Below are 59403 nucleotides of genomic sequence, written 5' to 3'. Positions count from 1 at the left end.
GCGTATTAATATTACTGAAAAAACTATTTTCGAGGCTCTATTGTCCTTGAAACCCAACAAATCCCCTGAACCTGACGGGATTACACCTAAAATATTATCCATGTCAGCTCCAATTATTGCCCCAGTGTTGTGCAAAATGTTTAACAAGTTCTTAACGGATGGCTTTGTACCAAAAGATTGGAAACTCGCGAATGTCACTCCTATTTTTAAGTCAGGTAATCGTAATGATGTTAATAATTATCGACCCATATCGCTATGTTCTATTATAGGTAAGGTTTTTGAACGTATTATAGCAGATAACATTCTTTTTCATCTTCAATTTTTTGGATTTATAAGTCCCATGCAACACGGGTTTTATCCAGGTAGATCGTGTATTACACAGGCCTCAGCGTTATATCATGGTTGGTCACAAACAATGGATGTTAGACAACCTCCTGTAATTGATGCAATATTCCTTGATTGGAAGAAGGCCTTTGACCGTGTTCCCCATGATTTAGTAATCAAGAAACTGCACAAAATGGGAGTATGTGGATCTCTCCTAAAGTGTCTTCACTCCTTTTTCTCAGTGACAGATTCCAACGTGTTGTTCTTAATAAGGAGCATTCTGATTGGGATAGAGTGGGCTCGGGTGTTCCTCGGAGATCAGTGTTAGGCCCGCTTCTATTCAATCTCTTTGTTTATGACCTACCTCTAAATACCTCTTCTGTTATGAAGCAGTATGCAGATATGATACAGTAATTTATAAACCTGTATTCAGTCGTCATGATGCACTTACCTTACAACAGGATCTTTGTAAAATTTCCAAATGGTGTGAGGATAATAAAATGAAATTAAATGCAAAGAAGTGTAAAGTCATGCACATAACTAGGAAACGTAATTATATCCCTCATTTTATTTATACAATCGAATCCAATCCCCTTAAAGCTGTTAATTCACATACATATCTTGGTATTAACTTCTCACGTGATTTAAAATGGTCTGCTCACGTTAATGATGTATCGATGAAATCTATGAGAATGCTTGGGTTTATCAAACGGTTTGTAGGTTTCAATGACACCGAAATTTTACTACGACTTTTTAATTCACTATGTCGACCTGTTATTGGATATGGTGCTCTTGTGTGGGATCCACATCAAAAACAACATAATATAGCTATTAACAAGTCATTAAGACGGGTTACTAAATTGTGTGTTGAAGGCGATTTCACTGACAGGCTTAAGACGCTAAATTTGCCAGATATGGTTCATACACATGTATGCTAGAACTAATGCATTTAAATACTCCCTGTTTGTTAATTTCCCTCGAATATGGAAATGTATCCCGCATGAAGTTCGTAACAAAGTCCTGTTTAACTTTGTGGGGTTTAGAAGGGATTTGAAAAAATGTATTACTGATATCGAATTCATCTAGACTATCTCTGTGTTTTTATGTCTATTGCGTTTTTCGTACTATTAGTTGGGAAAGCCACTCGACAGTGTAGTTCTTTTGAACTGATCCACTTTTGGTTACCCGCAGGTGCTGATAGTACTTTTGTTCTGTTTTATTGAATGATGCCGTACCTTGTTTATGATTTTTGTATGTTACCTGGAAATTGAATAAAAAAAAAAAAAAATGATCAATGACAAGCGACAGTGAGTGAATAATCCATCGCCTTATGATTCAGATCAACTCACGCATTCGTTTAAATAGTTAATGAAAGATTAAATGTTGCTTTTAAAATTATGAATTATGAAGAAAAAAAAATTTAAAAAGATTTAAAGTCATTAATTGTTGGGGAATATCTGATTTTCCGTCGTAACAACACAGCACAAAACTTATTCGACCAATCAGAGACAACAATTTCTGACAATATTACTACGCCGAATACGAACATATTATTTTAATGAAATAGTACTATGATTTATTATTATATATATATTATAACTATATTTTCTGGCGGCCGCCACTTAATTATCTGGCGGCCGCCATTTAATTATCTGGCGGCCGCCACTTTATTATCTGGCGGCCGCCACTTTATTATCTGACGGCCGCCACTTAATTATCTGGCGGCCGCCACTTAATTATCTGGCAGCCGCCACTTAATTATCTGGCGGCCGCCACCTAATTATCTGGTGGCCGCCACTTAATAAAAAAAGCCAGATAACAGCTTTTAAAATATAGCTTTTTTTGTGGCCCGAACGGGCTTCCATAGTAACGTAACGCTAACCGGTGCTCCTCTGCCTAACTAAAATATTAAAAGAATAAACAATAGAAAGTTCGCCACGTGTTCTTCTTATAGGCATACATACGCGCGCCACCATATACATTTTTAAAACAAAAGATTCAACTCCATATTCTACATAGGAATATATATAGCTCTGACCTACTACCACCCGTGTTTTCCGCCCTCTCTGACATTATTATTATGTAGGTCACATCAAAGAGATAGTATTATGAGTCGCGTATGGCGCGCCAAGCTGTCATTTATTCGGAAAAAAAGATATCGAAGATATCTTAGTTTAAAACTAAGATATCGAAGATATCTTAGTTTAAAACTAAGATATCTCTATTATAGTCCAGATGGCCGTATTCACCAATCTCACTTAGGCTAAGGGAAATACTTACCCTTAAAATTTAAGAATTCCCTTAACAAAGAGAAACACTTAAGGGGTATTCACAATTGAGTTAAGGGATTTTATTCCACATTTATTTAGTCATCAATTACAGTACATCATAATTACAGTACAACTGAGAACAGGGATCCTGCATAAAAAAGCTATAGCTTCGTTTTTTTGTAGGACCCTTTTACATAAGAACAAGTATATAGAACTTAAATAAACAAAGGTGTTGTTAATCAGCATATAGTGATAAAAAGTATTTTTTAACCTGTTTTTTTATACATTTATTTTGTTTCTTTAAGATAACCGGTTTATTACCACCATTACAAGTGAATTCTTTCCACAATTTTGGTCCATATATGTGTATAAACTGTTGACTGCAAGTTAGTCTTGTGAAGGGAATTTCGAATTCAGTTTCTGTTCTGAGGTTATGAGTAGGCCTAATACTGTCACAGTAATTAAAAATATTTAAAATGTGATGTGGTAATTCATTGAATTTTACGTTTGCCATAAATCCTATGACGTTTACTTTGTAAATATCATAAACGTTTAATATTTTTAGTTTCTTAAACAGTGGCTCTGAGGCTTGTCTGGATTTAGAGAAGGTAATGCATTTTACAGCTCTCTTTTGGAGTTTTAGTATTACTTCTAACGTGCTCTTGTATGTATTTCCCCATATTAAGTTACCATACTGAAGGTGAGGTAATACTAAGGTGTTATAAAGACTAATACGGACTTTATGAGGAAAGAATTCTCTTACTTTTAAAAGTATACCAATTGCCCTAGACATTTTTTTCCTAATAAGCTGTATGTGATGTTTCCAGTTAAGATTTTCGTTTAACATTACACCTAGAAATGTCACATTTTCTTTTCTATGTAATAACACATTATTCATTTTTATTTTAAACTGGTTTTTGTCAAAGTTCTTTTGGCTAGTTCTAAAAACAACGTAATTAGTTTTGCTGACATTCACTTACCTAAGGAAAACACTTAATGTAAGGGTAAAACTTAAGGGTAAAAATAATCATAAATATTCATGAGTTGTCCCATTGTCCAATAACAGAGGATTTAATTCCCCTATGGTCCAATCACTTTCCTCTCTAAAACTAATTTGCATATTTTAAAAAAAGAGTAAGGGGTTGGGGGGACGGGGAGGATGAAGAAAAAAGTGTATGGACGATGATGATCAATAAAAAGAAAATGGCAGTCAAAACAAAAACAAGTAAATGAATATTAAACCCAGACTAATTTGTATGAGGATTAAGAAAAATAGGTTTAGCCTACTAACAAACCAACATTCTGTGTAGGCCTAAACCTGTCTGTATTGAGGCATATGCATCCTCTAGGCTGGTTACTGGGCAGACCAACAGCGGCCCTAGCACCTCTACCTAGCCTACTAGAATGGGGCTAATTTCTATTAATACAACGAAATGGGAAGCCATCTTCCACAAAACAGTGGGCAGACCAACAGTCTCTACCTAGCCTACACTGGGGCCATCTACAAGTAGGCATAGTACTCGCACACATACAGAATCGTCAGCACAACCAAGTTAAGGGAACTTTTAAGGGACCTCTGAGGGGGTGTCACGAAACCTAAGACCACGAAAGCTAAGACCCCCCCCCCCAGACCTAAGATTACAAATATTTATCTTTCGCACCTGCCTTGTATTTTAACTCCCAACATTTATTCTGAATACCACACCTTAGAATTGGCACTTTTATGAAAAAGAATCACATAAAAAGTAACAAATACATTTTTAAATTCATGATTTTACAGACGTTTTTCTCGCACACAAACTGTTTGCGAATTTCGCATGACTAGCCTACAGTACAGTGGCAGTAGGCCTACCATGTTCAATGTTTTTGTTTCTATGGAACGTCAAAAGAGCAAAAATTATATAGAGGGCTGAAAACTCTGTGGAGTCCATCTACAGTGTGGATGGAACAATGTAAAATTAAAATTGTAATGATAATAGTATAATCATGAAATCATGAAGAAATAAATACTGGCAAATCAATTTTAATTTAAAAATCATGATTTGTTTCGTTTTCTTTCTGTTTTTATACTTGTACTATTATTGTTGCTCTTTTGGCGCTCCATTACAGTTACAGTATACAAAGAAACATGTCTGTAAAATCATCAATTTAAAGGATTTATTTATTTGTTTTTATGTGTTTCTCCGTCTGAAAGTACTTATAAATCCTAATTTTAAAGTGTGGTATTCAGGATAAAGTTAGTCAACAAATTTGGAGTCAAAATACAAGAAAGGCAGGTGCGTAAGAAAAACATCCTCTGAACCAACACAATGGAGTAAATATATACCAACAAACAACCCGTCAAGTTTGTTTGTTGTAAAGAAAAAAATATACATTTACTCAACGGGCGAAAATAATGTGAGTTTATCTATGTTTTGCGGTAGTATTTAATTATATTTATGGTAATAAATGAAACCTACTGTGTTTAAAATTATGTATGGATAAACAAGTATTGTTTTTAAGCTGTAGTATATCTTAGAATTTGTAATCTTAGGTATTGGGTCTTAGCTTTCGTGATCTTCGGTCTTAGGGGGTCTTAGCTTTCGTGGTCTTAGGTTTCGTGACACCCACCTCTGAGGTCCCTATTTATGATCACTAACTTTGTAATTTATTAACATCACTAGCATTTGTTATAATATTAAAATGTGTTATATTTGCTGATTTTAAGCACTTCACATGAATTTATCAGAATGGTATGTATTTAATATAAAGTTGTTTTTTTTTTTTATATATAAAGAAAATTTAATTATCTATCAAATAAGACTATTTTCAAATTATTATGGCTAAAACTTAATTAGATACACGCAAAAAAGTGTATTTTTACTTGTGTGAACAGCGCCCTCAATCTTCATTTTTTCCCAAAAAATACCACATTTTTATTTGGTTTCCTGAACTTAACAGGTTATTACTTTGTTTTAAAGACTTTTTACAGTAACCTGTAATTTACATACCACTTTTATAACGTACTAGGTCAGTTTCTGAAAAAAATTGAGAAAAATATTCCGATAGCTTGATATTTTTGTTAAGGTTATTACATGATACACACCAAAAAAAATATTTTAATTTTGAGCTAAAAGTCCATCTTTTTGGTTTAATAAAAGCAATCTAGCAGATATTAATACACAAAATTCATATTTTATTGGATAGATATTATGATTATCTTTCCAATAAAATAAGCTGTTTGTGTAAGAATGACTGTACAAGATTGTTTGTACTGGACCAAAAAGATGGATTTTTAGCACAAACTCAAAATCTTTTTTAGCATGCACCATGTAATAACCTCAGGAAAACTATCAAGCTATACAAATATTGTTTTCATTTTATCTCAGAAACTTACTTAGTATATGGTAGAAGGTGTATGTAAGTTACACGTCACTGACAACAAATCTTTTAAAAAGTTACAACCAGCTAAGTTTATGAAACCACATAAAAATGTGGTATTTTTTGGGAAAAATGACGATTGAGGGCGCTGTTCACACAAGTAAAACAGAGCCATATATATATGGCTCTGAAGTAAAAATACACTTTTTTGCCTGTATCTAATTAAGTTTTAGCCATAATAATTTGAAAATAGTCTTATTTGATAGATAATTAAATTTTCTTTATATAAAAAAAAAACAAAACTGTTGTGTACTAACACCATTTAAGGTAAATATCCGAACAATAAAAGCACAACAAGTAAACACACGTGAGTCGAGGTTTAGTCGTTCTCCATCTTCCCCGCATCCGGGGCTTTATTCATTCTCCACAACACTATGTATATAGAGGGCGTTAGACCATTACAATCGGTTACAATTACAGTTCAAGTAATGTACAGTATATGACATCCCTTCCTTCTTAGATAAGAAAACATAACAATGTAGTGTATCCTTAACCTATCTTTAAACAACTCTTAACTACTTTCTCTTTAACAATTGCCTCTTTCCTTTTCCTTTAAACCAAAAAAAATAACAAGTAAACATCAACTACTATCTAACAACTACTTTAACAATGTTTAAACACAACTGATCTCACTGAATGTATCTATTGGTATCTGTCTGGAGGATGTCTTGCTCGATGTGAGCGCCTTACGATCGGAGGTGCGTTGTTCGCTGTCTCATGGTTAGTATTGCTCAAACTAAAAGGATATGATAAAACGTCGTCTCGCTCGTTTTCCTTTGGTTCATCTGTTCGTTTGCGAATGTGGTCTACGTGCCTTTTAAAAACTCTGCCATCGTTTAACTTTAAATGATATGAAACCGGACCCGATTGTTCTGTTATTACACCCGGTAGCCATACACCTTTCACGATGTCTCGTACAAAAATGTTCTCTGACACACTAAATACTCGCTCTTTCGCTTTTGAATCATGTCGCTGTTTTTGCTCTGCCTGCCCCTTTCTCACTTGGACTCCAATATTTGGCATTAACAAATGTAGATGAGTTTTAATGGGTCTTCCGAACATAAGCTTGGCTGGTGTTTCTCCTGTAGTTGTATGGGGTGTATTTCGGTAGTTAAATAAAAATCTAGCAAGTTTTGTCTCTATGTTTCCAGTCTCCATTTTTCTAAGTCCTTCTTTTACAGTCTCTACAGCACGTTCCGCTTGTCCATTTGACGCAGGGTGATAAGGTGCGGTTCGAACATGTTTTATACCGTTACGCTTGAGAAATTCTGCAAATTCCTCACTTGTAAAATTCGATCCATTATCTGAAACTAACAGTTCAGGGATTCCAAAAGTCGCAAATATGTTTCTTAACTTTGCTATCGTTGCTTGAGAAGTGCTCGTGTCCATCGCTACTGCACTAGAATGTGCATCCACTACCACTAAAATCATTTTGTTCATGAATGGACCGGCATAGTCAATGTGAATCCTGGACCATGCTTTTTCTGGCTATGGCCACGAATTTAGCGGTGCAGCTGCGGGCAAGTTCTTATGACACTGGCATTGCGTACAAGCTTTTACAGTCTCCTCAATTTGACTATCCATATTCGGCCACCAAACATATGTGCGTGCAACTGCTTTCATTCTCGCAATCCCTGGATGTCCTTCATGTAATTTTTTCAACATTGTTTCCCTTCCTGCACTTGGCATAACAATACGTGCACCCCAAAGAACTATACCATTCTCTGTACTTAGTTCATTCTTTCTCCTATAATATGGTAACAAATCAGAGTCATTTCCCACATTATCTTTCCATCCCATTTGCACATACTTATATACTTTACTTAATGTAGGATCTCTACGAGTCCATAATACAACATCTTTACTCTTGATTGGTGAATTGTTAATTTTTTCTAGCAACATAATTATGTCTCCTGGTATAGGAGGGTCTTTAGGTATTTCAACTACAGGTACTCTACTCAATGCATCAGCATTTTGGTTATCTTCCCCTGGTTTAAACTTCAAATTGTAATCATACAAAAGAAGAAGATTCAAATGATTAATCATATAATAACTTTAATAACTTCAGCTAATAACTTCAATAGTTTGATTCAAGTAGGGCTAATACATATTTTTATAATCTTATACAACTTCAACTATGCAATTTAAATATTTTTATATTATTTAGAAGTTTACAGTTTATTAAAAAACCACAATGTGTGATCATAACCATGAAAAGATAGTGTGGTATGTTTTTTTTAAAGGTAATGTTTTAATAGTGTGATTCAAGTAGGCCTAATACATATTTTTATAATCTTATACAACTTCAACTATGCAATTTAAATATTGTTATATTGTTCATAGTATATATTTTTGTATCTGGTGTTTTATATTGCTCAAAATGTATTTTTATATCTTGCGTTTAAAAACAATATATTTTATATTTGCTGTGAAAAATTTGTATGATTGTCAGTTATAGTTAACTTCAGCTAATAACTTCAATAGTTTAATTCAAGTAATACATATTTTTATAATCTTATACAACTTCAACTATGCAATTTAAAAATTGTTCATAGTATATATTTGTTTTATCTGGTGTTTTATATTGCTCAAAATGTATTTTATATCTGGTGTTTTATATTGCTCAAAATGTATTTTATATCTTGTGTTTTATATTGCTCAAAATGTATTTTTATATCTTGCGTTTAAAAACAATATATTTATATATCTGGTAGTTTATACAATATTATTATGCAGAATATATATTTTTATAATATATTTTATATTTGTTGTGAAAAATGTGTATGATTGTCAGTTAGAGTTGGCGAAACACTCTTTGGCAATCATGGTCTGTTACAGCTTTCGTCTCTCCTATGTTTTCCGCTCTTTTATATCGGTAAAAGTTTTATATGCAATTATCAAGTACATTCCACAGTCTGAATGTACTGTAGCTACAGTATGCAGTAGTTGTATTAATTGAAAGTTTAGCAAATTTATTTTAATTTCAACATTGTACTTTTAAATATGAAATATATGTGGTAGTTGAACATATTTAGTTTTAATGATAATTATTTATTATGACAGCAGTTTGTGTGTATTTTTTAGTCCAAGTTGACATAAAATAATACTACAGCCACATTGGTAGTGTTTGGACATAACATCAATTAATGTGTAACTGTGCAATACCCCTGACAGCTAACATATTATATAAAGTTTGTGGACTCTTATTGTAATAATATGTGTGTTTAGCAGTAGGCCTACTGTAATTCAAAGCATCAAATATAATACAGTAACACTGCTCATTTACATCTGCTTTACATTTTGTTCAAAATTTGTTTTTTAACTTATGGTTTTGATGGGTATTGAAATAAACTATTATATTTGAATAAGTATTGATAATATAAAGTTTTCTAATGCAAACTGCTTTCAGCCAAGTAAATGTTAATATTTTAATAAATATTACTTATTTTGCATAACTATCATTGAATATATTTTACCATCATGTAATAACAGTTAGTTTATTAATAGAATAGTAATACTGAAACGCGGCTATTTTCATGGTCTAACCATAGATTAATGAATAGAAGGATATGCATCAGTTCATGATTAATGAATATTCATTAATCCATGGTCTAACAGAGTAAATATAAGATATAGTTTTCACTCATCAGTAGATTCTTTAAAAAGGGTATACAAATTACATTCAGTGTCAACTGTGTAGAATGACTGACTAAATACCATTATCAAGAACATCGTGTTACTGTGTACATAATTAAATAAATATTGAAAGTTAAAAACACATTCAAAGTTACAGTAACACATTATTCATACAACAGTGAGATATACTGCAGTAAACATTACCTCGTCTACACACATAGTTTATTAGAGTATTTTTTACTAATTCAAAATTCACGTAAATATGCGATATTGTGTACGCGGTTATTGGGTTAAAATACAGTTATTTTTATAATAAACGGATTGTATATCATTGCGTTGTTTTGCAGTATTATTCGTATATGTGTTTGTATAATAATGATTGTGTACATTTTAGAACAAAACTTATTATTAGGCCTGCATCTATATGCTGAGTTAATCATGCTATAACCATGGACCTATCTATATGTCCATGTTATAACAAATCGAACTTCCTTATACCATGTACATCTACATTAAATGTATAGGTAAATGTTTATTCCAAGGGGGAAATAAAATGAATATTTTCTTGTTCGATAAATTTATCCGAAATATTTAGTTCATCCCTACAAGGAAGTATAAAATTATTTGTAGTGTATTGTGTAATATATTCACTGTACTGTAAACATAACAATATCAAACTATATATAATCATAAAACCAACAAGCAACTGATTGTATTTTGTATCTACAATCAGGAAACCCTGGTGCACCTTTGTCTATGATGTGTGAAGCTCAAATTGTTGTTAAACACAAATAATACAACAGCAAATTACTAAATAGAAGTACTGTATTTTTAGTGATTTTTAAATTCAGGATATAAAGTTTGTATTTATTCTTTCCCCTTTTTTAACAACGCGTTTCAAACTGTCAACTCAGGGTTTTTTTTTTTCTTCCTTTTAAAACAATTTTACAGTTTTTCGTTGCCCTGCCGTTGAACCATTTCAGCCAATTTCCTTCCCTGTGTATCAAAACGCATTAAAAGTCTCAAAGGTTCTCGATTTATAATATCATTCTCTTCTATTATCCGATGTATGGTATAACACTTTATATCTTGTTGTATAGTACCCTCTTTACCAATATCTATAGGAAAGTTAATGCAGTTTGATTATGAGAAATTATGTTGGCAAACCAGATAATTAAAAAAATATGTATAAATAAATGATAAATAATTATCAACTCTTTAGTTTCATTTATTAATAATTGGTATATTGCTTCTTTTATTCGTATCAGTTCGTTCGTATACATGTTTGTTGTGTATTTTACTGTGAAACAGATTGTGACGTTTCCAATAGATGGTTAAAGCTTAAAACTGCTTCTCTTGTATTACGGTATGTCACGTCATTTGCATACAGGTGATAACAGACGCTTGTGTTTTTGTTTGTCTCGTCGTTTGCTTACTATACGTTTTGTTAGCAAAGGATGTGATGGGTTCTGAAGCACAGGTAGGCGTTTAAAGTAGTTTTTTTTACAATATTTGTTGAAATTACAGTTTAAAGTATAGTTTCAGTGTTCGCTTGAGTGCAATTATATTACTTATTGATAATTATTATCTTGTTTCGTCGTTATGTATTGTAGAATGGCTATGGCTAGAAATGATGTTCAAGAGAAGTGCGTTTCCATGCAGTACTTAGTGGTAGTTTGAGGTAGGATTGTATTGATATAATTGTTCAGACACTTAATTGGTAATATAAGATAATATGTTCAAGCTATAATGTCGATAATGCAGTGTATTTGCATTATTGATGCTGTCGTCAGTAATGAAACGTACAATAATACCTTCGTGTATCATAGAATGATAAACCTTCCTCTTATCTCCTTTACTAAGGACACATCACTGTTAATCTCCTCCCCCTCATTTTCCAATTTTTTACAAAAATGAATGAATACATTTGCCTTCTTGGCGTTAGCAGCATACTCAGACACGAATGGTTGTTCTACCCTGTTGTTTCGATTATCCCATAGGCAATAGTCTATGTTATGGAAATTCTTCTTTGATATGACTCTGACTCGCTACCGTAACTAGACCTATAATACTATAGACTGGGTATAATGTAATGACAAATTACATTTATTTGTTTATATTATACTCGAATTATCATACAGATTTAGTAAATAAAATGCTGATACGCTTGTGACAGAGATTAAATGAATAAATTGTATTCATTTATTTTCCGTCACATGGATTAGGTCTAATATTTTTTTTCACATTAGGCCTAAGCACAATATTTAGATTGTCCCTTAAGGGAAGTAACTAACGATAAAGCCAACCATTGTTATTTTAACTTTTATTCACCTCCATGGTTCATTAAATGTACTTATGATTCATAAAATACACTCATGGAGAAACTATATTCTCGATGTTATCTATCTGCTTTCCTTTTCGTTTATTTTTGTTTCCGCATTCAAGTCTATAATATTAAACAATACTGGCTTATCGATATCTTATTTTAATCCCTAAACCTGAGTTTGAAATACATCAAGTCAAGCTTAACGAGCATGAATCTTTGCATACGCCATTCAATATTCATAGTATTAAACCATCTCCTGGTTATACATTTAGGAATGAATTGAATACTTTTTTTTATATCTTTAATTCCCATTGCTTTTACCAAGCTTCAATCGTGTTAATTTATGTTCTTACGCACCCGTAGTAGGCTACTCGTCTTTGGGTTTTACCCACTTATAACCCACCATTTTACCATTTTAACAACACAATGTTTACTAGGCCTAAATATCTACATAAACGGGGCTATACTTATATCCTGCATGGATCATCTCACCTTATCCATTCAAAATACTCAATTACATAATGTGCTTCTATTCTTTATTTAAGATATACTCCCCACACCCTAGACTTCCTCGTGGCATCACATCATCCGTAATGTTCCATCTTTGTCCATATATTCTCTTCTTAGTTTACGCTTTCAAACCCTTATTCCTATTCCCAGTCTTAACATTAACATAAGCTGATTCCTCTACTTTATGTTGAAAATCTTTATAGGTCTGGTTTTCCCCATCAGTAGGTCTATCAACCTTGTATTCCATATAAGTCTGTGACAACATAAGTCAATTCAACAAAGTTAGTTAGAATTTTAAAGTACACCAAATATTACATTAAATATAAAAGATAGAATAACAAAGAATGGCGCCTTTATTTTCAAATTTCTAAGTAATTGACAAAATTGTTTAAAAATAAATGAAATGCGAATGCTTACATCTTGTTTCTTTTCCGTTTTTTCCTTGTTAGTTGTTTGCTTCTAGATACAAATGTCAAGAGTGTTATTACTGTACTTTATTTCCTTTTAGAAAAGTTACAACTTTATATAATATTATGTTAAAGTTTGATTTTGCTCAAATGACTTTAATCTTTAAACCATTATGCAGTAGATTCAATTTTACAATTAAAAACTATCGATGTCAAACCTGCGTTGTCTTTGTATACATAAACAATCCAATAGACAATCCAAGGGCACCAAGGAATATTCCAACGAAGAACATTCCAATGACTAAACCTGTACTGTTGTTGCCTGTTTCTCCGATTGTTTCTTCACATTCGCAGGGTTTAAAGGGGGATTCTGGGTTTAAAATTGCTTTTAAATATCGTTTATTTATTAAATAAAAAATATTATAACAATATAGACATGTCAGAATGAAGAAGTAATAACGAGAAATTAAAAAAATTAAATTTCATATACATTTTAGGGTAAATTCATGGAAAGTCTGTTTTTCAGCAGCTTAGGGAAGCTCATTAATATTCATGAGATATTCACAAAATCACGTCATCAGTGGATTCCAAACTCGCGACGTCAAGCTTGTACGTTGTGTTCTCTCTCCTCTGTCAAACGACGACCACCCGATCATTGTGAAATACATTTTTTGTAGATTTGCTAAGAAGCTAGGCCTAAAGTGTAATAATAACAGTAGCATATATTTATTTGACATTTAATGAAATACAAAATTTAGTACAGATTACGGAGTCATAAATTATACTATTTTTATACCTCGAATTAATAGTAACAGATCGTATATCGGCTTCACGTACTAGGCTAGGCCTAGACTAAATCATTTTATTCATGCCGGGGTGAGAGCCATTTCTGACTAGGGATTCCATGCCACGATGGCCATCATTCATGGGCCTAGCTAGCCTATTACTAAACGATTGGCCCATAAATAACAAAACTCAGTGGATTCCAAACCCATCCTATCAACCAAACTCCTAAACAATCTAAACCTAAAACGTTCTACAAAAATCGGCTGTAAATATTGAGGCAAAACAAGGTCCGATCGCCGTCCGCACGTATGGTCTAATAAGTAGGCCTAGTTTACTCTCCAAAAAATCGTATACTGCATCAAGCAAGTAGACCGGTAGTAGGAAGGAGACCTAGCCTAGCCTAGCCGATCCGGCCCAGTTAAAAATTGAGCTAGCTAGTGTAGTAGACCCTATGCGAATTGATACTACCAGGCCTTTTACTATAGGCTACACTTGTTAAAATTAGCAATACTGTACTTATGTTTACAAATATTCCAACTCTCTCATTCGAGCTATATTATCTATACCATTCCGGTAGGTTGAGTCGACCTTCAATCAAATACTGTACATCGTTCATGTTGTGATATAGACGGGGTATACTCGACCCGACCAGTTTGGTATTGTATACTGTATCTGCTTATCACGTGACGATGCCAGGCATGGGCAGAGAGAGCACGTGTATCGTCGTCTCGCTCTCCTCGCTCAGCAGGAATGTATACGTTACGCTTCATTGATTTTGAAGGCTTTCCCTAAGTCAGTGCGAAAATCGGCAAACGTAAAGTGCAAACTTATCTAATTTTTCACTGTTTTGATGGATTTTCATAGAAAATTGATTTTATAAATGGGAAGACCGACTAAAATTACATCAGATAAGTATAATTTTACAAAAGTAATTGATATGGTTATTGATAACGAGTCGTCGGAAGATTGACCATTTCACGAATTTCGAATTCTGTAACCACAGTGTGATTTTGCCGTAGCTGCACTTGTAATCTGGCCTCATTTCACAGCCTTCGTTCTGCTTCACTGGGCGCTTATATAAATTGAAACTTTTACCGTTCAAGAGACAAACAAATAATATATTTTACATTTTTTACTATTCATTTTAAACCCGGAACCCCCCTTTAAGTGGATCGGCTGTGACTCAAACATAAAAATACAATAAGCCAACAACAAACTAGATAAAGTGTGTGGTAACTCAGAAATGAGGCATATTTGATTCAAAATAATAATACCCATGAATCGCTTTAATCACTATCATATTATGTTTCTGATCACTATAAATACATCTGTATTTGCGTACGGGTATTGAACTAAAAGAACGTTATGATTAATATGTATGATAGTAATATGTATGATATTTATTTATTATTTATTTATTTACATTTATTTACCCAGGGTAGCCCAAACAGTTAAAAACTGGTTTCCATTGGGGCCCTGCATTTTACGTTATTTTTTATTTATTTTTTTTTATGACGGTACAAAAGCAATAGCACACAGTTAATAATGTTTGTATTACAATAAAAATATGGGGGAAAAAAATCTCTAAAAATACAACAATATAAGCCAATGATTCAAACATCATAACTTACTTTGAACTGTGACTGTCGAAGAGTCTATCGTGGATCCAATGCTATTGGTCATCAGTTGTCCATTTGTAGATGACGTCATTGGGGTTGTATGATAGGTTTTCAATCTCAAAAATAACTTTTCTTAGAAGAGGCTGTTTTATTCATAAGGGAATCAAAAACAGGTTTATCTAAAGAAGATAAAAAGTTTATCATAACGAATACATCATGCATCAAGCAGTATAGTATCGATCTATTTGTTTTTGTTTTAGGACCTTTCTCAGAACTTTGATGCATGGAGGAAATATATAGATATCTATATATTTCCTCCATGAGTGATGACGGTTCTTTTGTAAACAAACTAAGAGGACTTGTATAATATTAAAATTACTAACTATGCGAAGGCAGCAATGCTTCTTCATACACAGATACTTAAAAGCAGTGTTTAGATCATCTGCACGTTTCACCTTGGATAAGATATTAATAATAACATGTTTACTAACAGTATTGTAGTTCTATCAATTCACTTTCCTTTTGTCCAGCGGTACTACTAGCTATACAATTTAGTTTCCATTGTCATCTTCCGTTATTTTACTTTGTGTGTATCTTAGCATTGTTAGTGTACCAGTTACTATAGTAGTCTCGTCGTGATACAGATTTAATTTAGGAACAGGATTACCATTTCCAGAACACGTCATTGTGAATAAGGGATTAGTAGGTGAATTGATATCAATAATAACGTCATCAATATCTGTAAGACAGTATTAGAGATGAAATGAATTCCAAAATTAGGTTATCTATAACATAATGCTAAAAATCATTAGAGAGTAACAGTAAATACTTACATTGAACATTTAGTTTTCCAAAATGTTCACCATTTTCACCAAATGAATCAAGAACATTACATAGATAGTATCCATCATCATCAGACAACACTGTGTTGGCAATGGTGAGAGTAGCTGTACCATTTTGTGAGGTATTAACTATGTATCTACCATTTGGATTTGTTAGAGCACTGTAACAAGAAAGTTTAACTGATCTCCATTTGAATTGTGACAAAGCAGAAAGCAGTCAGTGTTCTTGTAGAACTGAGTGGGTAATCACATGTGATAACAGCATCTTCATTTAATATAACAGTAGCATTTTGTACAGTAACTGATACTGTTTGACTATTTATAACTGTAATAGAATACACAACATTTAAATTATTGTTAATATATTGAAAATTGAAATTGTTAATTGTACACATTTTTATTTATAAATTTTAAAAATTGGATCAAATCTTCACTTGACTGAAGTTTACAACATACTATAAGCTATCCAGCTATTTTATAAAATGTGTGTCCCATAACGAATTGTCCAAACAATATTTAAAGTTTTATTTGTTATTTGATAATCAAACATAATAACATATTAGTAGCCTACATAAATTTGGTTGTTGGATCTTTATATGGGGAAAAATGTATTTTGTACTTACAATCACATATTGAATAATAAAGAAAATCATTGTAAGTCTGCATATTGCCATTGCAAATCTGGAATAAACAGTTTATCTTTAAAATAATTATAATTACTAGATGGTACGCTCGCTTCGCTCGCGTACCATCTAGGTCGTGCCCACAGATGGTTCTCGAATACATAATAATTTCAGCGTTAAAGAACTGGCGATTTCAAATGTACGTACCGCAGGACAATAATACATGTCATTTACAGGAACGAATAAATAGACACTGTGATTTATGTACTCAACTAAAATTAGCACCCTGGGAATTACTTCCGAAAGAGAAACTTGTCACAAACTGAGACACATTGTTTAAGTCAAATTTAAACAAACTTAATTTGTGTTTTGTATGTAACATTAGGGTTGAGGGATGGGGAAGAGGATGGGTGCAAAGAAGAACAATTTTTAAATTATATTCTTTATCCATTTAGTAACGAAATATTAATTGTTTTCATGTTTTACAAATTTGGGTAAAAGTGTGTTTTGATTCAAACACACCAGTGTATATATCGGTAGTATATTATCCTGTTAATGGAGTTGACAGTGAGAAATCAGATGAATTGACTAATCAATTATTATCAGAAGTTATCCAATTAGAAAATAATGCAGAAAATCATGAGCCTCTCATTCTGATAATGGGGGACTTTAATGGTAGAATTGGTCATGAAATTGCTAATGGTGATCCACAGGTTAATAGTAATGGTAAGCGCTTACTACAATTTAAGGATGATTCAAATATGTTTATTTTAAACTGTAGTCCTTTATGTGAAGGGGTGGTTACTTGGTGCAAGGGTAATCAGAAAAGCACCATTGATTACATACTTTGTTCTCAAAATATGTTGAATAATGTAGTAAAGTTCATTGTTGATGAAGACAGAAAGCTAGGCACAGGAAGTGATCACAATAGCCTTTTGTTAGAATTAGATACTACCCTAATCACTTCTGTCAATCATCATTCTTATGCTAATCATGTATGGAATACTGCAGGTATTCAGGATTTTATTAAGTATCAAGAAAATATTGAAAACAACTTTTCCAACTGGAATGCTGATGGCTTTAATAATGTTGATAACTTGTGGGAATCCTGGAAATCTATTGTTGTTTCTTCAGCTAAGGATGGTATTGGTATTAAGAAATTAAGTAAAAAACGTAAACATTGGTTTGATAATGAAGTTCAAAAAGCAATAGCAGAACGAAGAGAGGCTGCTCGTGCTCATAGACGCTCAGTTAAATTAGATCCCAATTGTGCTCACACAGATAATCTGTGGCAATATTATCAAGAAAAAAGGATACATGCCAAAAAAGTTATATCTAAGAAAATTACTGAAACTAGGGTAAATAAATCGGTAGAGATTGCTAATAAAGGAGGACCATCCTGTAGGGACTTTTGGAACATATTAAAAGGGTCTAATGACAAACATAGTAAATCAGGCATTAATTGTGTAAAAATCCCAGAATCAGATGAAACTACTTGTGATAAAGGAAAAATACTTTATTTTGTTAAAAAGTATTGGGAGAACTTAGGTAAGGCTAATAACGATTATGATTGTTTTACTTATTTAACGAAGCGGGCGGTTGATGAGATGCGTTCTAATACATTAGGTAATAATAACGATGACGAAAATTTACTATGTGACATTAATATAGACCTTGATATAATCATTGAGGCACTTGCAATCGCTAAAAATAATAAAGCTCCGGGAGTTGATGGAATAACCAATGAGCTTTTAAAAAATGGTGGAGACGCTTTAGCGGCATCACTCGTTTGCTTATTTAATAAAATTATCAAATTAGAAACAATTCCAAGTGAGTGGAATATGAGTATCGTTGTACCAATATTTAAAAAAGGAGATCGTAAAGACCTAAATAATTATAGAGGCATCTCATTAACATCTTGTGTTTCCAAAATATTTAATAGAGTAATCTCAATGTATATATCTTGCTTTGTTGAAAAAGAAAATGTACTTTCGGAAGTCCAGGGAGGCTTTAGAGCCTATCACCGTTGTGAAGATCACATCTTTACATTGAAAAGCATTTTATCTTGTCGTTCAATTGAAGGTAAAACTACACATCTAGCTTTCCTGGACTTCCGAAAAGCATTTGATAGTGTATGGCGTGATGGTCTCCTAAAATGTGCCTGGGATACGGGAGTTAGAGGGAAAATTTGGAAAATAATAAGCTCACTATATGACAATGTTAAAGCAAAAGTAAAAGTGGGGGAAAGCATGACTAATGAGTTTAATATCCACAAAGGAGTAAAACAAGGGTGTGTACTCTCACCAATTTTATTTTCTATATTATTAATGAATTTGTTAAACTTCTTCGTGAAAGCAACTTTGGGGTAAGAATGAATGGTGTCTGGATGGGAGGGCTCTTCTGGGCTGATGATGTTATATTGATTGCTAATAATGAAAGGGAAATGACTGAAATGTTAGAAATTGCCAATATATTCGCCAAAGAATGGAAACTTGGTTTTAATCATGAAAAATCAAATGTCATGGTTGTTGGAAAACGCATAAATAAAGATAAAGAGTGGAAATTAGGTGAAAAATCGATAAAAGAAGTAAATAGTTATAAATATTTAGGGGTCTATATTTCCTCAAACATGAGTGAACATTCACATTATGAACATGTTATCCAAAAGGGCAACCGGCTTATAGCTTATATCAAAGGTATCATAGCTAACCTTGATGACTTTAACCGGGTGTACTATGGAAACATACTGTGGAAAACCATTGCAATTCCTTCAATAAATTATGCTTGTAGCATTTGGTATAATAAATCCAAGAAGGATAACGAAGACCTAGAGAAAGTGCAATTGCAAATGGCCCGCTTTCTTCTCAAAGCTCCACGGTATACTCCAAAAGAGGCACTCTATGGTGACCTTGGGTGGGTTTCTACACAAACTGTCCAGAGTTAAATTATTTAATCGTTTTATAACTATGGATGACCACAGGTGGCCTAATATTGTACTTAATTCTATGCTACAATTGAAATGTGACTTTGATCGTTTAAAATATAAATTTCTTAGTAGTTGTGTTGACATATTTGAAAAATGTACAGATATAGGCTTTTACAACAATGTTTTTGATAATGATAGTTTAACTCTTGTTCCTTTCTCAGTTAGCAATGTCGAGCGATGTTTGTCAGAATCATATAAATCAGAGTGGTCAAATAATATAATGCAAAAAACCTCATTAAATTTATACTCAAAATTGAAACCTTTCCCTAATTTAGAAAAATATTTACTTGATAAAACACATTTTTATGAGACAAGTCTGAAATTTAAATTAAGATCTAACACTCTACCTTTAGATTGTAAAACTTATAAATGGTCCAATGATGTGTCCGGTCTTTGTACTTTATGTGGGAATGGCGAAATCGAAGACATTAAACATTTTTTATTAAGCTGTAAAGCATTTGATAATATTAGAATGAAAGAATTATCCAATCTACAAAATAATCTTGTACTCTGTAATGATTATGACACATGGAATCGTTACACAACAGCAACTGCTGATGATAAATTACAGTATATTTTAGGTGGAGATTCTATCGCGATTTGTAAAGAATCTGAGACCTTTTTTGATTTGTTTTGTAAACAATACACAAGAGCTGCATGGGAGAAACGGTCAGAACTTAAATCTCCCAATATATAGATTGTTTTTCTTTTGTATTGTTGCTTTTATATATTTGTATTTAGATTTGTAAATAGTATACACCTGTGATAACAACTATAGGTCATCAGTACCTGATGTTGAAACACAATGGTTTGTAATGTAAACTCTTTATTATATTTTATGTTTATTTTGATATACCTCTTTATCAACTCAAACCTATGATACTGTAGGACAATTTAATACAGTACCTATATTACCATGTTGGTAATGATTTTTCTTTTATATTTTTGCAAACAGTTTAGGAACCTGTATCCGTCATATAATGTATTGTTTTGATGTATTATGTTAAATTGGATGCACCACTTCTGTGTGTGCCACCGATGCAAAGGTGTCATTTCCTAATAAATTATTATTATTATTATAAATAATATACCACTATACACAGTAAAACATTGCGATTTAATACTTTGTTGAAACTATCACCGTCGATTGAAATAGTATAGTACATGTAACGATACATCACTACGACGTGTATATGTTTATATAATTTTAAACAATTTGTGAAAACCACCTCTATTCGGGAAAAATCATAAATTCGATTTAATGGTCAATAAATATTAAATTATCTAACTCAACTTAATTAGTAGGCATAATGGTTTTCAATTGTTTCTTAGAGCCAATTCATACTTAAGTTGGTTCCTACCCTACCCTCCAAAGTTGTTCTGCGTTTAGTTAGGGCATGTGATGTACCGTAGGCCCATCCTCTACTGGGTTTACAACGCTACTCATGCCAGTGAGGGAAGGGTTGTGATGTGGGTGGTTTAACTGCAATAATAAAGATGTGTACATAATATACGGCGAGTGAAAGCGCTAGCTCATTATCTGTTTAAAAAAATGTATATCCAACCTCTGCAGCACAGATTGAAATGGTTGGGTTGGTTGAAAAAAAAATGGATCGAATTTCTGTTATGAGTATACAGTACTTGACTTTACGACGCCTGAGGGAATAGACACTTGTGGAACAGAGATTGGAATGTTCCATTCATCGCAAATCAATACATTTGTATAAACGTATATTAAATCTATCAAAATAGTATTTTTTTTTAAAAATCGGCCTGTCTTCAACATTATGATGCTGTACTCGAGCTGTTCAACCGGTTTTCAGCCATTAAAAACAGTTATCGTAGGAGGAGATAGGAAAATGCGAAGCATCCTCGTATTATTGTCTGCGGGTATTTTTCAAGACGAACATCCATTAGACAGTGTATACCGCGATCGAAAAACACCCCTATTTGGGGCAAATCGTTGAACCTAAATTCGTTTTAATCGTAAATAACTAATTATCGAACTCAATTTAATTAGTTTATCCATGTAGTAACGAAATATTAATTGTTTTCATGTTTTACAAATAATATACCACTAAACACAGTAAAACATTGCGATGTAATACTTTGTTGAAACTATCACCGTCCTAGTCGATTGAAATAGTATAGTACATGTAACGATACGTCACTACGACGTGTATATGTTTATATAATGTAAAACAATTTGTGAAAACCACCTCTATTCGGGGAAAATCATAAATTCGATTTAATCGTCAATAAATATTAAATTATCTAACTCGACTTAATTAGTAGGCCTAATGGTTTTCAATTGTTTCATACTTAAGTTGGTTCCTACCCTACCCACCAAAGTTGTTCTGCGTTTAGGGCATGTGATGTACCGTAGGCCTATCCTCTACTGGTTTTACAACGCTACTCATGCCAGTGAGGGAAGGGTGATGATGTGGGTGGTTTAACTGCAATAATAAAGATTTATACATAATATTCGGCGAGTTAAAACGCTAGCTCTTTATCCGTTTAAAAAAAATTTATATCCAACCTCTGCAGCACAGATTGAAAAAAAAAATGGATCGAATTTCTGTTATCAGTATACAGTACTTGCCTTTACGACGCCTGAGGGAATAGACAATTGTGGAACAGAGATTGGAATGTTCCATTCATCGCAAATCAATACATTTGTATAAAAGTATATTAAATCTATCAAAATAGTATTTTTTAAAGAAAATCGGCCTGTCTTCAACATTATGATGCTGTACTCGAGCTGTTCAACCGGTTTTCAGCCACTAAAAACAATTATCGTAGGAGGAGATAGGAAAATGCGAAGCATCCTCGTATTATCGTCTGCGGGTATTTTTCAAGACGGACATCCATTAGACAGTGTATACCACGATCGAAAAACACCCCTATTTGGGGCAAATCGTTGAACCTAAATTCGTTTTAATCGTCAATAACTAATTATCGAACTCAATTTAATTAGTAAACAGGGTTACATCAGGCGGTTAAAATCAGTACCGAAAGTACGAACCAACTTTATATACCATCAAGTAAACATTCTAGAAATAACGCGCGATTTACCGAATTTTGCCCTTACGTAAATTTATATATAGATTAAATACCAATGCAATCACATACACTAACAAAGCCGATTAAGCATATTTGCGATACAGAATGTGGTTAATTTTATTCATTTTAGCATACAGCATCTTTAAACAGATCCTCATCATGGAGCTAAACATTATATTTCATTTAGTAAAACTATTACAATGTGTACACGGACTGAATTAAAAGTTTGTACTTATCGTTCAGTGTAAACACCATTTACGTACATTGGAATATAGGCCTCCTACTGTCATGATACCACAAGTACTCTAGTAGCTAGATCAACTTTCGTATGCACTTTGAGGTCCAGAGAATTTGATTTCAGAAATTGGTTTAGGGTGGTCAAACAATCATTTTTGGCTTGGTTACACATTTTAAAAACGTGGCAAAAGGTCAAAAGGTCAGGGTGAAAGGTCATAAGACCAAACACCAATATGTCCTTAAATCTCAACAACCACTGGTCACATCGAAGTAATTTTGGTCTCAAAATGATCAGAAGATATACATTTATATTCAGTCTAATGGGACATTTTAGTTAAAAATGACCGGAAATGACATTTCTGACCTTTGACCCACAACCCAGGGCATGTATTTATCTCCGTAACTACTGGTCATAGACACTTGAATTTGGTTTTAAATTGTTCGAAATATATATTTTGTTATTTGTTACACATTTTGAAAAATGTTACAAAAGGTCAAAGGGTCAAGGTCAAGGGTTATATGAAAAATAAATAGAGGTACTTGTATCTCGGCAACCACTGGTTGCAGCAAGTCAATTTTGGTCTCAAAATGTTCAAAAGGCATGCATTTATATTCCGTCTAATGGGGCATCTTAGTACAAAATGATCAGAAATGCCATTTCTGACCTTTGACCCACATACCAGGGCATCTTCATATCTCTGTAAGTACTGGTCGTAGAAACTTAAATTTGGTATCAAATTGTTCGAAATATACATATTTACATTCATTGTAATAGAAAATGTGGTTAAAAGATGAACAGAAAATACTATTACTAATGTTTAAAACAAAAAACATATCTCTACACAACTTATCCTTAGACAGTAAAGTTATGCAATAACTGATACTTTAAATTGTTTCAATTTCAAGTACTAGTTATTGCTGTCCACGACAACAATTTTGATATAAACGTCAAGCTCAACAGTTCTTTTCAGAATGCTAGAAGTAACTTGCCATGTGTATCCGATTAAACACCCCGGGCATTTATTGTTCAAAAGGGTTTTTAGGGGGAGGGGAGGCATCTTTATTTGGAGTATAATATGGTAACATGTATAATGAAATAAATACCACCTAGATGTAAAAAAAATACAGCACAATTAATATCAAAAAGTGAAAAAAATGCTTGGTAAATTGTAGATTATTGTAGTTAATAAAATTATGTCAAAATGCTTGTTAAATTGTAGATTATGGTAGTTAATGAAATGTGTTGTAATACAATTATTTTGTAAATGCATGTGGCGGAGCGTTTATTCCACATGATGTTCTATTGGAGGGAATGGTGGCGTTTATTTGAGGGAGGCTTTTATTCAAAGCGGGTTTTAATTCGAATTAATACTCGAGCTCAACAGTTAAGAATGCTAGAAGTAACTTACCATAGCCGAATAAAAGGCCCGGGCATCCATTCAAAGAAGGCGTTTATTTTGTTTGGGTGTAATAATGGTAACATGTATAATCAAATAAATACACCCCAGATTAAAAAAAAATTAATTAATATAATAAGAATAATAACTGGATTAAACCTCATTCTATCCTGGTGCAAGTACAATCATGTAATAAAAGGTATCAGAGACAACTATAATAGACCAATTCATTGTCTTTATTCCGTAACACTGTTGCATAATATTTTTTAATGTTACCGACAAAACTTATACCGGTACATAATATGAAGTTTTGTCGGTGTATATTATACACGTCTGTTCCCAGTGTAGATAATAAAACAATATATGTTTCTGGAGATTTATTATCAATACCACTAGAAAAAGGTACAGAATTTAAAGTATCAGTTATGGCATAACATTACTGGATAAGTTATGTAGAGATTTGTTTTTTGTTTGAAACATTAGTAATAGTATTTCTGTTCATCTTTTAATCACATGTTCTACAGTATTAAAATGAATGTAAATATGTATATTTCGAACAATTTGATACCAAATTTAAGTTTCTACGATCAGTACTTACAGAGATATGAAGATGCCATGATATGTGGGTCAAAGGTCAGAAATGGCATTTCTGACTAAATTTTACTAAAATGTCCCATTAGATTGAATATGAAAGCATGCCTTCTGAACATTTTGAGACTAAAATTGACTTGCTGTGACGAGTGGTTGCCGAGATACAACTATCTATTTATATTTGTTCATATAACCCTTTACCCTGACCCTTTGACCTTTTGTAACATTTTTAAAAATGTGCAACAAATAACAAAATGTTTATTTCAAACAATTTAAGACCAAATTCAAGTGTCTACAATCAGTAGTTACGGAGATACATACATGCTCTGAGGTGTGGGTCAAAGGTCAGAAATGGTATTTCTGGTCATTTTTGACTAAAATGTCCCATTAGACTGAATATAAATGTATACCTTCTGATCAGTTTGAGACCAAAATTACCTCGCTTTAACCAGTGGTTGTCGAGATTTAAGGACTTATTGGTGTTTAGTTTGATAACCTTTCACCCTGACCTTTTGACCTTTCGCCACATTTTCAAAATGTGTAACCAAGCCAATAATGATTGTTTGACCATCCTAAACCAATTTCTGAAGTCAAATTCTCTGGACCTCAAAGTGCATACGAAAGTTGATCTAGCTACTAGAGTAAGGTTACAATTGACATAATTGTAATTATAATTTGTGTATTCGAATAATTCGACAAATACTAATAAAAAACCTTAAATATATAACGGATAGTAATCAGTACCTTCAGAATCCCGCCTTAAATGATCAAACTATTGGCCTCTACTGAATTGTATCATAAAGTCTGTGCTTGAATCAATTATAATTAATAATCTAATTATAAAAGCAGTTTGATGCAATGTGTAATCTAACACGAAATCCAACAAAAATATAAACCTTACTGTTTGTATGACTGCTAAAGCGCTACCCACTATTATTAATGAAAAACGAAACGTGAATGCAATAGAAAGGTACTGTGAAACATCGTAATCGCGAGTTATTATAGTCATGAGTAAAACTAATGTTCTATTTAAATTGAATCAACTGTACTCAATTTTTTATTTGTTTATTCTTTATCTAAAGCGAATTTGCTTGATTAACATCACGTATGGTTCACGAACAATTAAATTTGGAGTCATCAGAAAAAGCGATGAGAATGAGATCAACGGTGGCGTAGGCCTAATTCCTAATAGTAAGTTAATATCCTACTAAGTACAATACATTATTTGTAGTACATATCTAAGTAGTCTATAATGTTTTGGTTGTCGACTTCAGTTATTGACACTAGTACGTATTAATAACTGCTGGTTAATCGGGATGTTAGCAGAAAATGTTGTTTGAGCCTCTTTTTCACGCTTTTGTTGACGCCACCATTTGTGAAATAGTGACGGATTAACGTAATGTTCTACCATACCTGATACAAAATGGCAATGGAAACTCATTGCACCATGATTACAAAGCACAAATATGATATTTTAATTAGTTTTCTTAGTTTTAAAAGAGCATAATTGAAATTCTTTTTAAGGTAGTCAGCCTTTTTGTAAATTAGATGTCATGTATATGTATTTTAAACCATCGCAAAACTATGACAAAAATATTATAAATGCTGTATATAGAGATATTCCTTTTTTAATTCGTTAATCGTATACAATGTTGTAATGCCAATATAAGTTTATATAATTACTAAACTAAAAAACTGGAAACATCAGAGGGTCAGTAAGGGGTTGTCATGGGCATTCACTACTACATGAAAATAGACCTCAACTTAACACGATGGAAATCGAAATTCAGCTCAATCGTAGAATAAAAAGTGTTAAGATATTTATTAATCTGCTAACAATATACAGGCCTGTAAATGTAAACTTAATAAATTATTACACACATTCAGATAAAATTACCGTTGGTCTGCTCAAATTAAACTATATTGGTGTTAGTTTAAATTGTTTGGTAATTAAAAGATAGTAGGCCAGGCTTAGAATAAAATATATAGATAAATATTTACGTTGTAGGCCTATAGCGAAGTTTGAATGATAATATATAGTCACAATTTTCTTAAATTTCTCTCTAATCTAATTATATTTAACTGTACACATCCTGTTTGGTGTAGATCGATACTCTTCCTTTAAACCGTGTACTTGTTTCAAGCATTAATGACGCATGTTTTTCCTTGCTTTTTATTTAAATTATTAATTTGTTCACACTTTCCCTTTCTTATTCTTATTCCCAGCCTTAACATTAACATAAGCTGACTCTTCTACTCTGTGTTGTAAGTCTTGATATGTTTGGTTTTCTCCACCACTTTCTCCTACATAATCCATGTATGTCTGTCAGAAAGCAAATTAAAATTACAAAAGTATTGTTCTGTATGGCAATAAATAAAGTGCAATACACTAAAAACTACAAAGCGAGAGTGCATACCTCCAATACACTAAAAATAATACATTAATTTAAACCAGAGAGTTTAACAGTACGTTTAATCGGGAGTCAAATTAGACCAAATCACTTTAGTTTAGTTTATTCTTTAAGTAATGAGTGTGATATATCCTGTCATTTGACTCGTTTTGTTGATCGTCTTTACAGATCAATACTTACTTCTTGTTTCCTTTTGTCTGTTTCTTGTTTTTCTGACAGTGACTTCTAAGTATAAATTACAGTAATATAATAGTATTCTGGTCATAATAAATGTCGTTTAATTTGATTTATTTTACTTAAAGGATAATTTTGTGAAAGTTAAATATTAAAAGTGGAAATAATTTTTCTTTATTCTCACCCCTTCCCTGTGTAAATTGAACAACAATAATCAGCATTCTACGTATTTACTTGCTATATTGTTGGAGATACTCAAGCATTCGAATATTGTCACTAGTTTTGCAAGTTTTAGAATTACAAATCTAACTAACCTTCCTTATCTTATTGTGAATAATTTGTCCAATATACAATCCTACGGCACCAATGAAGATGCCAACAAAGAGCATTCCAATTATCAGCCCTGTATTGATATTACGCGGTTCAACTGTTTTCTCTGAAAAGTAACGTAAAAAGTTACATATAAATGGTATCAGTACAAATGAACTATACCAATTAGTGTCAAAATAAGTTATTTTCAGTTGGTATTTGAATACTGTAGGTTTATTCAATCGAATCTCGTACGGACTTATGTCTACAGACAATTGCTATGGATTATTTAGTTTAGAGGGTTGTTCAGTTAATATTTAGTGTTGGACTTGTGACACAGTAAATATCATTAAAATAAGGTTTTAATACTGTTCTACGACACTCACACTAAAATAATTTAAATATCATGAAGTGTTTCTATGTGGACGTGGGCATGTTACCAAATGATATGAAACATCACTGAGCTTATTGCTCACAAATCGCATGGATTATTATTGACTTGTTTGATAGATCCTTATGACATTTTCCGCATCTGTTATAAACAAATGCTGTTTGTTGACTTTGAAGAATAAAAAGCATAAATGCAATTTAAGAATTAATAATTAATTTAAGTATTTAATACTTAAAAACCTATTGGCTAAATTACCAGACTAAAACATTGGTAAACAAATACAGATATGTCCTATCTGTAAGTTAAAACAAACACATTCGTGTTCTATCAAATGCACATAATGGTCGTTGATGCTTTTCTTTTATCTTTTATGATGATGATGTAATTGTATGACAATTTGTTTGTTGCCAAAATTTCGGCGGAACTTTTTTACGTGTTTGTTGAAAGGAAATGCATACATTTAAAAAAAATGTTGGTTGGAGTAACAACCTGAGACTGCGATCCACATTGTCTTGGAAGTTGATCCAATAAGATTAGTAGCAATTAGTGATATTTCATAAATTGTGTTGTCTTCCACTGATGACGCAATGAATGTGAATGTTGCAGGATTAATATCTGTATCATTAACACCATCACTGCTCCAAACATAAGATACCTCTTGAGGGTTAGCGTTAACATCAGCTGTGATAACATATTTCTCACCGTGTCCAACAGTATATATATATTGTTCAAATATTGGTTTATCTGAAAACAATGGCTTTATTTTTACTTATGTCTTTAAATCTTTTCAGTACACGATATTTTGTATTAAAAACTGTGTATATTGGATATAATTCCATATTTAACGTAACATTCAATTTCAATTCTACTTAATTTCTAATTTTAACATTATCTCGAAACAAATAGATGATTATATGTGTTTAGAGTAGTATTATACTTTTTCATAGTGACCCTTTAAACAAAATTATTTTTATTTGAATGTTTAACTTTTAACAAACGAAAATAATTTCAAACTATCTACTATATTCTACTGTGTTTGACGATGAATAAAAATGAATACAATGAATATAACAATATAGGGCCTAAAATAAAACACAAAATAATAATATTCAATAAACTTAAGAAAACAAACAGTTTAATGGTTATATTTTAATTGGTATACTCATGGAGATATTTATTATAGTACTTACAATAATTAAGTGTTATTGTTCTACTTGTTACATTTCCAACACTGTTATTTGCTTCACATCTGTACATTCCGCTGTCATTCTTTGACACAGTAGGTATGGTGTATATTAGTGGTAATGTCGTCTGTGTTTCAATAATAGTGTTATCGCTATAGAGGTTTATATCAGGAACTGAATTGCCATCTACAGTACCATCGCATGTGATGATCACATTATGAGCAACGGTTTTATTATTGACATCAATCTTAACCACATTACCACTTGAAAAATCTGTAAGATGACACAATTTTTATTATTTCTTATTTTACTAATTTACAATGTTCACGAAAATATATATCATCTCATGATGCAATTTTAAATTCACCATGTGCAACTAATAACAATTAAAATTCTACAACATTACAAAGTTTTTTCCTGTATATTTCAGTTTCTTTATTGTTGTAAAACAAAATACATTCAATATCATTTAACTGAACTGTGAACAAGAAAACACAGACAAGGAATAAGACATATATAAAATATCAAGAAATATTGTATCACATCCGATACATTGCATCACACTAGACTTCTAGACTTTATACTCGATGGTATATACATTCATTCATTCATTCAATCTTTTATTTCGGAAACTCTGGTCCATAGAAAGTAAATTACTTTATTATGAAGGAACTGTATTTTTTATAAAGAATATATTTGTCACCATACCTCAACCCCAATGTTACATACAAAACACAAATTGGGTTTGTTTAAATTTAACTAAAAAATGTTGACTCGTTTTCTGACAATTTCTCTTCGGAAATAATTCCCAGGGTGCTAATTTTAGTTGACTATATAAATCACTGTGTCTATTTATTCGTTCCTGCAAACGACATGTAATAGTCCAGCAGTACGTACATTTGAAATTGCCAGCTTTTTTATGTTGAAATTACTGTGTATTCGAGAACCATCTAGTAACCTATAATTTACACCATTTAAAAGTTGTTTTGCAATTGACATTGCTAGTTGTTAAAATGTAGTTATTTGTTCTTTGAGGGAATGCTCAATTCAATATAAAATGTTTAATGTGTTTCATAGTATTATGTATTACTTGCCACTTGATACAATAATAATTAGGTTCCTAAATCATTTAATGCGATTACCATACGGACAGTAGGTTAGTGTTAGTGTAATAGTGAAATATTGGACCAAAATTTTGCATCACAAAATGTTTTTTTTATATTGTAAACAGTAAGTGTAACCTCTGAAACAAGTACAATTGTTAACCGTAACCTCCGAAACACCAACATATAAAATGTTCAACTTGGTAAATAATTTGTGAATTCTTTTAAAACTTGTATATTTTTAAGGTGCAATCATGCAATGGGATTGATTTAGATTACTCTCTATTAAAAAAATGTCTTTCAAATTTCAAATTTGCCAATAAAAATAATGTATACAAATCACTTAATTAAGTACCTTGTCAACCAACCCCAAAAATGATTTTTGGGTAAATTCATTGCAGATATCTATATATAAATTTACGTAAGGGCAAAATTCGGTAAATCGCGCCTTACTTCTAGAATTTTTACTCGATGGTATATAAAGTTGGTTCGTACTTTCGGTACTGATTTTAACCACCTGATGTAACCCTGTTTACTAATTAAATTAAGTTAGATAATAAGTTATTGACGGTTAAAACGAATTTAGGTTCCAAGATTTGCCCCAAATAGGGGTGTTTTCCGACCGTGGTATACACTGTATAATGGATGTCCGTCTTGAAAAATACCCGCCACAAAAATGCGAGGAGGCTTCGCATTTTCCTATCTCCTCCTACGATAATTGTTTTTAATAGCTGAAAACCGGTTGAACAGCTAGAGTACACCATCATAATGTTGAAGACAGGCCGATTTTCTTTAAAAAATACTATTTTGATAGATTTAATATACGATTATACAAATCTATTGATTTGCGATGAATGGAACATCCCAATCTCTCAGTCTGCCAGAGTTTGGTTTAACACAAGTACTGTAGGTAAATTTATGAGCCCTTGGTTTAACACATACGGTAGGTAAATATATGGGCCCTTAGAGAATAAACTTGCGAGATTGTGGATAGGCTCTACTGTTAGATATATAAACACATTATTATATACAAATAAACTTTATACTGACAGTTCTTTCTCAACGTTTGTATTAATTAATAATTACCAAATATAAACGTCGTAGTGGTGTATCGTGACATGGTACTTTAATATTTCAATCGATTATGACAGTGACAGTTTTAACTAAACTAAATAAAGAATGTTCTCTAATATAATTAGGAATCTCTTGCCATACACGGGGAAAATTAGTGTACAATGAATATTTAAAATAAATAAATAAATAAATAAAATAAAAAAAGTATTAAATCGCAAATGTTTTACTGTATTTAGAGGTATATTATTTATAGGCCTATAAAACATGAAAAAAATATTTCGTTACTGAGTGGATAAAGAATATATTTAAAAATTGTTCCTCTTTGTACCTATCCGCTTTCCCATCCCTCAACCCTAATGTTACATACAAAACACAAATTGGGTTTCTTTAAATGAGTTCAAATCAAAAACTTGGACTAATTTTGTGATAAGTTTCTCCTTCGGAAGTAATTCCCAGGGTGCTAATTTTAGTTGACTACATAAATCATCGTGTCTATTTATTCGTTTCTCTAAACGACAATGTATAGGCCTATAGTCCTGCGGTACGTACATTTGAAATCGCCAGTTTTGTTACGCTGAAATTACTGTGTATTCGAGAACCATCTGTGGGCACGACCTAGATGGTACGCGAGCGAAGCGAGCGTACCATCTAGTTTTGTCAATTATCTTTGTTTACAACAAAAATGTTTTTTTTTCTCAACAGGCTGTTTTACCATGGATATGACATGAGTACATAAACTACTAAAGTATTAAGTCCCAAAAAGTTACATTTTTACAATTTCATATTTAGTTCCATGATTTTAATAGGCCTACTGCAAAAGTATTGTTATACTGTACACTTCATTTGAAATGTTGGACTTGACAGTACAACAGTTACAACACTGATTGTGAAAATTACCAAATGCAGCCAGGTCATTGGATGAAATACGCGTTTTGCTCTCATATTTTAACATATTTAAAAAAAAATTAAATGTATTAATCACAAGAACTCTGTCATCATTTGGATCAAGACTAAAGATATCAATATAGGAAGCCTGCACGTTTTAGATACACCCACAATAGTTATTGCTATTACATCGGAAGCTCCATCTGTGACATTACTCCATACTATGATAAATTATAGATTATATTTAAATTTGAATTTAAAGTTTAATGCAGAAATGATTCTTTAGGAATTTAGTTAAATTTGAATGATATAGTACATACTTACAAAACACCTCTAGAACCTGACCAGCAGTAGCTTTAGTACCAGCACTGTTACTTGTCTCACACGTATAACTCCCTTGATCGTCCCGATCCGCAGTGAAGGTGTAAGTAGACAAGCCTCCTTGCTGTAAAATGGATACATCCTTCTTAAAAGTGAACAGGGCGTTTGGTTTGGAAACAACATCACATGACAATGCTACGTGATCACCCTCATTCACAGGTGTAGTCAAACTTAATACTGGGTCCTCTATATCTGTAAGTCAAGACTGAGATACTCAAATGATTACATAACGGTTCTACCCCATACACATTAGTATTAAAGATAATATTTAGTGTGGAACTAAATAGCATGCTCAAATATCAAGTAAATAACATCATAAGTCATTACGCATTAATAGCCACAATCAATTGAAATACATCATCGTTTTGGGCTCATAATTAAACATATAAAAAACAAATTAAATATCAGTAAAATTATCTTATCACAATGATCACCTATAATTCGTCAAAGTGACAAATTAAATTATAGTTTTAATTATTATTTAAAACTTTTGACATCATACATTAATAATCAATAATTGTATAACTTGCCTACGTACTCTACAGTTAAGTTATTTGCTCTTCAAAATAACTTACATATAACATTCAGAGTAACATCATCCTTGCCAGAAGATACACCAGTAATAACAACATCACATTCGTAATCACCACTGTAACTACGTAAAGTGTTAGCAATCACAAGAGCTCTATCATCATTTGGATCAAGACTAAAGATAGCACTGTAGGCAGGCTGCACATCTTTAGATACACCCACAACAGTTGTTGCTATAGATTCAGATGCCCCTCCTGTGACATTACTCCATGTTATGATAATAGTCCCACCACTTGTAGGATTGTAGTTACATATCATTCTCGTTTCAGAACCTTCAATCACATCTCCCAAGATATCAATAGTTACAGTCACACCAGTGCATGTACTAAATAAAACTAGGACAAATTAGAATAATTTAATTCATTCATCAAAATGAGCTTATCATTTATATAAAGAATGAAGATACTTATTTTTATTATCTGTTTTAGTAGTAATTATGATCTTTTTACATTTGTTTTTGTTGGTGTTTTCTTTTGAGCACGGACTTACTGAAAAACAACTTTCAGTTGAGTTAAGTATCCGTGAATAAATAAAGCTTATTATTATTATTACTAGAGGGTGAGCTCGCTTCGCTTGCTCCCCCTCTAGGAAGTGTAGACGATGGTTCTCGGAATGATAATGTTCTCCTTATACGTTTTCTGTCGGTTACCATTATTGAAAATGCTTGACATTCGTAAAACTAAACTACTTTGTTTCACAGTGTTTTAGATGATTAATGACATTTTAAAGTACAGTTTTTATTGTTTGGTAGGGCCCTTTGGGGAGGCGGAGGTCATTTGAGGGAGGTGCTTATTCGAGGGATATATGTTAAATTTTGTAGTTTTAATAATATGGTAACATTTATAATCAAATGAAATCCTCTAATAGATATGAAAAGTGCTAAAAAAGAATAACAAATGCTTGGTAAATTGTAAATAACAGTGCGGTGAATTCTACTACAAATAGTATAATTGTGTTGTTATAAATATGTGGATGGACGTTTATTAGATAGTTGGGTTGGGGTGGGGGGGGGGGGGTTATTATTCAAAGTGATGTTTTATTGGAGAGGCGTTTATTCAAATGAATACCATCCTAATAATTATTAATACATTATTTAATTTAATCATCTTTTGAAACTAACTGCCGTGACAGAGTGGGCCCAAGAAAGAAGACATTACGGCTTGCAACATGGGCAGACATCTCGGTCCTAACGGGACACAGGAAGATAGCCTACAGTTATTCTTGCAAGCTTACTCAATAAAACTCAGCTATCGGGATTTCACTCGAAAAATGTCTTATCATCAAATCTCCCTATGTAATTTTATAATACTATTCCCCACAATATATTCTGATTCTTTATGGTGTATATTTAATTTGATCTTTATTAATTTGCATTATAATTCCTATTATTTAACTACTGTACCTTCACACACGCGCGGTATGTTTTAAAATAAACAAAAAACTGAAATGGCTATGATTAATGGCCAAATATATCTGGGTTTTTTTGTCGTCTTCCAAAGGGACACTGTATTGACTGATGGAAAGTGCCTGTTTCCAATCACCTTTAGGGTCAAATCTATTATTTTAACTGCTCCCTTGTGTATAAAAGAGAGAAAATATTTGAAACCAGGTTGTTGCTAGGTGAACTTATCTTAAACCCGGAAATTACTTTGACCGGGAAGAATTGAAATTGAGATGAAAATCTAATGTTGAAATCATAAATTGTGTTAAAAAACTCTTTATAACATCTTCCTAAGATAGAAATATGGAACAATAGCGTCGCTGTGAACACTAATGTTATCAAATCTACGTTTCGCGGTACATCTCAGATAGATAAGGTAGGTATCCAAGGCGGAGATTTGTACCGAAGTTTTTGCATTGTGCTCGCCTATGTCAGAATTAACCATAATTTATATATAGATTCGCCATATAAGTGTTAACGAGCAAGGCCTCGATGCGCATGCGGGAACAAAGAAAATGTATGCTATACATTGTTTTAGCATGCTATTTTCATAATTATTGTGTAGATTGAAATGTAAATGTAAATTAACTACAGTATTTATAATAAGGTCGCTGTGATTTTACTTCACCAAGGTATAGCTTTTTACAGCTCCTGAAATATAGGTAAAATTTGACGTTTTAATCTCGATTGATTTCTAAGTTAACACAGTGAATAAGTCAAGTTAAATCAAGTCTTGTTAAGGTGTAAGTTCTATCTCAAAGAAATATTAGAAAAAAACCAGTTTGTTTGTATATCGTTCACGTCTAGGAGTCTAAAGCCCGGTGAAAGCCAAACAATGGCTACAAAAGCCCATAGAAACGGGACTAACAAAGGAATGTAAAGAGTAAGTGCTGCACCGGCAGCCGGTGACGTAATCAACACGATGAACGGGCAAACAGTAAACAGAGAACATAGTGTAGTGAAACCAGTTTTTTTCTGAAGGCTTATCAAATACCAACAGGGAAAAGCTTTTTTTAGAGATGATCAGACCTGTATAGCCATACTTAAGAAAATCGCTGCAGAAAGTATAATTGGTGTCCAAAAAATACGGAACTTATGAAGAATTTATCTAAATAATCGAAATGATAGAGTGAAACTAATTACTAATGGACTAAACATTATAGGAATTGTAATATTACAATACATGATAAAAATTCTTACAAGATACAAGATACAAGATAACTTTATTGTCAAAATTGTTAACAATTTCGAGATATGTTTTGTACCTGAGTAGAATAAATAATACGATGTGATAACTATATAAATAAATACAAATGATACAAGTGACTATCTTGAAAAGTTTTTGTTAAATAAATTGCATGCTATGTACATTGGTGAAAATCCTTATTTGGCATACAACAACACAGAAACAACGAGAATAGTCAAAGGATATACCATTATCGGTTGCTGACGTAGAGATAGCTAGCAAGTTGAAAGCGCTATAGTATCGTGTGCGCGCGCAATCGAACATCGACTTGGAACTATAGGCTACGTACATAATAGTAAGCCAACGAGTTAACAACTACACACTACAAGTAACAATGATATAATATGGCCTTGACCTTAATAGTACGGGTTATTATGTCTTCCAGCTCGATATTTGTGCCAAAATAGATTTTCTTTTAGCTAATTTTGTTATTATTTATTTTATTTATTATTTTATGTCTTTAGGCAATGTGGCCAAGGATTACCAATAGTGAATTAATCACTGTCCTATCAGATAATATATAATCACTGTCCTATCAGATAGGTGGTAATCCCCCTGATACAGGGGCTATTGTGTGAACCAGTTCACCGGGGTAACCGCCTACTCTTTTTCAAATAATGAACTGGGTTTCTTTAAAGTACACACAGGTTATAACTGTGTACACTGGACCTACGGTTTATAGTCCTTATCCGAGAAGACTTGTTCCACCACCAGAACTAGGAGCGAGTCGGCCTCGAACCCTTGCCGATGTTGTTGTTGGTAAACGGCGTCCCTGCCTTAACCGCTCGGCCATATGACTCACTATTCTTGAGATGCTGAATCCAAAAAAGTTAGGTGCCATTTTTTTCAACCACTCTTTCAGCCGCAATTTCTATTTTAAAATGGCCGACGGTCCACACTAAAGTTGGTCATCCATGGTATCATTGGAAAGGAAATGTAATACTGATCATTTTATTCCATTACACCCATATCAATAAACGCATAGTTACATAGTAATTTATATGTTTTATATTATATTTTATATTATATTATATAATATTATCTTACAGTAATACTGAATATAAGTACGGTACTGGATTACACTTAACTTCAATGTCAAGTTTCCGAGTTATTTAAAATCAAAATAACTATATAGTCCGTGAATAAAGGTGAAATATACTGTTATAAAATCACATCTTTGTTTTACGGTGGCCTATAAGTGTCACGGCAACTTTCAAAAAATATCACGGCAACTTTCAAAAAAAGCCACGGCAATTTGAAAAAAGCCACGGCAATTTGAAAAAAGCCACGGCAAATTAAAAATAAAACATCACGGCAAATTAAAAATAAAACATCGCGACAATTTAACAAAAATACCATGGCAACTTAAAAATTAAACACCACGGCAAATTAAAAATAAAACATCGCGACAATTTAACAAAAATACCACGGCAACTTAAAAATGAAACACCACGGCAAATTAGTATTGAAACACCACGGCAAATTAGTAATGAAACACCACGGTAAATTACAGAATGTCACGGCGGAAGTGAGTTACCACGGCGGAAGTGAAACCTTTGGAATCTTCGATTTTTTTCTGAGGTAAGTAATTATTTTTGCATTGAAGTAAATATTATTATATTAATTTATTTAACTGCAGCATTTACGTGTTTATTGCACTAGGCCTAGCTATGCCTACTACTAGCCTAAGGCCTACAGTAGTAGGTAGGTCTACTGTAAAAAAAACTTGTTATATAAAAAACAGATTACTGTAAATATATTAAAACATTGTAGAATGTTATAGGGTCTAGGCCTACCTTGTAATAAGGCCTATGGTCTAGCCCGGCCTAGAAAGTTCAAGAAGAGTGCAATAAACACGTAAACTGCTGTATTTAAATAAATTAATATAATACTTACATCAATGGGATGCACAAATAATTACTTACCTCAGAAAAAATCGAAGATTCCAAAGGTTTCACTTCCGCCGTGGTAACTCACTTCCGCCGTGGCATTCTGTAATTTGCCGTGGTGTTTCATTATTAATTTGCCGTGGTGTTTCAATACTAATTTGCCGAGATGTTTAATTTTTAAGTTGCCATGGTATTTTTGTTAAATTGCCGCGATGTTTTATTTTTAATTTGCTGTGATGTTTTATTTTTAATTTGATGTGGCTTTTTTCAAATTGCCGTGGTTTTTTTCAAATTGCCGTGGCTTTTTTTGAAAAAATTGCCGTGATATTTTTTGAAAGTTGCCGTGACACTTATAGGCCACCGTATTGTTTTGTTTCGTTGGATAGCTTTTTAAATTCTAAATCTATTTTATTTTTAGTAGTCTAAACATGGAGGTATAACCTCCATGGTCTAAATTTCTGTTTTTCGGAAAAAGAAAATGCTACGGGTCATGGTATCATTTGCGTAGCGTTCAAAATAATTTGTATAACAGTGTTATTTTTGTCAAAGCGGGTACCACACAATATAAAGTCATCTGTGCACAATGCCAATGTTAATTGGCATGCCTGTCTCTTTGAACGTCAGATGAAGTGCAGCAAGCAGAATGTTTGCATTTGATATTATTATACAGTGAAAAAGTCTTAAGAAGTTTAAAAAAAAAATTTAATCAATTAGTTTTCCTCAAAAAAAGTTTACACGAAATAAAGAAAAGTCAGTGTTCTACTGCTGCCTGCGGCGGTATTGGCGTCCCATAGAAAATGTTGGCGGCCGTTTCAGTCGGCGGCCGTTTCGGTCACACACCCTGCCTTTTAGTTTAGTTTAGTTATAATGGGAAAGTTTAGGCGAATGCCTTTTAACCCCATATCAACTACCTTTACAAACTACCAATCGATATGGTAAAGAAACGAATTACGGTGTTTTTAACGTCTAAAAGTTCCCTTTGATTTTTACGTATGGTTTGTGATTATCGCAATATAAATCCAAACTACGTTGTTATTATTAAAAGTCACATAGAATAATTAATCAAACTATATTTGTTGGAAACAATATCCGCTTTCCAGCAATATTCAAATTAGTTTGAGAAAAAACGACATCTTTTAACACTCTACAACTACAGACACCTTATAAATGTGTATGTAACGATTTCAGTTATTGAATTCCCTTTTATAAATGTGTATTTAATTTTGTTACTTTTACTGCATTTCTCAGTTATAGGCCTATTTATAAAAAATTCAGTGGTTTTTTTTTTAAGAGCGAAGTGCGACCGGCTTCGACCACACACCGGTAGGATGGAATCGGCTTTCAGTCATCGGTGCGTTTTGAATTATTATTTTTATTTTATTGTTCTCGGGCATGATCCCATTGTATCTGTTTGTTGTTCGTATTTGTATTCTTATGAATAGCATATGCCACCGATTTAATTGTATATTCAATAAATTATGTTATCATCTGAAACGGTGGAAGATTATTCGACTAATTATACACAGTATATGTGAGCTGTTTTCTATCCTGTCTTCATGGTCACACAAATATGCAATATATATAATATAAGAATGTGTACATAAATTAATTTATATATATATATATATAAACACATTAGGCAATGAACATTAATTCGAAACCGCCCGGTGATATACTGAAATTTAATTAATTAATTTGAAACGATAAAGATGAGGACATCTGTGAGAATGAGAAAAAGTCGCCCCAACCGAGACTCGAACTCGGACCGCCTGCTTGATATGCAGATGTCCTAACCATTAGACCACTGGGGCTTTCATGGTATTGTTCAAACTCGATTGGATAGCGACTCTTTAACATTCTCGGCGTGGTACGGCGGAACAGCACTAGTCCTCAGTTGTACGCACGCGCACCAGAGATCAAATTGATACGCCCTCATCTTTCAGTATTTTTATTCACGAGGCGGGATCTCCGAAGAGATACTTTTATATATATAAACACATTAGGCAATGAACATTAATTCGAAACCGCCCGGTGATATACTGAAATTTAATTAATTAATTTGAAACGATAAAGATGAGGAAATCTGTGAGAATGAGAAAAAGTCGCCCCAACCGAGACTCGAACTTGGACCGCTTGCTTGATATGCAGTTGCCCTAACCATTAGACCACTGGGGCTTTCATGGTATTGTTCAAACTCGATTGGATAGCGACTCTTTAACATTCTCGGCGTGGTACGGCGTAGACTTGCCCCAAGTCTGTATTATCTTTTTTTTTATTTATTTGATTTATTTCGACCGCGATTTTTGTATCCAAAATCAAGTAGTATACGTATGAAACGCCATATGTGCCAAAATATTTATCTTTTTACTAATATTCAGACAAAAGTCCGTCTGGAACCCAGACTAGGTACGGCGGAACAGCACTAGTCCTCAGTTGTACACACGCGCAACAGAGATCAAATTGATACGCCCTCATCTTATCGTATTTTTATTCACGTAATATATTATAATTGTAATGTATTATATTGTAGTATTCATATATATATATATATATATATATATATATATAAATCAAAGAGCTGCATAGGCAGGATATAGAAAAAAATCAAGATCAAATAAGTTAAAACTGCCTCAATATAGATTTATTTTAACGACATGTTTCGGGCATAGCCCATCATCAGGTGAAAAGAATTGTAACAAAGGGTAACACATAGCTTTTGGAGGCGTGCCTTTATAACTATGCCTTTTGTTTGTTAACATCTTTGATTGGCTGATTTGTTTTATTATGTAATTTTGTGACTTATATATGTTACCCTTTGTTACAATTCTCTTCACCTGATGATGGGCTATGCCCGAAACATGTCGTTTAAATAAATCTATATTGAGGCAGTTTTAACTTATTTGATCTTGATTTTTTTATATATATATATATAGGCTTACAACATGCAACCACGCTATTGGCAGGAAACATAGACACCACTGCACTGGATATAAATAAAACTACATTAACTAGCAGATAAGACAAATCTAGATTACTTTTCAAAGTTACGTTTCTGCTGTAGTAGTTGTATGAACTTGCTCGAATAAAAGGTACTAAAATCAATGACTTTACCTCCAAGATCAAACAACATGTTTGCGTCGCAACTAATTTACCTGCAAAGCAAATGGTTGTTTGATCTTGTTTTTTACTTGCAATGCGAAAACCGGGCATATCGAGGATCTTGATAGTTAAACTTAACTTATACTAAAGTATTTTCACGCACTGAAATTGTTATTATAACCAGATGAATGTTACCAACATTTGAATGAATTGTAAAACCAATAAGAAAAACCGTATTTATCTTAATACGAAGGAGACATTTTTCATTGTACATTTAAAAACAATTTATTTACATATTGGAAAATTATGACAATAAACAAAGGAAAATCGAATAGATATTAGTAAAACTGTATTCAGAATTTTAAAAAAAGCTATCCTACGATACCAAACAGTAAAGTATTTGAGAAAATTAAAATGTTGACCGTTTGACCTTTATGGATGACCCTTGTGGATGACAAAGTTCAGTGTGGAATGTCGGCCATTTTGAAATACAAAATAGCGGCTGAAGGAGTGGTCGAAAAAAATGGCACCTAACTTTTTTTAATTCAGCAACACAAGAATAACAAAGTTAGTCAATAAAATCTATCTTGGCACAAATATCGAGCTGGAGCTAGTTTTCCTTACATATGTGACTGTACTAAAAGTATCGTGCACGCGCGCAGCAAATAACAATATTGTCTTGAACTATTACGTACATTAAACCAACGAGTTCACAATGCAAATATCGCGCGCACGAGCAGCAAAATGGTAATAATCCAACGCGTTAACAACGACCCTAACAGACGTATCGTGAACACACAAGTGTTGGAACAACTCAATACAATGTATATAAATACATTAACATTAACTCGATCAAAATTGTTTGGGCCTAGCAATAAATTTGATATGATTTTTTTTTTACATTTGTGGGCGAAAAAGTCTCTCTTTTTTAAAACATTTGTGGGCGTTATCACATTTTGTGGGCGATGGTTGTTTTCACATTTCTGGGCGCTGTTTTCACATTTGAGGGTGATGCGTTTTTTACATTTGTGGTTTTTTTTCACATTTGTGGGTGATGCGTCTTCACATTTTGTGGTTGTTTTCACATTTGTGGGTGATACGTTTTCACATTTGTGGTTATTTTCACATTTGTGGTTATTTCCACATTTGTGGGCGTTTTCACATTTGTGGGTTCAACACACATACCACTCAAAAGTACTCAGGGCGCATTTAAAAAATAAAATACAAATCATACAAATTCCTGACAAATAAAATGCAATTTCTTTGGAGGGTCCCCATCCGTTCTCGTTCTGTCGCGGTCCCGGACCCCTACCTAGGTGACCAAACAAAAGAGCAGGATACACATTTGCCTTGCCACAAGCGACCGGGTGCTCAGAGATGTAATATATTCATATTAGCAATTTAACGACTGGATTGGAGACTAAAGGGTCTTTCACACCTGTTCCGGCACGGTTCCGGTCCGGCGCCGGAAAATCCAATCGAACGCCAATGTTTCGTTTTCACGCGGCTACGCGCATATCGATTGGCGCATAGCCGCGTGAAAACGAAACATTGATGTTCGATTCGCCGGACCGGAACCGTGCCGGAACAGGTGTGAAAGACCCTTAATAAAGGAGTTCTACAAGATGGCTGAACATTAGCACATGGTCTGATTTCTTAGTGAAATACTTAGTGTAATCATTCATTCCCAGAGCACAATATATAACATTGGCGACGAGAATTGTGGATAAGTGAACTCCGTGAATATTATAAGTAAGCAATAATGTCTAAATTTGACATATCGGTGGAGTATTTTGATCCAACCATACAAGAATGGGCGAGATGGTGGATCGCCAGGTTTGATAACTACTTAGGGGCGGCGAACGTGACTGTTGACGTAAGGAAGAGAGCACTACTGCTACACTTCATTGGCCCAGGTAACTTTAACACATTTGAAATGCTACCAAATAAAGGTACGACATACGTACAGGCAAAAGAAGCTTTGAAAAATTACTTCTTACCATCATCGAACAGTGAATTTAAAAGATCGAAATTTAGAAAGTTACAGCAAAAAAAAAGGTGAGAGCATTGACGTGTATCACATTAGACTACGTGAACAAGCTCATAAGTGTGATTTCCATGATATTAGTGGAGAGATTAAATCACATATTATTCAATCGACAACAGATTCTAAGCTAAGAAAATTTGGTTTGAAAACGGGTGGATGTACATTAGATGAGTTACTTCTACATGGTAGGACAAATGAACTAACAACTAAACAATCTAATGAAATGGAGAACGGTGATAATACTAGTAGTAGTATGCCTAGTCGTAGTGGCGAGACTAAGGCAGATCATTCAGTTAATAAAATAACTCAATCGAAGCAATGTAATAAGTGTGGTTCTACACCAGGCCATACCGCTTCACAGTGTCCAGCTAGCAATAGAATATGCTATCGTTGTTCAAGAGTAGGACATTACGCAGCACAGTGTTATTAGTCTGGTAGTTGAAGGGTTGAACCGGGAAAAAAATGGTACAAAGCAAATTTTTACATCGTTGGAAGCGCAATTTTATGGAGAATAACATATCCAAAATCGACAAAAATCCAACTTGGGGAAAATTTTTTAGACGCGTTTTACTTTTATTTTGTCAATTTACTTAAAAAACCACTCTTACAGTCATTATGATCGTATCTTGGAAACCGCTAACTGCAGAGTCTTTAATTTGGTCTCTAATTGTTTGTTATGTACATATTTCTATTTGCTCTTATGACAACAAAAAATGGCGGGAAAGTTTATTTCTTGACATCTTGACCTTTGACCTCATATTTCGATATCTCAATAAATACTGGGTGTACAAATTTAAAATTTGTCTTAAATTGTTCGTAAAGTGAACATTTCTATTCATACTAATGACAAGTTTTTAAAATAAACGACATTAAAGAGATCATTTTGAAACCATAAACAATTTAGATGGAAGATGGAACATTTTGTAATAAAATCGACTTAATTATAAAATTAGGCCATACCATTCTTTTTTACTAGTCTTCATCTGATTCATCAACAACCAATTCCTCTGAATTTTTACAACTGTCCCCTCTGCAATCTCCACATGATGTTACGCATTTCAGTCCATTTTTACGACATGAACATAAATTTGTACCACATGGGTTGTTGGATGATAATTTGCACTTGCAACGAACAAACTTTAGTAATGTGTCTGGTGCTGCAGCAGAATCTGTCATGATTGGAGTTAGATGGGTTCCTTCGCATTTCCAACCCCATTGTAAAGGGTCCAAGTCAGTATTTAGTTTTGACCACACAAGTATCTGTAAATGTACCCGCAGGCTATGGAAATATGCTGCTCTCTCTGTAGGTGGAAGTTTTTGAGGCTCAATAGACGATTTTGATGCTATCATTTCCATAAATTTCACATACCGTAAGTTGTTTAAAGATTCACAGTTTTTGCCACCGTAGATTATTTTGAATACTTCAAGTCCAGCTTTTCCAATATCTTCTACTGTTGCACTCTCATCACTAATTGACTTAGATAACTGTTGTAATTCCTTGGAACTACGGATTTTCTTCAGAAGACTAGTTTTTCCTTGGCCAAATATGGCAGATGTTGTATCGCAGCCACTCCAAGCATGAGCGAATAACAAATGTGATGTTACATCATTGCCAGTATTCTTGACAAGATCAAGAATTTTCCACAACTTTAGTTCTTTATTATATGACTGTTTCGCTTCAGAATGGAAGTATATATCTGCCATAGTTGGGTTAAAGTGGTACATCAGCAACACAAGCACGTCTGTGTCATCGGCTACCACATCAACAGTTTGCCCTTGCCGTGCGTACTCTAGAGCAAATGAAACAATCATTGTATCAGCATCTCCGGTACTTGTATGAACTACATGCCCATCTTTTTTGAGGTAGCAGCTTAACAATTCAATGAATTGACATTTATTTTTCTCGTTCGATAGAAATATGTGCTGATTACGATGTGCTTGCATTAATTCATTCAGTTGAATATCGGCGGATGTTCTTCCAACACGCCTTTGATGCTCATGGTCTTTTATTGATGGTCCCTTTTCATACCCATCGAACACAATGCATGAATCTCCACATTTTTTACGCATCTCCATACTGCATGGCTATATCTTTATATGTTGCCCCTTTTGCCCATTTAAATCTGTGTACAAGAGCTCCTCCATCTAAAACATACATTGTATGTTGGTTTCGTGTAAGTGATTGTGTATCTTTTATAAGTACATTTCCTAGTTGTGCCTTGTTTGGTTTCCTCATGAAATTGTCCTTAAAGAGAGAAGTTGGAACAGTTGTAAGTTCATATTTAAAATATGAGGTCATGTCCTCCTCTCTTTGCACTATTGCTATCAATCGAGTGAAGAGTACTGTTGGATTGATGTGAACTGTCTGCTTATCCAATTTGATTCCTGGTTGCAGGTGATCTAAAGAATGCACTTGCTCGCTACGTTTAATCGATGCCTCTACTACAACCACATTATCTAATTTTTTAAGAATTCTCTGTCCTATTTCCTCAGTTCTGTCACAATTTATACCATCACCATCAGTTGAAATTAATCCAGATGACAATGATCTTAATGTGTGTACATTTGAATTAAAGGGCTGATGGTGAGTGAACCACTCCTGGATACTCAGAAGGTCTTTATAATCCCGATTTCGTCGTGAGGTACTCATTTCAATATGTTGCTCACTTGTCCTATGCTTCAATTTGGTCATTGTTGTCATGGCATCATGCACCCCAGCACATTTGTGCATGCTGTATATCCATTGCAAGTGAGCAGTTTCAGTCATGCCTCTACCTCTTGTTAGTCCTCCTCTGCTCTTTATGGATCTCATTATTACTTGTTCTATAGTCAGGTCAGTCCATATACCTGCCCAAAATCTATCAGATCTGCGAACAGTATGACATCCATGCTCAGCAAAGCATTGATGAAGCCAAGGATATTCATTGGGTAATTCTAACATTAATTGAAGGTACAGTCGGGAACTTTTTGCATAGTTAATATGACCAGTTGCAGCAAATAAATTCATCATCTTGCCCACTGCTACAAGATGCAAGTTCCAGTTTCCAGTTCTTTCCGATCGGATAAATAGCTTGAGTATTTCAACATACTCTATATATTGCAACCATAGCTTTGCTGTCCTTGATTCAGCAAGTTCATCTTTAAATTTTCTCATAGCTTCGTCTAACTTCATCAACTCATATGAATCAGCAGATTCGCCAATAGGTATTACCTTATCCATTATGCCAGTATACAATACACGTAGCTTTTCAACATCATCGATGGTTACTTTTCCGTCAGTTGGCATTACTTCATCAATATCAATAGTTGATTGAATTGATTCTTCATTTCCTAATTCATCATCATCTTGAATGTCAACATTTACATTATATTCAACATTACTGTCATCATTTTGGATATTGGCATCATGAGAAGTGAATGGTAGGTCATATATCTCATCAGTTTCTATCTCCTCAACTTCCTGCAGTGGGTATCCAGAGTTGGATTTCAAAACGGTCTGCATTAGTATATTCACTAATGCTGCCTCAACCAGGAAATGTCCGCGTAATGCCCTGGAAACGGCTTTCCCAGACATAATGTGGAGAACAGCATTAGAGCCATATACTTTTTCCATAGCTTCTTCTAATCCAGAGTCCTTCATCATCGATCCCAAAAAGCTCATCATGAGGTGAAAACCTCCTAGCCTACAAACTATTTTCATAGATTTAGACTGAATGATGTCAACAGCTTTAAGCCACAGCGGTTGGTCGAACGTTATACATGGGGTCTGTATGTGTAATGCCCGTGCTTGATTTTCTATGTATAACAAAGTTGAATATATGCACGTCTCATCTGTGGGATTTAAGTCAATAATTGGTAACATCAGCACCTCGGATTTTGCTGTGGAATTTGTAGAAAACAAAGTTTGCATAAATCCCGACCAATTCGGTCTCGGCTTTGTTGCGTTGGTGAACATCCATCCAGAATGCCAGAGTAAGTTAGAATAAAGTTCTGGTGGCAATGTATATGGAGTTTGTAAATGAAGAAGAGGTTTAAATGTGATTGAAGCCAGTCCTTGTTTCTGTACACCGTTGAACTGGTATATTGGCACACCCTTGTTATTGGTCAAGTCATTTACTTTCATCCGATTTTGTCTACATATTTGTCGTGACTTTGATGTAAGTAATCTTCCACTGCTTGGGGTTGACACAGCTATGATGCCCATACCATGAAATGTCCCTTGTCCATCTAGTGTCGCTACGTTATGGTCAACATTATCACCAACATTATCACCAACCCATTGCGTGAATGTTCCAGGAAAGTATTCTGAAAGTAGGTTTTCCATTGATTCACTTTGAATTACAGATTGCTTATATCTGGTTACCTCATCAGAACTAATTGAGAATCCTAATCTTGAAAGTTCATTTATTAGCCATTTCGATCCAAATACATGATCCATCTCCACACCTAATCCAAATAAAGTTGGGGTTATAACCGTTCTTGGACGGGCTGCCTGCACAATAGTATGACCGATGGTGTTCTGCTTCAGTTCTGATGGAATCAAATATTTCAAAAAAGTTTGTAATTGACGGGGTATCCAGATTTTGCCTCGTTCAATATTGCCGATGTCTTCATTCATGGGATATGATTCAGTGTTGTATTTACTTTCTCTTATTTCTGCTCGTAAGATATTTGCTGCAGCACATACAATTCGCTCTGATTCATCTTCAATGTTTTGTTTTCTCTCCGAGTACCATTTCTCATTAAGTATGTACTTTGCCATGTTTTTGAAACAAACAATATTCCCACGTCCTTCAACCTCCGCAAAGAAAATAAATTGTTTGTAACGTTCTTCTAGCTTTTGTTTTAGTCTTTTAACTGAGTATATTATAGACTCTTCAGCTAACTCTCTCATCTTTGTGTGTAATTCTGTAAGACTGTAGAGTTCTGCACCAGCGTCTAATTCCAGCCACTGGCACAGTTTTTCAAAACATTGCAGCATTTCTTGGTGTTCATGCCTTCCTTGCTGCTTTTTTACATCGTCTTTGATGAGAGCTCTTTCTTTAGCATATAACGTGAAAAACAATCATGATGATAAACAGCTTCTGCTGCAACTAGATCTATACATCCATGCAGACGCTTTTCAATTTCAGAAGCCCAAGAGTCTGCTCGTGCTGCGCATTTCTCCAAAAGTCTACCACGAATCGGTAATGTTGTAACAATATGTACACGTGGTGTTCTATTTGGATGCCTAGTATCAACTGTGGTGGATTTCCCGCACAAAAAACAATCTCTCTTCCAGTTGAATGGTAAATCATTAGATCGTAGCCTTTTCACACTTGAAACATCATCCTCACATTCTTCATCACGCCAAACTGGAACTCTTTCATTTGTAAATTTTCCACGACATTTCTTATGAACTAATACTTTACCAATTGGTGTGGACTTGGCACATTCAGTTAAATAATTTAACAAATCTAAATGTCCACGTTTTTTACTGAACTCAATCATGGTGAGAATTTCCTTTCTTGTTACATTGACTGGCACAACATCATACTCAAAGCCAAGTGTACATATCACACAATGGTCTTCATTAAAGTTGTTATAGACATTAATATTTTCCATCTTTGACTTTTGTATTGATATCAAAAATTATTCTCACTGCTGTAGACCTATGATGTGTCTGATCTTTTAGGCTCTACCAATATCTAAATGTAGCTTAACTAGACATTTTACACAAATTATATATATAAAATATATAACTTAAACTGCTAATTAGATATTAATAAATAATATTATTCATAAGATTTTGTTTAATACCGAAAACATCCTAACTAACATAAAAAACCATGCTCAAAAAAGTTTTTCAGAAAATGAATAATTTAAAAAACCTAAATGTATATTAACTTTTTTGATTGGCCTAATAGATGAAGTTTGCATACAAAATACTAAATACACCAATCAGAATTAAGCTTACATTGCTAGCTAGGCAATGCCCTTAGGTTAAATAAAGGTCACAGATTTACACTGTGTGTGTGTGATGATTGTGTGTGGTAAATCAGATTTCTTATTTTAACTTTGTAAGTAGGCTATAACTACAAACCTGAACACAAAATGTTTGAAGATTGGTAAACAAATAATCATTTTATTAATATTTGTAGACATTTTAGGCAATGTACAATATAGTAAATAATTTGAGTAAAACTAATTGCTACTTGACACTCCTAGCCTAGGTAGGCCTAGGCCCTAGGCCTAGTCACTGACTGTGCTAGATAAGGCTGGCAATGCATTTCAGGTCCCTGTGTTAATTACTAGGCCCGTAGAGGAGGCAGTAGAAAAACGTAACTAAAATGTTTTCCCCAAGCTGGATTTTTGTCGATTTTGGATATGTTGTTCTCCATAAAATTGCGCTTCTAATGATGTAAAAAAATTTGCTTTGTACCATTTTCTTCCGGGTAGGGCCTATATTGTTGGTTCAACTACCAGACTATATTCAAAGAGTACACACAAGGGAAATTCTTCACGTGGTAGAAACAACCAGAGATATAACGACCAAGGTTCACGCGGTGGTAATAGAAGACGCGGTAATCAAACAGGAAGTACACGAGCACGAGCTAGACGTGTCAATCAAACAGAACGAGGGTTCTCAGATGATAGCGACAGTGATCATTCAATGTTTGTATTAAGTAATAATAAGATAGATAGAAGTCATTTCAAAACCATTTTAAACGTAAATGATGTTAATCTTGAAATGCTAATTGATACTCAAGCTGATGATACTATAATGTCTATTGATACCTACAACAAATATTTTAGTCATTATTAAAATTGACCCAGATGTTATTCCTCTTAGAACATACAGTGGTGAGAAACTTAAGTTAATTGGAAAAATTAAGTGTAAAGTTGTTGACAAACAAAATGTCATACACTATCTGAGTGCTAACGTAGCTGACTATAAAGCTAAACCGACTTTACTTGGTGTAGATTGGCTTAATGTGGTTAAACTAGACTGGTCAAAAATAACCCAAAACTTAAATTCCAGAAATGTAAATAGTCTGCAAAAAGATAAAGGTGTAAATTTGTGAGATAATTCTCAGTTACAGGCAGTGTTAAAAGAACATGCACAATTGTTTGAGTCTAATAAGAAAGGTATTACAGGAGAAAAAGTTCATATTAACATGAAACAAAATGTTCAACCCATATATTGTAAAGCTAGATTTGTACCATATGCAATGAAATCTAAAGTAGAAAGAGAGTTGGTTAGATTAGAAAATGAACATGTACTAACGAAAGTAGAAAAATCAAATTGGGCATCACCTATAGTAGTGGTTCCTAAATCCGACGGTACTGTTAGAATTTGTGGGGACTATAGTGTTACCATAAACCAACATGTAACAGATGAAGAATACAGCTTACCCAGTGCTGATGATTTGTACTCTGAACTTTCAGGAAAACGTGTATTTACAAAGCTTGACTTATCACATGCGTACACACAGTTGAATATTGACGAAGAGAGTAAAGAGTTTGTAACTATAAACACACACAAAGGTCTGTATTCGTTTAACAAACTGCCGTATGGAATTAAACCTGCATCAAAGCTGTTCCAAAAACAAATGGATAAGATGTTAACAGGGATTGAATGTTGCTTATGCAATCAAGATGATGTTTTGATCCATACGAAAACCGAAGCCGAGAACTTAAGAGTATTAGAGACTGTATTTAAACGTTTCAAAGACAACAATGTAAAACTAAAAACTTCCAAGTGCAAATTTTTGGAAAGCGAAGTAGTGTATTTGGGATTGCGAGTCGACAAACATGGTATATCTCCGGTTGATAGCAAAATCAAACCGATTAAAGAGGCTCCGCAGCCACAAAACACCAAACAACTAAGATCCTTCCTAGGGATGGTGCAGTTCTATTCGAAATTCTTACAGAACTTATCTACAGTATTGAAACCATTAAATACACTGTTGAAAGATGACGTAGAGTGGGAATGGACAGCGGATCACCAAAACGCATTTGACTGGTGTAAGAAACAACTAACTTCAGATTTGTATTTAACACATTATGATGTAAAGCGACCATTAATTTTGTGTACTGATGCTAGTCCTTATGGCATAGGTGCTGTTATTTCGCACATAATGGATGATAATACAGAGAGACCCATTCATTACGCATCGCGAACGCTAACAAAGAGTGAACAAGGTTATGCACAGCTCGAGAAGGAAGCGTTATCAATTATTTATGGAATCAAGCGCTTTAACAAGTATCTCATAGGTCGAAAATTTATGATTCGTACGGACCACAAACCATTAACTAAGATACTAGGTCCAACCACCGAGGTGTCGGTAGTGGCAGCTAGTAGAATCCAACGGTGGGCGTTACTACTTAACGAATACAACTACGAAATAGAATACATACGTTCAGAGGATAACGCAGTGGCAGACGCATTATCGCGCTTACCGCATAAAGAAGAAACCCAACAACTTGAACATGCGATCTACAGTATCAGTATTGATGAAGACTTTCCAATCAAAGCAGATGAAATTGAACGAAAGACTATTAAAGATGAAACTTTAAGTAAGGTACTTAATTATGTAAAGCAAGGATGGCCTAATGAGGCTGCAGGTAAACTTCTAAGTGAAAATAATAGTTTGAAACCATTTGTACAGAGAAAGCTTGAGCTAACATGTGTTGGAAATTGCCTATTATGGGGTCCTAGAGTTATTATTCCTACTGAATTACGAGATAAAATGCTAACAGAATTACATTGGGAACACCCTGGAATTTGCCAGATGAAGGCAATTGCCCGATCATACCTGTGGTGGCCTAAGCTTGATCTAGATATTGAGAATATGGTTAAGAGTTGTAATCCATGCCAAAGTGTTAGGAGTAGTTTACCTACCACACCACTTATTCCTTGGAAATGGCCAGACCATTCCAGAGAATTCACATTGATTTTTGTGAGAAGGATAAAGATAATTTCTTAGTGTTAATTGATAGTCACTCAAAGTGGTTAGAGGTAGTTCATATGAAAACAACCACTAGTACTAGAACCATTGAGGAACTAAAACTAATATTTGCACGTTTCGGTTTACCCGAGGAAATTGTTTGTGATAACGGTCCTCAGTTTGCAAGTACAGACTTTAAAATATTTTGCCAAAATAATGGTATTGCATTAACGTTTTCACCTGTTTATCATGCACCCACAAATGGGGCTGCCGAAAGATCGGTTAGAGTAATTAAAGAGGCGTTAACAAAACAAGTGATGAAGGCAAAAAAGATAATATCAAAGTTAGACTAGCTAACTTTTTATTCAGATACAGAATGACACCTCATACAACTACTAAGTGTACACCATCTGAATTATTTCTGAAAAGAAATTTAAGAACAAGACTGTCATTAGTAAATCCTAGTTTAGCAGAACGAATAGAATGTAAACAATATAGCCAAAAACTACATAAAGATCCTAAAACACAATCAGAAAGAATCTTTTCAGTGTCAGACAAAGTAAAAGTGAAAAACATGAGAACACAAGGTAAAGGACAAGATAAATGGCTAAATGGCATAGTAATAAAGGTATTAGGTCCAAGAAAGTATGAAGTTAAAATAGGACGATTGGTTAAAATAATACATCCTACTCACATGATGTTGGATACCACATCTGATGTAAACAGAGAGAAAGGAAAAGGGAAATAAGATGTAATCATTATATAGTTAATTTAAATATAGAAGATCTTGTTTTTGTTATATGCATTATGTTTATTGTTACTTAGTTTTAGAATGTTATATTAGATAGCCATACTATAATTAATACTGTATTTTACAAAACCAATACCTGTATCACTTGACTCAATTTTAAAAGAAGGAAGTAATGTAATATATTCATATTAGCAATTTAACGACTGGATTGGAGACTAATAAAGGAGTTCTACAAGATGGCTGAACATTAGCACATGGTCTGATTTCTTAGTGAAATACTTAGTGTAATCATTCATTCCCAGAGCACAATATATAACAAGAGACAACAACCAAGACAGAGGCACCCCAAAGATAATGATGGCCAGGAAAAACTATACCTCATGATTTCCATATGCCTTAATGAATAAATGTGTTTTTAATAATTTTTTTAACGTATCAACTGTTTTGCAAAATCTTATAGAGCTCGATAGAGCATTCCATACAGGAGCACTAACGCTCTATTTCCCTATGAGTGGTGAGACTTGGCTGATGTAGAAGCAGCGTATCACTAGAACGCATATTACGTTCGTAAACATAGGCCTACAGCCTCAGCATGTCAGAAATAATATTCAAGAGCCATGCCATTTATAGACTTAAAAACAACGAGTAATATTTTAAAAACAATGCGGTACCTAACAGGAAGCCATGTGTCCATAATCTTGGTAATTTTTTAAAAACTCGTGCCGCTGTATTTTGGATCAGCTGAAGCCTGTGGAGTTGTTTTTGTGGTAGCCCATGTACCAATGAGTTTCCCATATCCAGTCGTGAAGTGACAAAAGCATGAACAAGTTGTTTAGCTGCTGCCTCATTAATAAACTTGCGAATCCTTCGGATGTTTCGTAAGTGAAAAGACGACGTAGAAATAGTTTTTGAGATATGAGGAATCATAGTCATACCCGCATCCATTTCAACCCCAAGATTTCTAACCTGCCTAGCCGGGTCTATTTGGGTTTCACCAATGTAAATAAAACTTGGTGTCAGTTTTTAGTCGTGTGGACGCGACTATATAGTTCACTATGTCGGTCGGTCGGTCTGTCTGTCGGTCTGTCTGTCGGTCCGGTATCACTATGCGTTTTATCGCTTTCTGACCTTATCTTGATATCAGTTTAATCTAGCTAAGTCAATTTTTCACAGTAGATATTCCTTATAACCAGGAATCGATGTGGTTATGTTTTCACGGTGCGCAATAAAAAATTACTCGGTGTACGCACGATTTAACGAAATCACGTTTGTAATCATATCTTCACAACCATGAATCACAATTAAATAAAATTTGGTACTCATAAATTTCGGGCATAAATCATCATATGGCAATACAATTACGTGCGTAGCGCATGTAACGCATGCGTACGCGCGCTTAAAATTTTCAAAATTTATTTTCGATGAAATAAGAGTACGTTTCAGGCAATTTTAAACGTTTACAAAATTGCCATGAGTGCGTTAAAATGTTATTGCGCACTCTTTTTGCCCGATTTCTGTTTTCTTGACTTACTTTTTAACTTGAAATTACGTTATACGAGCACGTCAAAAGTGACAGGCTACGCACGTGTAAATTAAAAAAATATAAATGTTTTTAAACATTTCAACATTTTTAAACATGTTTAAACAAGTAATTTCGGTCAGTTGGTAGGTTGGTCGGTCGGTCGGTAAACACTAATGAGCACGCGACTGCAGCCATCTATATGGCCTTGTTTTAACTGCTGCTTTGATCCAAAGAGAATATATTCTGTTTTTTCATCGTTTAATTTAAGAAAGTTGTTTTTCATCAATTCATAGATACAATGTTAGAGCAATTCCAAAGAAATGTCACTGTGTGTCATTGTAGGTTTAAAAGAAATATAAAGCTGAGTATCATCAGCGTAAACATGATAGTACAGATCATATTTACTAATGATATCCCGTATCGGATGTAAATAAATTGTGAACCATTGCGGCCCAAGAACAGATCCTTGTGGTACCGAAAATTTTAAAAAGAAGCTTTTGAGATAGCATCACCAATACATACGTGTTGAGGTCGTTTTTCCAAATATGACCGACACCAATCAAGTGCATTTCCTTCAATACCAATATAAGTACTGAGTCTATTTAACAACACAGAATGGTCAACCGTATCAAATGCTGCACTTAAATATAATTATACTAGAGCAGTTAACTTTCCATCATCCATCGCACGTAGGATATCGTTAATTACACGAAGTAATGCCGTTCCAGTACTATGATGCACTTTGTAGGCAGATTGATACGGATCAAGTAGGTTATGGTTTTGTACATGCGACAAAATCCGTTTAGAAACAACCTTCTCAATTATTTTTCCTAAAAAAACTAATATTCGAGATAGGTCTGTAGTTTTTCAGGATCTCGGGATCTAGACCTATTTTTTTCAATGTGGGTCGAACATGAGTGACTTTAAGAGACTCTGGGAAAGAACCACTTTCAAGAAACATATTTACAATATGTGTGATTAATGGAATAAATGCAGAAGTACATTTCTTTATCAGTGAAGTTGGTACCGGGTCAAGTGCACACGATTTTGAGGGAAAATTTTTGACAATATTTAAAATTTCCTCCTCGCTTGCAGGTTCGAACTGAGAAAACTGTATGGACCTAGTTAAATCATAAGATATAGTACATTTATCAGAAGCAGTTGTAACTTCTGCAGTATTTTCATTTTCTAGTGAATCAAGAATTGATTTAATTTTATTTATAAAAAACAAAGAAAATATTTCAGCAAGAGCTTCATCTGACAGACGAAGGAAGGACTGATGATTTGGAGCGATGTAAAGTTTATTTACTAAATCGAAAAGTTTCTAACCATGATTTATGGTTAGGTTGGCAAGGACCGACGCAACGAACGTAAAACTGTGATTGGTCAAAATTGTGATTGGTCAACTTAGTTGGGCAAAATGACCGCTTATTGATTGAACTAGTAAAACATGTTTAATTCCATAAAAATCCCAATAAACTATTATGATTGGAAGATTAAGCAAGACCTACCTGTTGAAGTTAAACCAATTAAAGCAATAAATCCTTGGTTTCCGTTTAACATTTTGATCACTAATGTACGTTTAATGGATTGAGAAGTACACATGAGAAGTACACATGTGCGAACCACATAATATCATGCACAGTAGGCCTTTAAGTCTAATATTATACAGTCTACTGACTATTAGTCGACAAGGAAATAGGTGTTTTAAAAAAGTTGTTATACCCCCTCTATAGTATGATAAGTCAAAATACAATTTTTTTTTTATTTCTAGTCTCTAACTTCTAAAAATCAATTAAAGTTTTTTTTATGAAATTGTTCATATTGCAAAATACATATCATACGCTTGTTGTGAACGTCAGAGGAGTGTAAGGATTAACAAGAAATATTTCTTAAACAAAACGCAGCTCGAGTTTTTGCATAACAGTTTTAATTATTGTTCTTTCGTATTTTAAATGATTTTTTTTAAATTGATATTCTATTTATTAATTTAAGAAATAATGATTTATTATCAATTTTGTTTGTTTAAGAATCAGTAGGCTTAGTACACATTTAGTGTAAGATATAGTATGAATTATATATATTATTGATGTATTTTTAATGTTATTTATTGAGATGCCAAATAAATGAAAGAAAAAGAAAAAAGAAAATTCTCTATTTAATATACTGTACGTAGGGGCTATCGGGTATTTAAATAAATTGTTTCGAGGATGGGGATTTGGATTCAGTTTTCCTTCTATAGTTAGCTTATTAATCAATTACATCAATTGTTCACTGATTTGTTATTGAAAAAAACTATCAAGTTCAACTTCAACGTAAACATTTATTTTCTTTCTTGTATAAACAATTACAATAATATAAATTAATAAGGTACTTATATAAGGTAGGTAGTATTAAATTTCAAATATATATTTGAACAACAACAAAAAAACAAATCATTTACTCTTATATTTTATATTTCATAAAATTATTACACTTTTTTCTTCTTTTTTTTTTCTTATTTATTAACAACAAATAAACCTTATAATAATACAACAAAATATAAAAAGAAAGATGGCACTCCACGAAAGGCAAGCCTGTGATGTGGAAGAGTAATACGTACAGGGGAAAAATATAATATGACAATAAATGAAGACAGAACACAAACACAAAGGTACAAAACAAGCACGAGTACAACAAGACATCCATATACAGTACACACACACACCACCAGGGGGGAAACATTAATATTTAGAGACAAGGAGAGAAAGTTTTTTATTAAATAAAAAATTTGGGCCAAATGTTTGATTTGTAAAGGGGTTTTATTTCAATTCATGGGACCAGTATATCTGATTGAATTTTTGAAGGCAGTAAGTCTTGGTTTGGGTGAATTAAGTTCTTGGGCAATACGAGTATTATAATTATGTACTCGTGATTAAATTTAAAAAGATGAGATAAGGGAGAAACAGCTATTAAAGAGTCATAAATAAAAGACATTCGTTGAAATAGATTGATATCAACTAATTTTAGAAACTGGTGTTCGGAAAAAACAGGGAAGTATGAGAAAGACGATGTGAACAAAGCCCGTATATAATGGCCTTTTTTTGTAAAATAATAAGTATTTCTATAGATGCCTTGTAATTATTAGTCCAAACAATATTACAATAGTATAAGTAGAGCAATATTATAATAAACGCAAAATTGTTAAAGGTATACGTGAGAGAGCCTATAGATAATTCCGATATTGTTTTAGACCTTCAAAGCAACCGAGTCAATGACATTTCCATGTTTAGTTTAGTTTTGAGTCGAGATGAACTCAAGACTAAACTGGATATTATCAACGAGAGGAATTATAGGCCTAATCATTGTTATAACCTTCAAAATGTTTCGTTCATTCACCATTAATGAAATAATAGAGGCTTTTAGGCCATACTTATGTAATGTTATGATAATATTAATTAATATTAATTATAAGCCTGTGAGTTAATTATTGCTAAGGTATATCAAAGAAAAATATCCATGGGGCCCTTACGGTACGTTACCCCATATACTATCAATGTTATTTACACACGGTCGATGTCACGCCAAAAATAAATGTGTTGACAATTAAAAAGATCCAACAACAGTATGAAAACATCACATTAATTTTGATCTTTGTATAATAAAAATAAACAATTAGAAGTTTGATGTTGTTTGTGGGTTAAGCAAAGAAAACACCATTTTCGTTTGTGCTATCCTATTATCTGAGCTATATTATCTATACCATTCTGGCTGGTTGAGAATTCTCAAAGGTTTTATGTTTTTTCTACCTTTCTGGTAAAAATGTTCTAATCCAAAATGTATTAATACTAAACAGTAGTGACATTTATTATGGAAAGCCAAACCCACCAAAAATACATAATACATACCATCCACCAATAATTAATTCGTACAAAATTCAAACCATCCAATATTATCTCATGCAGTTCAATGAAAACTTAAACCATTCACCTAGTATCTACACCATCCAATACAATGTGTGACCATCTACCACTAGCCCAAACGACAGTACGCCGAACAAACTACCCATAACACAAACCATCTAAAGAATGTTGAGCCCAGGCAGCAATAATTGAATTAATCTAACGTTAATACAAGTATATATTAGCCAACTCATTTATCAACATTTCATGTTGTTCATGAACATTTCAAACAAAGCATCTTAATTATAGTTCATCGAATTCTAATTCTAATACATTGCCTGTTTTATACACCGTTCGTCTGTCTGTTCAACAGTTTAAACAACTGTTTTGCACACGATACGCCCGTTCGCCGTGAGTTCAAACCATGATATTTGAAGCATCGACTTTCCAAACAGCGATTTTTCGCACCGAACGTATTTTCTTGAGTTATAGTAGAGCAGTTAACGCCATAAAAATAGCCAAGTTGTGCACTTTATTACCAAAACATGAAACTTTCCACAGAGTTTCTTTGATGTATATAGATTCAAAATATCGGGGGGTGCCAAGTGTCCAACGTCCGGTATGGCGGCCATCTTGATTTCAAAATGGCCACCATAAAAACAAAAAGTGTTCATATCTTGGCAACTATAAACAGTAGAGACTTGATTCTGGTGTTAAATTGTTCACAAACCACATATTTCTATTTGCTCTAATGAAAAGTTTCGTCCAAAAATGACCGGAAATGACGTTTCTTCCAGTTTGACCTTTGACCTCTTATCTGTATATCTCAGTAACTACTGATCATTTTCAATCGATTTTGGTGTCATTTTGTTCAAAATAAAGACATTTATATTTATAGTAATGAAACATTTTCACATAAAATGACTGGAAATACAATTTATAACCTTTGACAATACATATATAATTATGTGAACATACTGTATGTGGTTAAATTGGTATAAATGCACCTAATTTTTTTACCGAAATAAATGACACGGAATTATTATTCTGAATTTTT

The 59403-nt window shown here is 33.3% G+C and overlaps 2 protein-coding genes across 2 annotated transcripts; both read right to left on the bottom strand.

Annotated features, from left to right (window-relative positions):
• Positions 1 to 26548: 26548 nt before the first annotated feature.
• Positions 26549 to 29748, bottom strand: LOC140056978 (uncharacterized). Its single transcript, XM_072102507.1, has 5 exons — positions 29513 to 29748; positions 28812 to 29066; positions 27937 to 28058; positions 27629 to 27673; positions 26549 to 27360 (listed from the first exon to the last, which is right to left on the bottom strand). The coding sequence occupies exons 1-5, from the start codon at positions 29577 to 29579 to the stop codon at positions 27232 to 27234; spliced, it is 618 nt and encodes a 205-aa protein (XP_071958608.1). The 5' UTR covers positions 29580 to 29748; the 3' UTR covers positions 26549 to 27231.
• LOC140056976 (cell adhesion molecule CEACAM8-like) lies at positions 29669 to 56063 on the bottom strand. Its single transcript, XM_072102506.1, has 4 exons — positions 55977 to 56063; positions 33525 to 33875; positions 32889 to 33141; positions 29669 to 29779 (listed from the first exon to the last, which is right to left on the bottom strand). The coding sequence occupies exons 1-4, from the start codon at positions 56026 to 56028 to the stop codon at positions 29764 to 29766; spliced, it is 672 nt and encodes a 223-aa protein (XP_071958607.1). The 5' UTR covers positions 56029 to 56063; the 3' UTR covers positions 29669 to 29763.
• Positions 56064 to 59403: the final 3340 nt, after the last annotated feature.

Source organism: Antedon mediterranea, chromosome 8 (genome assembly GCF_964355755.1).
Source record: "Antedon mediterranea chromosome 8, ecAntMedi1.1, whole genome shotgun sequence".
Taxonomy (NCBI): Eukaryota; Metazoa; Echinodermata; class Crinoidea; order Comatulida; family Antedonidae; genus Antedon; species Antedon mediterranea.
The sequence above is the reverse complement of the archived record's forward strand: the minus strand, read 5'-3'. Positions and strand labels throughout refer to the sequence as shown.

Bases quoted from the DNA above. Each gene is read 5' to 3' on its own strand.
- LOC140056978 (XM_072102507.1), bottom strand. From the start codon at position 29,579: ATGTACAGATGTGAAGCAAATAACAGTGTTGGAAATGTAACAAGTAGA. The intron at 27,674-27,936 runs GTTAGTTAGATT...ATTTATACTTAG, and splicing joins TTCACAATAAGATAAGGAAG to AAGTCACTGTCAGAAAAACA. The intron at 27,361-27,628 runs GTAAGTATTGAT...GCTTTCTGACAG, and splicing joins CAGACAAAAGGAAACAAGAA to ACATACATGGATTATGTAGG.
- LOC140056976 (XM_072102506.1), bottom strand. From the start codon at position 56,028: ATGTTAAACGGAAACCAAGGATTTATTGCTTTAATTGGTTTAACTTCA. The intron at 33,876-55,976 runs GTAGGTCTTGCT...AATTTGTCCTAG, and splicing joins AATTGGTTTAACTTCAACAG to TTTTATTTAGTACATGCACT. The intron at 33,142-33,524 runs GTAAGTTATTTT...CTTGACTTACAG, and splicing joins TGTTACTCTGAATGTTATAT to ATATAGAGGACCCAGTATTA.